Source organism: Chenopodium quinoa, unplaced genomic scaffold (assembly GCF_001683475.1).
Source record: "Chenopodium quinoa cultivar QQ74 unplaced genomic scaffold, ASM168347v1, whole genome shotgun sequence".
NCBI lineage: Eukaryota > Viridiplantae > Streptophyta > Magnoliopsida > Caryophyllales > Amaranthaceae > Chenopodium > Chenopodium quinoa.
Genome location: NW_018744469.1, coordinates 2086097 through 2158185, shown reverse-complemented (window position 1 = coordinate 2158185; position 72089 = coordinate 2086097). Strand labels below are relative to the sequence as shown.

The window sequence follows — 72089 nt, the reverse complement described above, 5'->3', positions numbered from 1 at the left end:
TGCCGTAATATTGCACGGTCGTTTATCCGTCACAGAAGGTTTTAACAGATTTCCCATACAATCTGCACGGCTGTGCCAAATTCTACACGACCGTGCCGTCTTCACAGAGGACTTTCCCCCTTTTTTTATCTTTTCTCCTCTTTCTCTTCTCTCTTTTTTTTTCCTTTTTGATCAAAGCAAAATACGCGGGTTGCCTCCCGGAAGCGCTTCTTTAACGTCACTAGCTTGACGTACTTCACACTCAAAAGGTGTGATTACATTGCATTAACTCAATCAAACCAACATGAGCACCCTCATAGTAAAGCTTGAGGCGATGCCCATTTACCTTGAATGACCTCGATCCATCTAAATCATTGAGTTCAACGACTCCATGGGGAAAGAAATTTTATATGGTGAAGGGTCCACTCCATCTAGACATGAGTTTACCGGGAAATAGTTTCATCCTTGAGTTGTAAAGCAAAACCTTATCACCAACATTGAAGGTCTTCTTTTCAATTTGTCGGTCATGCCACTCCTTTGGCCGGGTTTTGTACAAGCTTGCACAATCATACGCATCCATCCTTAGTTCCTCTAACTCGTGCAAATCTAGCCACCTTTGTTCACCCGCACTTGCCAAATCAAAGTTGATCTTTTTGATAGCCCATTGAGCACGGTGTTCAAGTTCAACCGGAAGGTGACAAGACTTACCATATACAAGCCGGTAGGGGGTAGTGCCGATGGGGGTTTTGAAAGCGGTTCTACAGGCCTAAAGGGCATCATCTAGCTTGTCCCACCAATCTTTTCTTTTTCTAGCCACTGTTTTCTCAAGAATCACCTTGATTTGACGATTGGAAACCTCCGCTTGCCCACTTGTTTGTGGGTGATAAGTCGTGCCAAAGTGTTGATGGACCCCATTCTTTCTCAGCATCTTTTGAAACACATTATGATCAAAATGAGAACCATTGTCATTTACGACTGCTCTTGGGACCCCAAATCTAGGAAATATGACCTTTTTGAACAATTTCATCACAACTTTGTGGTCATTTGTTGGGGAGGCAATTGCTTCAACCCACTTTGAAACATAATCGACTGCCACAAGTATATATTGATTCCCATTAGATGAGGGAAAAGGTCCCATGAAATCAATGCCCCACACATCAAACACCTCAAGCTCAAGAATCGGTTGTTGAGGTTTTTCATTCCTCTTTAAAATATTACCGCTTCTTTGGAAAGAGTAACACGTTTTCACAAAACCCCATGAATCCTTGAAGATATGAGGCCACCATAACCCGCTTTGTAGCACCTTCAAGGCTGTTTTGTTGGCACCCATGTGGCCTCCACAAGGATCGGAATGGCACATCTTCAATACATTTTGCATTTCTTCATCCGGGACACATCTACGGAGTAAACCATCTACTCCTCTTTTGTAGAGAATGGGGTCATCCCATATATAGTGTCTTGTATCTCTTTTGAGCTTCTTCCTTTGGTTCTTGGAGGAATCGGGAGGAAATTCACCACATGCCAAATAATTCACCAAGTCGGCGAACCAAGGAAAATCTTTTTCATTCAATACATAGAGCACATCATCCTTCAATTCATCGTAAATGGGAATCCCATCATCCTAAACTTGCATGTTCTCTAACCGGGATAGATGATCCGCAACCACATTTTCGGCCCCCTTTTTGTCCCGGATCTCTACATCGAATTGTTGAAGTGATAGCACCCAACGAAGAAGGCGAGGCTTGGACTCTTTCTTTGTCACAAGGTACTTAATAGCCGCATGATCGGTGTAGACAATAGTTTTGGAACCAATGAGGTAGTTCCAAAACTTCTCAAAAGAATGTACCACGGCAAGAAATTCTTTCTCCGATGTGGTGTAGTTTTGTTGAGCTTCATTCAAGGTCTTGGACATGTAGTAGATCACATGAAGTTTCTTTTCAACTCTTTTCCCAAGCACACCTCCTATGGCCACATCACTCGCATCGCACATAAGTTCAAAGGGCAAATCCCATCTTGGCCCTTCCACAATAGGAGTAGAAATCATAGCTCGCTTTAATTTGTTGAAAGCATTGAGGCACTCTTCATTAAACACAAAATCAGCCTCCTTTTGAAGAAGAGCATTAAGGGGCCTAGCAATTAGTGAGAAGTCTTTGATAAACCTTCTATAAAACCCCGCATGCCCAAGAAATGATCTTACTCCCTTCACATTGATAGGGGGTGGTAGCTTCTCAATTACTTCAACCTTTGCTTTTTCAACCTCAATTCCTCTATTAGAGATCTTATGCCCAAAGATAATTCCTTCCTCAACCATAAAGTGGCACTTCTCCCAATTCAAGACCAAATTGACTTTTTCGCATCTTGCTAAGCACTTGCCCAAATTTGTCAAGCAGTCCTCGAATGAAAGGCCACCAACCGAAAAGTAATCCATGAATACCTCCATTTCGTCTTCAAGCATGTCACCAAATATGCTCATCATACATCTTTGAAAAGTCCCCGGTGCATTGCAAAGTCCAAAAGGCATCCTTATATATGCAAAAGTACCATATGGACAAGTAAAAGTTGTCTTCTCTTGGTCATCCGGGTTTATAGGGATTTGAAAGAAACCTGAATAACCATCAAGAAAGCAATAGTACTTGTGCCTTGTTAGTCTCTCAAGCATTTGGTCAATAAAAGGGAGGGGAAAGTGATCCTTTTTGGTGGATGCATTTAGACGTCTGTAGTCTATACACATCCTCCAACCGGTCACCGTTCTAGTTGAAATGAGCTCACCATTATCATTTTCAACTACGGTCATTCCCCCTTTCTTAGGAACAACATGCACGGGGGAAACCCACCTTGAGCTCGAAATGGGGAAGATTATGCCGGCATCTAGGAGCTTGGTGATTTCCTTCTTCACCACCTCCCCCATTTGAGGGTTGAGTTTTCTTTGCCTCTCTATGGATGTCCTTGCACCCTCCTCTAATGTTACGTGATGCATGCAAATAGCGGGACTAATACCCTTGAGATTATCAAGAGTATAGCCCAAGGCATTTTGGTGGTTTCTTAACACACCACATAACATTCGAGTTTGGTGTTCATTCAAAGATGCATTCACAATAATGGGAAATGTGGAATTGAGTCTGAGAAATTCATACCTAAGGTGTGATGGTAGAGGTTTTAGCTCTACCATAGGCACAACCTTACCTTCCTTTATAGGGGAATTCTCCATAACAGGCTTGAGTGTGATTCCCATGCAAGCTTGCTCAACATTTCCTTCAACATTCTCATCAAGCAACTCTTCATACAACGCCATTTCCTTGCTTTGATCACCTATCTTTTCCTTGTTTAACAAGACATTCTCAAGGGCATTGTTAGTAGAGAGCAAGTGCTCTTGCATAGAATTCACAATACAATCAATGGTGTCAATTTTCATGCATTTCTTTAGAGTAGAACTAGGATATTTCATGCTTGCATTCAAATCAAACTCAAGAACCTCTTCACCTACTTTAAGTGTAATTTTAGTACTTTTCACATCAATCAAAGCATCGGAAGTAGCTAGAAAAGGTCTCCCTAGAATGATAGGAATATGCACATCCTCATCCATGTCAAGCACGACAAAATCAACCGGTATAACAAACTTTCCAACCCTTATAGGAACATCCTCTACCTTACCCTTAGGGAATTTGATTGATCTATCCGCTAATTGGAGGGTAATGTTGGTAGGCAAAAGCTCCCCTATATCAAGTCTTTGGTAAACCGTATATGGCATAAGGCTAACACTAGCCCCTAAGTCACATAAAGCATTATCAATTTGTATTCGATTTATGGCACAAGGAATGGAAAAGTTACCCGGATCTCCTAACTTTGGAGGCATCTTGTTCATTATGATAGCACTACAACTTTCGGTGAGGTTCACCGTTTCAACAACATCACAACTTCTCCTTCCACTCACAATATCCTTTAGAAACCTAGCATAATTGGGCATTTGTTTTACGGCATTGGTAAAGGGTATTGAGAGGTGGACTTGTTTCAAGGTTTCTAGGAACTTACCAAATTGCACATCTAGCTTGTGTCTCACAAACTTATGAGGATATGGAAGTTTTTGCAATTGTGTTGGTTCCTTCTCTTTCTCTTTTTGAACTCTCTTTTCTTTTTCAATATCTCTTTCATTTTCAACTCCAACTTCTTTCCCAACTTCATCATTTTTTTTTTTCGTTTTCACAACTTCTCTCATCTTCTTGCTCAAACTCACTCTCAAGGGAGGGCTCATTCATGGTCACTCTCTCATTGGTTTTCTTTGGCTCACTCTCCTTCAACACTTTCCCACTCCTAGTTGATATACCATTAACGGGTCTCTTGGGATCTATTCCTTGGGGTGGAAGTTTGGAAGTGCTAGCCCCTTCCTTTAAAGCATTGGCCAATTGAGAAATTTGTGTTTCAAGCATGTTATTATGAGTCATTACTTCACTAAATTTCCTACCACTAGAGGCCATGAAAGTTTTGAACATTTTAGTTTAGCTTTCCATCATATTTTAGTTTAGTAGTTTCAAGCATGTTATTATGAGTGAAATAGTTGTCTTGTGTTCTAGGACCTCTCACATTGGAATTAGCATTTTGGTTGTTAAAGCCTCTATTACCATTATTATTCCAATTGTTCCAGTTATTAGAAATCCCCCCTTGGTTGTATTGGTTTTGATTCCCATATTTCCCTTGATTGCTATGGTTATGGTTACCATAACCACCTTGTTGGTTGTAGTTACCTTGGGGGTTTTGGTCCTTTTGGTTTCTACCACCCCCTTGGTTTTGGTTGTGGTAATCATAATCATTACTTCTTTGGTTGAAATTATTCCCTTGCCCTCTTTGATTGGGTGGTAAGTATCTTTGGTTTTCATTCCTAGGTCTATTATCATAAGATAAGGCATTGACATGTTCACTTTCATACTCATTACCGTCATCATTAAGGGGTTGGGATTGGGAATCAAAATTACAAGAAGATGCATCATGGTCATAAGACCCACAATTATCACAAAATAAGCATCCACTAGGCATGTTATTAGATGTAGAAGTAGAAGGGCTAGAACTCATACCTCTTCCCTTAGATTGGGAGGGAAGAGCTTGGCGCGAAGTGGAGGACTCAAGCTTAGCTTTGATCGATGTCATCTCCTTTCCAAGATTTGTAATTTGGGATGTCAAGTTGTTTATAGCATTGAGGTGATCTACCGAATAAGCCGCCCCCCCCCCCCACTCTTGCTTGTGGATTCTCTTTCATTTTCTTGCCAATCCATGTGGTGCCTTACCACATCTTCAATGATCTCAATCACTTGATCTTCGGTTTTATTCATGATTGGCCCACCGGCTCCCGCATCCAAGCTTGTTTTTCCTTGAGAACTCAAGCCTCCATAGAAGATTTGTAAAACTTGGTATGTTGGGATTCCATGGTGAGGGCACTCTCTTTGGTACTCCTTGTACCTCTCCCAAGCTTCATAGATAGTCTCACTACCCCTTTGCCGAAAGCCTTAAATTAGAGCTCTTGCCTCGGCCGTCTTCTTTCGAGAGTAGAATCTCCCTAAGAAAGCCGTGGTGACCTCATCCCAAGTCCTCAAAGAATTGGGTCTCACCTCCTTTTCAAGCCATTCGAGAGCCCTTCCTATTAAGGAGAAAGGAAATAGTTTTAGTCTCACAAACTCTTGAGTGACCCCATTCACCTTGATCGTGTTGCAATATTTCTCAAACTCGTTCAAATGTGCAAGAGGGCTCTCATGTTTTGCTCCACTAAATTGCCTCCTCTCAATCAAATTTATCATTGCGGGTCGAATCTCGAAGTCATTGGCCGGGGTGTTTGGGTGAGCCATCCCACTTGAAGCTCTATAAGCTCCTGGAGTTTCCAACTCCTTCAAAGGTCTTGGAGGTGGTGGTGGGTTGTCACCCATTGGATTTCTTTGTGGTTCCGGGTTGGACTCTCTTCTTGGGGAAGTGGAGGACCACGAACGGGATCTCCTTCTTCTTCTAAGGGTTTGCTCAATCTCGGGATCATAAGGCACCAACTCACGATGTTGAGTCCTACGCATACGCACTCAACAAACACAATTAGTAGCAAAGCTACAAGCATAGCCAAAAAGGAAAACAACTCTTTTTGTGTTTTCTTTTATAATGAATTAGACTCAAACAATCAAATAGCAATTAACAACACCGCTCCCCGGCAACGACGTCATTTTGACAAGCGCTAAATCGGTCGCACAATCTAGGCTAGGTCAAACACATTTATAACAAACACCTTACTCAAACAAGTACAATGGCAAGCAAAGGTTCGGTCCACGGAGAACGGGAACTAATTGCTAAATAATCTTAACGCTCAAGCTAAATCAAAATCAAAATATAAGTGGTGATTAACTAACAAACCGATGGCAAACTGCCAATCGGGATGTCAAGTGCATCATGTTGGCCACTATGTCTCCAGACCTCCAAAAGACTTTCTTTGAAAAGGATACGGCTTTTGAGATCATTTCTGAACTTCAGAACATGTTCCAAGAGCAGGCCTGAACTGAAAGGTTTGAAACCCACAGGCAGATCCTTGAGAGCAAGCTCAAGAAAGGAGAGTCATTCAGCACACATGTACTTAAAATAATCGGATTATTTGAGAACATGGAAAGGCTTGACGCTGGGTATTCAACCGAGATGGCAATTGACATCATTCTCTATTCACTGCACAAAGGCTATGATTAGTTCAAGATGAACTACAATATGCATAGCATGAAGAAAACCCTCACCGAGCTTCATGGGATGTTGAAGCAGGCTAAGGAAACGCTCAAGGATGAGGGGAAGCATGACATGCTCATGATCAAAAAGAGTAAGCCATTCAAGCGCTCGGGCAAGAAGAGAAGCTTTAAGGGGAAGAGTAAGAAGACTTTTCCTTCTAAGTCAAGCGTTACCAAGGGCAACAAGGCCAAGAAGGTAGCCTTTTCTAAATCCAATTCCGAATGTTTCTACTGCAAGAAGAAGGGACATTGGAACCGGGATTGCCTCAAATTCAAGGAAGATAAGAAGAACGCACCGTTGCTTCTGTATCAGGTATTTTTGTTATAGACTTAAACTTCGCTAGCAAAACATCATGGGTATTAGATACCGGATGTGGCTCACACCTTTGTTCCAATGCTCGAGACTAAGGATAAATAGGAGGCTAGAGAAGGGAGAGGTCGAGCTACGGGTCGGCAATGGAGCCAGTATGTCAGTCGTATCCGTTGGAACTCTCAGTTTGTCTTTTCCCTCTGTGCTTGTTTTAGAACTTGAAAATTGCTATCATGTTCTAAGAGTTACCAAAAACATTAATTCAATTTCGGTGTTGGACGCCAAAGGATTTGAATTTCGAATAAAAGATAATAGTTGTTCGTTTTATTTCGATAATGTTTTATATGGTAAGGCATATTCAGAAAATGGTCTTTATGTGCTTTCTCTAGACAAACAAGTTTATAATAATAAAAATACCGCCAAAAGAGCTAAGACTAATGAGTCGAATCAAACCTACTTGTGGCATTGTCGCCTTGGCCACATTAACATCAAACGCATCAAGAAACTTCTTCATGAAGGTATTCTTGACTCATTCGACTTAGAGTCGTTTGAAAATTGCGAAAGATGTTTATTAGGCAAGATGATAAAGCAACCATTCTCCAAGTTAGGAGAAAGGGCTAGTGACTTATTGGGTCTTACACATACGGATGTATGTGGACCAATGAGTACACCCACAAGGCAAGGTTATCGATATCTCATCACCTTCACCGATGACTATATTAGATATGGCTATGTCTACCTTATGTCGAACAAATCTGAATCTTTTGAGAAATTTAAAGAGTTTCAAAGTAAGTGAAAAATCAGCTTGGCAAGAAAATCAAAGCACTTTCGATCGGATCGAGGTGGCGAGTATTTGAGCCACAAATTCGACGATCATCTGAAAGAATTAACACCTCCCGGAACTCCACAATGGAACGGAGTGTCTGAAAGGAGGAATCGAACCTTGTTAGACATGGTCCGATCAATGATGGGTCTTAGTGATCTTCCTATATCTTTCTAGGGACACACACTTCTAACTGCGGCACTAACACTGAACCAAGCTCCGTCAAAAGCTGTCGAAAAGACTCCATATGAATTATGGACGAAGAAAGCTCCGCAGTATTCTTTTCTTAAGATTTGGAGTTGCGAAGCATATGTCAAAAGATTACTTTTCGACAAACTTCACCCAAAATCAGACAAGTGTTTCTTTGTGACATACCCAAAAGAAACTAAAGAGTATTACTTCTATAACAAATCCAAGAACAAAGTGTTTGTTACTCGTGATAGTGTCTTTTTGGAGAAGGAACACCTTTCCAAAATGACAAGTGGGAGGAAAATCGAACTCGATGAAGTTTGAGAGGACGAGCAACAAAGTTAACCAGACAAAACTAACAATCAAAGTGTTTTAGAAGCAGCTGTTTACATTGGTCAGAGTCAAACCTACAATGCAAATTCTCAACCTATTACCCTGCGTAGGTCGCAACGGCCAAGATCTCAACCAGACAGATACCTCGGTGTTGTCTTAACCGAAGATCAAGACATCCTAATTATGGATGGAGATGAGCCAGCGATCTACAAACAAGCTATGACGAGCCCCGACTCTGCAAAATGGCAAGAGGCCATGAAATCCAAGATGGACTCCATGTTTGAAAATTAAGTCTAGGACTTGGTTGATTTGCCCGAAGGTTACACACCTATCACTTGCAAATGGATTTTCAAGTTGAAAACCGACAAAGATGGAAATGTATCTATATACAAAGCTAGATTGGTGGAAAAAGGTTACAGGAAAATTCACGGCGTTGATTATGATGAAACCTTTTCACCAGTCGCCATGCTTAAGTCTGTCCGGATTATCCTAGCAATTGCCGCATATTATGATTATGAATTATGGCAAATGGATGTCAAAACTGTCTTCCTTAATGGGATTTTGGAATAAACTATGTACATGACACAGCCGGAAGGTTTTGTTGATCCAAGAAATGTTGGGAAAGCATGCAAGCTTAAGAAATCCATTTATGGACTAAAGCAGGCAAGCAGAAGTTGGAATCTGCGATTCGATGAAGCCATTAGCTAGTTTGGTTTTATAAAGAATCCAGATGAATCTTGTGTTTACAAGAAGGTCAGTGGGAGTGACATCGCATTCCTCGTCTTATATATCGATGACATATTGCTCATTGGAAATAACATTCAAATGTTGGAGTCTGTAAAGAGTTGGCTTGAATGCTTTTCAATGAAGGACTTGGGACAAGCACAGTACATATTGAGCATCAAGATCTATTGGGATAGATCTAAAAGGATGATTGGATTGAGCCAAAGTACTTATATTGATAAGGTACTAGCACGATTCAACATGGAAAGGGCCAAAAGAGGGCACCTACCCATGTTACATGGCATAACTCTCACCAAGAAGCAGTGTCCACACACACACTTGATGAGCGAGAGAGGATGAATCAAATCCCATATGCTTCGCTTATTGGATCGATCATGTATGCCATGATATGTACTAGGCCGGATGTATCGTATGCATTGAGTGCTACGAGCCGATACCAATCAGACCCAGGAGAGGCGCATTGGACTGCGGCCAAGAATATCCTAAAGTACCTGAAAAGGAATAAGGATAAATTTTTGGTCTATGGTGGTAGTAATGATTTAGTTGTTGAAGGATATACCGACACGAGCTTCAAGACTGACAGAGACGAATCCAAGTCACAGTCAAGGTACATATTCTACCTAAATGAAGGAGCGTTCAGTTGGAAGAGTGCTAAGAAAAGCACCACTGTAGATTCTACAACTGAAGCCAAATACTTGGTAGCTTCAAAAGCAGCTAAGGAGGCAATTTAGATTCGTAAGTTCATTAGTGAACTTGATGTTGTTACCCTCCATCAAGGGTCCGATAGACCTCTATTGTGATAACAATGGATCTATTGCTCAGGCCAAGGAGCCAAGGGAACATCAGAAGGTCAAACATGTCAAGAGGCGATTTCACATGATAAAGGAATGGAAGTTCGAGGGTGAAATCAGAATTTGTAAGATTCAAACGGACAACAATGTAGCCGATCCACTCACTAAACCTTTGCCTCGAGTGAAGCACAACAAGCACGTTAAGGCAATGGGAATCAGGCACGTTGAAGATTGGCTCTAATTTCCGTGTTATGTGTTTTAATTAATTTTGAGATTTTAATGTAAAACACTGTGTTGAACAATTCGGTTTTGGAGCAATTAAAAATTCTGCAAATTTATTATTACTCCATCCCTATTTAATTGTGGTTTCGAATTAAATAATGAGTCCATTTAATTTCAGAGAATATTCAAAATAGGGTATCAAGACCATGTCTTGGATAAAGAAACACCTGTTAAGTGAGCATTGAATATTTCAATCGAAAATTATCCCTAATTAAGGTCACTTAAATGATGGACGATTAATGACCACTTGAGATTAGAGTGTAGTATGATTTATAGCACCGTTTTTTGTGCTACAAGGACATGATTGTCATAAATCATCTGCACAGGTATTGGTTTGGAACAATACCTGATCAACCTATGAGAATACTTTAAGAGATTTAAAATCGTCATAAGTATATTCCTCATTATAGCTATCAGAACCTTTTCCTCGACCATGAGTATTGTAAGTTCTCTTGTTTGAGTACTAGTCCGTTTAGATGTTGTCAAACGTCTGCAGTAAATGGGGATTATAACGGCAACACTCGGGCGACTAGGTCCTCTTATTAAGGGAAGCTAACAATACAAGACTGGGAATGTCCCCCTATTAACAATAGGGAACATGTCTTTGTTGTTTACAAGGCCTCTCGAAGAGCAAGACTATGAAAATGCATGGTCGTGCTCAGATGGATTTTAGAAATCATCTGCTTATTGACAGTCGAACATGGAAATCGACAAACACTTCTGGAAGTAATAAGGATGACGAAGAATCTTACCTTATAATTCATGAAGAGACATTAAGTGACATAGGAAATGGGCTATACACTAACTACACACTTGTCCGGAAGGACAAGTGGAAGATTGAAAGGAACGGTGTCCTTCCAACAATTGTATTATTCCGATAGAGGGTTCGGAATTATCAGAAAGCTAATTCTTCAGTGAGGTCAAGTGATCGGAATGCCTAGGTGGAGGCCACTTCCGATCAGTAATATTAATGTATAATTAACATTACAGCTTAATCTTGACTAAACTCTTCGGGTCGCACCCCAATCGAGTAACCATTTCGAGACGACGAATCAATCTGAAGGATTAGATGAGTCATTAGAGTATTACGAACAAAGACGTCGGATATCGAGCTTAGAGTGTTGAAACCAAGCGTCATAAGTCAAGTCGAATTTAGAATTCAACGAGACGAGAAATCAAGCAAGCGACAAGTACGAGCTAAGCCATAGCCTCGTATTGGCCTAGCCATGCGAGTGCTAGGCTAGCCTAAGCTACCAACTGCATCGCAAGACATGCCGCAAGCCAAGCATGCATATGCGTGCTAGGCTTGCTGGCCGAGCACGCTTGAGGGGCTGGTGCTCATGGCCGCAAGCAAGTTGGTAGCTGGTGCACTATGCGTGCTAGTGTGCTAGCATGCTTGGCCTCGCACACAGCCACTCCCAACATCGCAGCAGCTGGTTATCTCCCAGCACACGCACAATGCACAACACACGCAACACAGCAGCAGCAACCTGCATTGCGTGTGTGGCCTGCTTGCTGCGCGCATGCATGTGCAAGCTGGCCAGCCAGCCCAGCCTTGGTGCTAGGCGCCAGGTGGGCAGCCTTGGCAGCCAAGGCAGGCTGCCAGCCAGCTGTGCGTAGGCTAGCATCCGGTCAAAGTGGGGACCGATCTTGGTGGCCTTACTTGGGGAGCAAGTGGTGTTTGGTCCCCCCCCCCCTCCTTAGTGGTCCTCACCTACCCTTGTTCACCATTTTCCACTTGGCGCTTGGTGATTCATTTGCATTTTAATTTCTTTTTGGATTAAAATAAATTGCCAAAATGCAATTCTTCCACATTGATGGGAAATGGGAAATCAAGGCTCCCTTCCCTATAAATACCCATATTTTGGGTTTGGGAAGAAACACTTGAGTTGAACTCAATAAGGCATCTCCTTATAAGTGAGAAAACCTTTAAGTTCGTAATACTCTAGTATTTCCTTGGTCTAATCCCGACTAACCTTTGGGGTAGAGACCGCTTGGGTCGGGTCGAGGGTGCGAGCCGTCGAAGGCTTCCGCACTTGCATAGCTAAAGCTTTCAAGTAAGAGCCCGTAAGCGAGCAAAGCACGCGTCGAGGGTAAGATCGTCTTTTCTCTTTCTCTCTCTTTTGTTGTTTAATTATGTGATTGCATGTTTAGTTACATTAATTAATGTGCGGGTGTTGGGCGGGTTTCATTCCGCGTAGTGTCGGTCACTACGAAACCCAATAATCCAGCCAAGCAAATTCACGCAAGGGGAACACATTAGGGAATGAACTTTCAAGGGCATCGACTAGAGGGTTAGCTCTAACCTCCGCTACCAGTCTCCCATGGCGGGCAACTCGTAGCCGAAGGCGCAGCAGATGAGGCAGCGCAACCCCCTTGGTCATCAAGACCCTCTCGTAATAAGTGTCAAAAGTATCGCTGCGCACCCTACCACGAAGATAGGGGCGGAACGCGCTAGGGTCAGAACGTTCGCCGCTGGTCTTAGCAGCAGAAACAGAAGCGCCAGCGGAAGACTCAGTCCCCGATGAAGTATTACGGGGAGGAGGAAAGATAACTTCAAGGGGTGAATAGGAAATGAGAGAATAAAAAGGGTCAAATAGCCTAGATGGCTCACATAAACGAGTCGACTTGGAGGAAGAAGTAGACTCAAACTTGCCATCATCACCGTAAGAATGGGTGGAATCATTCTGACTATCAGAAGCGTCCGACATGACCAAAAAAAGATCTGAACTTGGAAAACAGGGAAAGAACAAGAATTTCCAATAAGGAAACGAAACAAGAAGAAAAGAAAAAGATAAAGGAGCGACAGAAAAGCAAATTAAAAAAACGAATAGTACAGGTATGCGCAGGGGCAAAGAAATTACAAAACAGCAAGACAAGAATTGATCTTTGAACAAAAAGGAAGTGTACAGGAACAAATTAACAACACATAAGGAAAAATGGGACAATCTCTAAGAAAGAATAAACTCAATTCAGCGAAGGAAGTATGAAAATGGCGAAGGAATGGGTAAAAGACGAAACCTTTTTTATGAACGAGCAACAAACAGGGGGCAACCAGAGCGAAATTCACGGCGAACTTGCGGCGAGTGGCACCCGAGCAAAATTGCAGAATTTAGTGTGAAGGAAATAGAGAAAGGAGAAGTTAGAAGTACGAACAAGAGAGAAGCAACTGTGAAATGACAAGAGAGTAAATGAGAGAAGAAAGAGAAAGGAAAATTTTGAAATTAAAATAAGAATGGGAATATAAAAGGAATACAAAGGGAAAAGAAAGGGAATTGAATACCGAACATTAAATGGCAGTTACCTATCCAACTAAGGAAGATAACCACCCACAATGCGCAACCACGTCCAAAAAAAAAAAAAACTTTCTGACGGAATCAAAGCTCCTCGCTCAGCCTCAGCGCGTCGCTTTGAAATAACTTCAGCGAAAGTAATCAAAGCTCCTCGCTCAGCCTCGGCCCGTCACTTAGAAATAACTTCAGCGAAAGTAATCAAAGCTCCTCGCTCAGCCTCAGCCCGTCGCTTTGAAATAAATTCAGCGGGAGTAATCAAAGCTCCTCGCTCAGCCTTAGCTCGTCGCTTTGAAATAACTTCCGCGAGAGTAATTGAAACTCTTCACATGGACAACCCAGCATAACGAATCTCACTGGTAGAACTCTCTGATCCTCAAATCAGCTGAGTACATATGTGAGACTCAAGGGGGCTAGTTGTATGAGGAAGATTTCAGTCAAAAATTCCAGCCAAGTAATGACCTAGAAAAAAGTCAAACACTTAGAAGAGCTGGCATGGGCACTTCATACCACCACTTGAGGGGCTAGTTGCATGGGATAGCTCCAGCAGAGCTCTTTCCATGCTCCTAACCTTATGACAGAAGAGCATCTCCAGTCTGCAAGAGTCGATTCTGAGTACCTCAGACCACCTCTTTAAGGGCTAGTTGTATAGGGTAGCTCCCGCTGAGCTGCCCTGTGCTCCCAGCACCTCTTAAGAGGTGCGCACTCAAGCTAGTCCGGTTCAAGGTCAAGGAAAACCTCCCAAGGGCTCAGCCTCGTGGTTGGCCTCAGCAGGCTCTATCTAGGAGTCAGAGACAGTCTCTTAGGGGCTCAGCTTTGCGGCTGACCTCAGCAAGCCTCAGCCTACAGTACCAAGAATGGAATAAATATAAATAGTAACCCAAATGCAACAAGAAAGGGGATAGACACATACATTTCATGACTTATCCATTATTGTTCATTAAATAACCTTACTAACTTAACCATCGGAAGGGGGTTCTTTGAAGCCACCCCCGAGGATATAACCACCTTTATTGTGCAGGTGACTTCCGACCAACGTCCAAGCCAGACACCCAGCCAGGCTCTGGAGCTACCCCGGAACAAAACTATTTATAGGAGGGTAAAATTTCAGGGGCAATTCTGAAATTTACTCCAGAAGGTAAACAATTAAAATATTGTTCATCCGTGCATGCGTGACACTTGTCACTGGGACCACGTGGCGTGCCACATTACCCTAGTGAGGGGGCAAATGATTTGGGTATTTTTACCCCAACCACGTGAACCAATAAGAGAGTGACACGTGTCACCGAAGGAGGAATCCAAAATGGACCTACCAGGCCTTGACACGTGGCATGCAGATATTCAAAGGGAATGGCAGCCTTCAAGGCCCATTTCCTGAGAACCTGCAAAAGCGGCGCAGCCCACCAAATCTAGGTCAGAGTGACCTAGGTAAGGGCACAATTTCTGATGACCCTATAAATAAGGACATTTACCTCAATTTGGGAACACGTTTATTTATTACATCATTTAATATTCTCCCACAGCACAGAATTCACCTGATCTCGAGATTCGAGAAGATACTTTCACTTTCCGCATTTTACTCTCCTAACACGTACTAACTTAACCGTTGGAGGCGGAACTCCAAACAACCGGACCTTCTGTTTGTTTCAAGTACAGACAACGAGGATCCAGACTTAGTGACATAACTCTCCCGCAGGACATCCAAAAACCTCGAAACAAGTGCCATAAATGACACTCATTAGGTGCAACTCAAAATTAATTATAAGATCTAATCCATTAATAATTTTAGGGCAATTCGAATTTTATGATTACTTATTCATAAACTAATTGAATATTAGAGCATGGATCATAATTAAATCTAAATCATCCAAAGATTAATTTTGGGAAAATTGAAAACAATAATACATCTACCACTTCTGCTCAAACAATTTCACCTCTGAGTAATATGGAAACAATCCTACCTTTACCTCCCATCTGCTCAAAATAGTCCATTGACTGGTTTATTAACTTAATAGCCGATTGTAGAAGGTAAATTGACATGTGTCACCTTCTGATTGGTCTTTTTTACAACATTTAATAAACATAAAAAAATTATTTAAAAAAAATTAGAGCACTTCTTTTCCTCGACCTTAACCCCTCCTCCTATGGGAACCTGTTCCACCCCTTTCTCAAAGGAGAAAGTAGAATAAAGTGAGAAAGTCTCACATGAAAAGGAAAGAGTGTTTTCCCCTTGTTTATATATTGTAGTACTTTAGTACTATTAATACGTGTACTATTTAGTTAAGAAAGTAGGAGTCTGAGAGGTAGGTTTTATACACCACACATACATGCTTTGAGGCGCGTCGAACTTGGGTCTTGGGGAATCCGGTCTGCGGCCGTGGGTGGATTCTTTATCTTTTTGGTACAATTTTATTCTCTTTTGGGTCGATCTTGTTTTTGGAATATTGTAATCAGTTACAATATTTATTCGGCTTGACTGTTGGGATTACTCCTTGATTGCGGGGGCTTCAAACGACTGACTGTTACAGCCATTTTTATTGTCGTCCCCCTTGATTTTTGTTGGTTGTTGGTTTTTGGTTGTTGCCTTCCCTAAACCTTACAAATATATGGTTATTAAGTCTTTCAAAATAGAAAAACAAACACACAAACATTACAAAGCTTTCCCCTTCTCTCTAAATATTCTTATTCGAATTTCTGGTTAGGTATTTTGGATTCCAGTCGGGTTTGTGAGTGCACACAAACTTCGATGTCATGCTTATTCGGAAGGCAACCACTGCACACTACGTCTATTGCACCGAGAGGTAGCGCGAAATCATTGTTTAGGTCAATGGTTCGCCACGACACGACTACTGTCGATTTCCTTCACGTAACACCGAGATAAGTATTTCCTGGTTTATTGCTTATAAACCTATAAATATATATAATAATATAATATAATACTAAAACAAACACCAGGAATGACACATGTCACTTCCTGGTACTGTTTTTTCCTTCTAAATCCCCCTTAGTTTATTTCCTTTTTTTTCTTACTTCTTTTTTTAGCCAATGCCATCAACAACTTTTATATACAGCCTTCGTTTCGTATTAATCGCAACACTTTCCTTTTACATCCGTTTCATATTAATTGCAACACTTTTATATTTGGAAAGGACCCACCATTATTTTATAATTTATCTCTCCCACTAACCTCACTTACACAAATATTTTATTATTTCTCTTTCCTACCAACCCCACACACATTACTTTTTTTTATTATTTCTCTCTTTTACTAACAATACTTTACATTATAAGCCTATAAGCCTAGTTTATAATTTTCTTAAAATTTGAGATAACCTTACAGTTGCAATTAATGTGAAATAGATGAAGTAATAAACACAAAATATTCACCAAATCTTTAAAAGTTTATGCGTTCCTAATCGGTAAATCCTAATGTGTATGAGGCACTAGATCATGGGCTTACCCTCTATAATCCTAATGTGTATGAGGCACTAGATCATGCGTTCCTAAAAACTGTAATAATTTTGATTTACATATTTTTTATTTATATAATAAAATATTTTTCACATATCTATAATTTCGTATCTTAAAATGATTACTTTGTATGTCATATCTACTAATAGCACAATACATCATGTTTTATTCTTTTAGATTATAATAGCAGATATGTTTGATAAATATAACATTATTCTCTTTTTTTTTTCTTTTTAATTTTTAGCTATTTATGTATTATTTATTTAGGATTTTTTAACTATCACATAGTGTATTAATGCATAATAATTTATTTTTTTGACGCAATTTTAATCTTTTCAATATATTAATTAGAATCACATATTTAATTTTTGATTTTTTTTTCAATGCTTTAATTCGAAGAACATAAGAAAATGAAAGGATTATAATAATATAGCTTAACATTTTTTTTTTTTGAGACAATATAGCTTAACATTATAAACCCTTAATCTATAATCATGCACAAGACAATTTGATTAATTAAAATTACATCCATTTTAAATTTTTATTTCCAATATTTTCATCAATAAAACGGGGTTATTATTCATGTCCATTGGGTATAATATTATAAATTTAAAATATTTATTTGGTTAATAAAAAAGAAAATGACACTCATTTTGCATTATATTCTGAATTCCACTATATATGCAAAGTAAGAAGAAAATAGATACAAAATATGTTCAAGTTGTATTTTGTCAATATTATTTTTTAAAAAAAATCTTTTTTCTAAAAAGAGTTTATGTAGTGAAATGACCATGTATGACACGAGACCTACCCTAGTTGTAGAAGACAATGTAACCCGTAATTTAGAATCCCAGCTCACTATGTGGAATGATGAACAACAATAGAAAACAATATCCTCAACGTAACATAATTAACATCCACCAATATCACTCAAATTTTGTTAACTTCAATCCCCAAACTTCATTCCTTTGCTCCCCACAAATGGACAAATGATGAACACAACAACATTCCCACCACCACCTTTCTCCACCCCTTTCTCACTAACCTCCCATACTATCTCTCGCCTCCGAATACCCCCACCTTCCTCTACCACCACCGCTACCGCAGCCAAGTTCACTACCTTCATCCGCGCTGAGCGCACCACAACCACCTCGATCACCAGTAACCCAACTCACTCACAACGTTCAGAAGACCACACTCTTCTCTCCCTCCTTCGCAGCCGAAAAACCGACGAAGCTTATCTTCTTTACTCTCAATCACCTCATCTTCCAAACCCTACTTGCCTTAGCCGCTTAGTCTCTCAGCTTTCCTACCAGAATACCCCTGAATCTTTCTCACGCGCGCAATCCATTATCTCTCGTCTCCGCCATGAACGACAGCTTCATCGCCTTGATTCCAACTCTCTTGGGTTACTTGCTGTCTGTGCTGTCAAATCTGGGCATACCCTTTACGCCATTTCCATTATTAAGTCTATGCTTAGGTCGAATTACCTCCCCCATGTTAAGGCTTGGAGTGCTGTTGTTAGCCGTCTTTCTGGGTCCCCTGATAATGGTCCTAATGATGCTATTCGGCTGTATTATTCGGTTACTAAGCGCATTCGTCGGGTTGAGGATCGAACCCTTGTGGCTCATTCTTGGCCCGACACGGCCGCTTTCAATGCCGTGCTTAATGCCTGTGCTAATCTTGGGGATGTGAAAAAATTCTGCCAACTGTTTGATGAAATGCCTGAATGGGATGTTGTGCCTGATGCTCTGACATATAATGTGGTGATTAAATTATGTGCAAGAATAGATAGAAAAGACTTGCTTGTTTGTGTATTAATAATGATGATTAGTAAAGGTGTTGAGCCTTGTATCACTACTTTGCATTCTCTTGTTGCTGCTTATGTAGGATTTGGTGATTTAGGAACTGCTGAGCGGTTGGTTCAGGCGTTGCGCGAAGGGAGGAGGGATCTTTGTAGGATTCTTAAGGACATAAATTTAGCTAAAATTGATGGTGTGGATGATGAGATAGAAATCAAGCACGAAAATGATGATATTGTAATCAAGCATGAAAATGATGGGTTTGAAAAGCTAATTCCCAAGTCGATCATTGATGATTCAGAACCTCCATTACTGCCAAGAGTTTATTCGCCGGATTCAAGGATATACACAACATTGATGAAGGGTTATATGAAGGCAGGGAGATTGTCTGACACGGTGCGAATGCTTGAGGCAATGAGGCGTCAGGAGGATAGTGCTAGCCACCCTGATCATGTTTCATATACTACAGTTATATCTGCACTTGTAAAAGCAGGGTCAATGGACAAGGCTAGGCAAGTCCTGTATGAGATGACAAGGATTGGCGTACCTGCTAATTTGGTCACCTACAATATTCTACTGAAGGGTTATTGCCAACAGCTGCAGGTTGATAGAGCAAAGGAACTGATTAAGGAGATGACTGATGTTGTCGGGATATTGCCCGATGTAGTTTCATACAATACATTGATTGATGGGTGCATATTGGTGGATGATAGTGCGGGAGCTCTTGCATACTTTAATGAGATGAGGGCTCGAGGAATTGCTCCTACAAAGATTAGTTACACTACTTTGATGAAGGCTTTTGCCTTATCTGGGCAACCGAAATTAGCAAATAAGGTGTTTGAGGAAATGTTGAAGGATCCTAGAGTAAAAGTTGATCAAGTGGCATGGAATATGTTGGTTGAAGGGTATTGTAGGATGGGTTTAATTGAGGAAGGCAAGAGTGTGGTTGAAAGAATGAGGGAGCATGGGTTTCATCCAAATGTGGCCACCTATGGCAGCCTTGCTAACGGCATAGCATTGGCTAGGAAGCCTGGTGAAGCATTACTTCTTTGGAATGAAGTAAAGGAGAGATGTGCTCCAAAAAGAGACGATGATGCAAACAATTCTTCATTGCCACCACCAATAAAACCTGATGAAGGGCTACTAGATACTTTGGCCGACATATGTGTAAGAGCAGCCTTCTTTAGGAAAGCTTTGGAGATTGTTGCTTGCATGGAAGAGAATGGAATCTCTCCAAATAAGACCAAATTTACGAGGATTTATGTTGAAATGCACTCAAGGATGTTTACCAGTAAGCATGCATCCAAAGCCAGGCAAGATAGAAGACGAGAGAAAAAGAGAGCTGCAGAAGCTTTCAAGTTTTGGTTAGGATTGCCAAATGAATATTATGCTACTGAATGGAGTCTAAATCCACCCGGCAGACAAGATCAGTATGAATCCGATTCTATATGAACTGGATGCAGGGGATGGCATTGCTGAACACCGCTGACAAAGTTGCTGTATTAAAAACACTAAACATCTTTAAAAATGGAACCTCAAGGCCAGGTCTGGTTTTTGCTGAAGACAGCTGGCAAAGTTATTATATAAAGCTGTATTTAAAATTCGAAAACATCCGACATAATGAACCTTAAGGCCTGGTTTTGCAGAAGACATCTACCTGACAAAGTTAATATCTGAAGCTGTGAAGTTAAAACTTAGGTATCATCAGCTAGTAAATTTGTGTAATAGGTTTTCATCGTGTATCATATGTACAGCTTCTAGAACTTAAGACACTTCTACGAATCAATGTAATTTGATACAATTGATTTGTACTTTTTGTACAAACTCCGTGCTAGAATGAAATTACAAGTGATATGCATATCCCTTGTATTTATATAAGCGATATGCTTATGCTTCATATTCATACAAGTGATATGCTTATGCTTATGCGGTTATGCCTCATATTGCTGTAGCTTCTTTCCAACCTTACACTCATATAATAGAAGCAAGTGTAATTTGATTCCAACATGAATTGTAAAAAGTGTACAAACCAAAGGTAAAAATGACGATACCAATGATACACATTGATAGATGTGTCAACAATCACACCCGTTCACTTTCAATATTAAATCTACACCATTTATTTAGTTGACAATTTTTACACTTAATTTAAGTTAAAAATTATAAACAATAGTTAAAAAAATTTAAAATATATATATATTAGAAACATGTGCAATAAGTTAGTTATCCTGTTAAATGATTAAGTCCCTTTGTTCTTTGTAAAAAAAAATGGTTAGTTATCCGACTTACCCCTTCCCTTTCAATTGGAAGCATAACAGAAGTTGTTTGCCTATCTTGACACCATGCATTTCATCTACATCGTTTTAATTCATGAATTTCTACTAGTTTAGAGTTAAACAATTGTCAAAATTCAACAATTGTAAGCTTTGATAGGACTAAGATTCATTTGCAGGTTAGCTAAAGTGTTGAGCTTTCTAAGGTGCTTTGATAGAATCAATAATCGTTTGATGATAAGTTTGGAATTATAGCTTTTTTTTAAATGGCTGCTTTAATGTTGTTTATAGTTTCAAAATTTGAGTAATTGACTTGTCTAAAAACAATACTCCCTCCAAATTTTATTACTTGCTCCAATTCTCCCAAACACATATGCTAATGCAAATCTTTTATCGGTAATATCTTTAATTATCAATAAATATAAATTATAATAATTGAATATTAATAATCTATTGGCTGTGACAATTCCAACAAGTACCAACAACACTATTTTTTTTAATGTATAAATGACATACATAAGTCAAAGTAGGTCAAATGAATAGTGCAAAAAGTACAAATGAAGCAAGTTACAAAATACAGAGAGAGTATTAAGGTCAAATAATTGAGTAAATTGTGTGCCATTGGAAGGTTAAAAACCATTAAACCATTGAAAGGTACCATCTACGTGTTGGTAAAAACAAGAAAGCGGGGCACAATATAGTTGACATTGTTTACAAACATGTCATGGTATATCTGTATATGTTAATCAATACAGAGTAATCGAGTATTGATTAGTACTTCCTCATACCAGTGATGTGCTTATGCTTTCAGTTCGTAGAAAACTGTCACACTTTTCTATGACATGTAGCTGTATTTTGACAAAACCAGAAGTACAATATTGAAGATAACCTGCAAATATCCTTCTGCCCCATGTCTAGACCCTGGACCTTGATACCTGACTCCTTGTGTATGACGATGAAGGCAGCTGTAATAAGAGGAAAACTATTACATACATTGCAACTCCAATAAATATAAGAAGTTTAATGATCAATTAGTATATCATAATCCATAACTAACATCATGTCTATGTAAGGCACATTAAGGAACTAGTAAGCAACAAATCAGTGACTGCATCATCAATATATGACTAGCACACAAATGTAGCACCATTGTCATTTGTGGAACATTGACTAATGTGAGACTAAACTTCAACCTTCACAGTTTTTGTATAACAGTAACTATCATATATGTGCAACTCCACGATAATCATAGGAAGTTTAATGACCAACTACTGCTGTAATTGATCGATCATAATCCATAACCACCATCACGTCTATGCAAGGCAGAGAAAATCAGCCAAGTCCTTAAACAATGAAATTCCAGTGACTGCTAGAATTCTAACCACATTAAGGCACTAGTAAGCAACAAATCAATGACTGTGTATCATCAATTTATAACTAGCACACAAAAGTGGGACCATTGTGATTTGTGGAACATTGACTAATGTGGGACTAAACTTCACCCCTCACGTTTTTTTGGTCCAATAGTTGTGGGCCACAAACTTGGAAGTAGGGGGAGAGGTAAAGAAATCCCCACCTCTACTCTTTAACGTTGTGTCAAGCCTAGCTTGGTAACCTTATAAAACATTTACCAATCACAGTATATATATGTAGGCACTGTTCAAATAGTGTAGTGTATAAATACCTGGTATGTTCTGGGTCCCTTTTTTATCAAAAAACCAACAGTATTCAAATTTTCAACAAAGACATCTATATCAGGAACTCTGAGACCAATCATATCCGCCAAACCGTATATTTCCTGAAAACATGTGAAAATATACAGGTCAATGATCACAAGCAGCAGCAGGATCAGTTTGCAACCAAGCAAAGAAAAAAAATGCAAACGAGGAAGATAGAAAAACAAATAAACATACGGATACTGAAAAACAATCTTTCTGGTCCAATTCTGATTGCTTATTGAGAGCACTCAAGAATCGCTTTGCTTCCTTCTGTTGACTCATGCCTCCACTACGTGCAAAATCAATAACTCCATGTTCATCAGCATACTTATCATACAGGGATTCTTTCATGATTTCAACAACATCCTGCAATCAGTTTTTCAGAAAGGCATAACTTATTATGGGAAAAGAAGGAAAAGGAACAACCATATCCTTGCAATCTATGCAGGCAAATACAGTCAGAAGAATCTACTCAATACACACAAAAAATCACAGTGCCCTTCCTAACCAAGAGTTGGAATAAATGGTTAGCTCTTGATTTTTTTAACTACAGTCCAACTTTAAATTGAATTAAGGTCACATATCCAAAGTAACTATCAGCCCATTTGGTAAGTAGAATTAAACGGTGATGATAGGAATGAATTAGGTGTATTTTTTTTTTTTTAAAGCAAAAAAATAAAATAAAAGGTGTCATCCTAATGCCTTTATAACAACAATTTCAGACCTTTGTGATACCATTCCCCGAATGGTAATTGATGGTAGTGAAAACTTATTAAAAAAGAACATATACTTTGAGGTGAAGCAGCTTTACCATGATATTCTTCACAATTTTTTACATTCAAAATCATTCCTATTACCACTTACCAAACGGGCTCTGTATAATAATAAGGTGCTCTATTTTAGTATGAATTAGTTATACACAACAAAATCTGCAAGTGAAAAAGGGTGTCTTGAGTTTGAAAATTTCAGCAAGCCATATGCTAAAGACTTTCATGTTTGTATGTTTGTTAATAATCTAACCAGATTGTTACTAGTTCCAAGAAGCACAAATATGAGGAGATTTCCTAGAAGTAATTACTAATCTAAGACCTGATTTGGTTTTATAACCACTAACTACCAGTCTCCAAATTATATCACTTAGTAGTATATTTTACTATTTCTATGGTTTTTATAGACAGTTTAAGAAAGTAGTAGTCATATATTAGTGTAAGAACAAATTTATTCCTGTGCTATAATTACCAAAGCATCCTGTTCAGTTATTTCATCCCTCAAGTCTACCCTAGCACGAGCCTCTGCCAGCCTTACTAGACTTTCTAACTGCCTTGCAGTTATGGGAGTACCATCAGCTGAAGTGTTACGATCTCTCAACCGTAAATAGAAATTCTGAAGAATCTCTGCTGCTGACCTTGACATCCTGATCAAAACAAGTTCACACACAGAATCAGGTGAATAAAGCTCATGAGTAGAAGTAACCAGGAGGGTTGTTTGACTCACTTCGGAAAGACATAAGCTCTTGCATAAGCAATATATTTTCGTAGAAGTGGAGCAGGTAGTGGGACGAATTCACTATCTTTCCTAGGATCCAGTCTCAACCTTGAAACCAATGACTCACTTGTAGCACTAACAACTATTTGTCCAATACTCTGTGATGCTGCATTTAGAAGAACAGTTGTTAGTATCAACATATCAGTTGAGAACAATAGTATCAGCTTAAGAAGGAATATCACCTCTACAATGTCTCTTGACTGAGGAGGAATTATCTCCGTAACCAGAATGAAGCTGCAAGAGACTACATTTTATCATGTTCGTGTTTTTGAAAAGACGACGATGGAAATATCCTTAATAGAAGGTGGGGAGGGTTGAGAGTTTTGAGACTAATTACTAGCAAATGAATTTTCCATTATGCATTATATACCACATAAAAACCAGCATACAAGTTCAAACTTGGCTTGACAACATTACATACCGGCATAAAGGACATAAAACTACCTACCTTATTCATTATTGGATGCAATCCTTGAGAGCTTCAACTAATATAAAAATCGTTATTGTTGGTATCTGTAGACACCTAAAAATGTCTACTCGATCGAAACCCGATGATGAGTAAAAATTTTCATCCCCATTTGGTTCGAGTAGAGTATTGATTAAAAGGAGCACTTGATTTTATTTAATATACCCAGTTCATTTTATTTCCCTAGCCCATTCTTATTTCCATTAAGCTCAAACCTTTTATATAACCCTTTACCTTTTTTTCCTAGCCCAAAATCCACATACCTTAGCCAGATTTTCCCTTTTCATAACTGCAGTCCGAAACCGAACAAATCTGACTTTTGTGGTTCATAATTATTATCCAAATATTACATCGTTGGATCTTGAAATAAGCTTTTCAATGATATATTATAAGCCCAATTTCGATTTGAAACGAAAAAGATAAGATCGAAATACTAAACTCGGTCCAAAACCGAAACCCTTGCACTATTTTGACCATATCTTTAAATCTAGAAAAGATATTGAGCTGATTCCAATTGAATTAGAAAGTAACTTCTAGAGCTTTCCAACGAGATATTATTTGCCTTAATCCGAGTTCGGCATCAAAAATTATGAGAAAAACAAAAACCGCAAAAACCAAGAGTGTCGCGCCAAATATCGTCGCACCAAGTCCTTCCGCGTGGCGCCAATCGTTTTTGTGTTGCGCAAGCTCCCCCGCTCCCGCCCCCGTAAATTCTATCCTTTTTCTGACTTCAGATCTATAAATACCATAATCTTTCGAGAGTTAAACACCATTTTAACTCTCAATTCCTCTCTAATTCTCTCTTTTCTCAATCTTCTCCATTTTTATCTTTCACCATTCTTCCTCCTAGTGTTCCTAGACATCAATACTACACTCGAAGCTTTATCGGCGGTCCACAGCGTGAAAAGTCAATCATAAACCTTATCCATTTCAATTTATTAATTGTATTGAAGTTTACTAACGATTTATTCATGATATAGTTGCAAAGTTTTGAGATCGACGTAAGTACTCTTAATTATTCTTTGCAAAAATTGCCTAGAATAATCAAACATTTGCTCCATTCTCCCAAAATAATCCCACCTTTTGATTATTCCAGATTAATCCAACCTTTTACCTAAGCAACAGGGTTGGTTTTTTTTTTTTTTTTTTTTTTTTTTTTTTTTTTGAAGAAAGGTTAATTTTTTTTTTTTTACCACTTTAGACCACCCAACCTCCATTAACCTTGAGCAATCATCAATGGCGGGATTCACTAGATTCCCTTCACCAACACTTCTTAAACCTCTTCCTCTCTATCTCTCTCCTCATTTTCTCTCTCCTCCTCTTCCCTTACCCACGCCGACCACCATGATCCACCCAGCCACCCACACCGGCAACTACATATACCTATTACTAAAGTCAGCCCCGTCACTCAAATCCTCTCACATTGTCGTCGTACTCAGCCATTTCCATCAAAAGCAACCATCTCACAATCACTCTTATATCTCACAAAAATCGATGGCTAAAATTCATTCAATTTCAAAAGGGGCATAGGTGGTGGTAGGATAGAAAGAAGAAGGGGTATGGGGAAGCTATGGGGGGAACAAATACCATGGGAGGTTAGGAGAAGGAAAAAAGGCAGGGAGAAGAGAGGGAAAGCATAGGGATGGTATTTTTTGGGGATCGTGCAGTGCCCTTCGTGGTGGTGGGGTGAGGCCATGAGGGTGCGTGGATGAGGGGTTTTGTGGTGGTTGTTGTGGTTCATGGTGATGTTGGTGTTTTTGTTGGTTGGTAATTGAGAGGGGAGGGGGAAAATGGTGGTAATGGAGGAAGAAAGGCCATGTAAAATTGGAAAGGAGAGGAGAAAGAAAGGAGCAAGAAGAGTGATGCTGGGGAGGAGAGAGAAAGTACTAGGAGGGAGTTTTTTTTCATTTATTTAATTTAAAATTAAAAATATATTGTAAATTTATAAAATTAATATAAAATTAAATAAACCATTCACGAAGGGCAACGTAAGATAGGCTACCTGGGGGTTGATATGGGAAGATGGGGTAAAAAGTTGGATTATTCTGAAATAATCCAAAGGTGAGATTATTTTAGGAGAACCGGGCAAAGGTTAGATTATTTAAAGTAATTTTTCCTTATTCTTATAGTTTAATTATTTCTACAATATTTGTTCTTACTAGATCATGTTTAGGGATTGGTTTTTAATTATTAGTATCATGTTTATGCGTTTTATTAATTAGGTTAGTATCATGCCTAGGGTTGTATTAATAATTATTTAATATCATGTTTAGGATGCTTTAATTCATTTTTTTAATTATTATCAAGTTGCTTCTAATATTTTTATGCATGTTTTTACTTGATTATTCTACTTATTAAAGCCAATACGGGCGGAATTGACTTCATGACTCAATTTCGTACCATCATCCCCGAATATCCAGATTATGGAGTTCGTAACCTCATGAATTATGAATGGGGTGTAATCTTTATGGATCAAATCGTTGTTGCCTTTCAGTTTATCCCTTTTCGTGGTTGCCTTAAATGATCCATGAACGGTTTACAAGTTCCTTAAAAACTTGTTAGCAGCTCCTTACTTTTTCGTCCCTAATCGTATAATTATTAAATCCAATTTCCTATGATTGCCAAAAGCATTTTCACAACATGCTCTATTTAGGCGGACTTCGAGCGATGCCTACAGTATATGTTCATCATATATTATGCATAGAAAGAACAGAGTCTAGATAAAAAAAAAAAAAAATAAATAAAAAATAAAAAATAAAAAATAAAAAATAAAAAATTGAAGCTTTAACCTTCTGTTATTAATTATTACTTTTGTTAGTTAATACTTTAGTATATTGAATGTTTTAATATTGAGAAGTCAGCTATAACTTTAGATTCATACCCATAGTAGGAAAGTTGTAAGAGAATTTTGATGGTATGACTTTAGAATACTTGCAAACAATTTGGGAACTAGTAGGGAAAAAAAATACACAAACCCACTCAATATGGACGAAGAGATTACATACAAGAGCACTACATGATTACAAAATTTTCAAGTTTTCATGTGCTTGCAAATCTGTTGTTATAAATATAGTCGGTCCTTTCAATTTAACATCATCAAAGATAGACAAAAGGGCCATGAAAAACTAATCAGTTACTGAACTCACAGCAGTCATTAACAAAATACTAAATAAATAACAGAAGCCTGACAAAACAGATAGCAATCTGTTGTTTAATTTTAAATACATCAGACCTGAAGATAGCATGATCTTTCAGAAACAACAAGTCTTTTAATATCTTTGCATGACTGACATACAAATGCAATTTGTGTAAATCTTGCACAATAATTTGAAATTGTTTTTTAACTGAAAAGTTCATCTTTTATTTGACATTCTGTGGATTTTTAAGACCCTCAAGAATCACAGCAGCAAAAAACAGATTTAGAGCATTTTTTTTTAAAAAAATAAACAAAAACTTGTGTGTACAGTACTTACAGCCATAATGTGCTCAGAAAGCCGTTTATCCATGTTTTCATCGGGTTTATCCACCAATATGAAAACCAAATCAAATCGCGAAAGCAGAGGAGAACTCATCTTCAAGTTTTCATTCACCGTTTTAGCACGACTGTAAAACCACATTTATGAGATGTTAGCAAAACAAAATATTTAGGGGTGACTAGACCTAATATCTAGCTTGCATAAAGTTTGACTTCCAGTTTTTTGTATAAGACTACCAAGTACTAAGAGATTCAATCACCTAAATATTTAATTTTCTATAGTTATTGACTTGAATATTTGAATAACGTATTAGTAAGTTGCAGAAATGAAATATATTAGTAATTACTACTAAACTATTTTGCAAGATTTTAAGAATTTAGTTATGGCTTGTAAAATGGAGAAGGTTCCTTAAAATAAAAATAAAAAAATAAAAACCTTTTTGTGTAAGCAAATTCTTTCAGACATGAACGAACTTTTGGATTGAAATCACATGTTATCTTATCGATTGATAGTGCTGAAAATGCTGCATATATACAAATACAATCCCCCTTCCTCTCTGGCCCAACCAGGATAACATTATGAAATGATACTATCTGACAATTGATGTCATATGATGGTATTACAGAATGTATATAATGATGATCTCCCTTAGATCTGAATTGAGGCAAGATTGGGTACGGTAAATAGGAGCTTGAGGAAAAGCAAATACATAATTTTGGCACTGCTATAAGAAGCTATCATGATAAATATACACGATTTGTAACATTAAGTAATCATTTCAGCATGTAAAGCAAGCCCTTTTTCTTTTTCACTTTAGGGGTCACTTTGCTTGGTAAGAATTGCCCATACTGTAACTGAGATAGCAGAATCTTATTTATAAGAACCTGGAAAGGATAAAGGTGGTAACAAACACATTTGTTAGAGGTTCCTGCAGTATGCTTAACTGATTTCATCCGCCAGTCTTTGGCATCATATCAGGCACACTGCATACAAGGCCATTCAGTTGTCCACACAGCCTGCTAGCCAGTGAACAAAGACCTATTATTGTTTACTCCAGTGGGCTCCTCTTCGCATGTTTACAAGTACCTTTTATCTTCAGAGACCCTCCAGGTAATACTACGTATAACCATTTGATGAAGTTTATGTTCCGATCAAGAGGAGAAGAATCAGACAAACTGGAGGAAGGGTTAAGCAAACAAAGAGAAGGCTTGGTTGTGACAACTCTTTTTTTTTTATTTGTTTTAGTGCCAAAGAATTAGTGATTTGGATTATATGGCAAAAATATAAGGTTTGAATTAACAGTGTGATTGGATCGGGAAATCAGGAAGGAGAGAGACAGCAAAGTGAGGTATAGGAAGTTAGAAAATTATCTCTTGTTTGGATAAGCAAGAGGAAGGAAAGGGAAGGGAAAATCATCAACACAATATTCTTCTTCTTTAAAGAGAAAAAAGTAGATCAAAGGAACTTTGTATGAATCAATTGCATCTCACTAATTGACAAAGGCAAATCAAACAATCGCAATTGAATACTAAAGAGATGAAGCAAATAAATAAAATTAGAAAACCAATATGCAAGTTTTTGAGTGAATATTTGAGGACATAGAGAGAACTTAGATTATAACCCTAGGATAAATTAGGGACTTTTTTCTCCAATATTACAGACTTACAGTAGAGAGAGGAATGGAGCAGAAAACAAAAAGTAATGAAAAAGATAGAGTTGAAATAGTGTAAAATTACCATTACTTCCATTGTTGTTCACTAGAAAAAAGTATAGGAGAGAAAAATTCAAGACCATAAAGACTGACTTACACAAAAATATCATATTTGTTACAAATATTTCCAAATTTAGAGAGATTTGATCCTTAAGCAATGAGGGGAAAATTTTGGGAAAATTTTCCTTTCAGTCCCCTCCTCTCCACTTCCCTAACTCCCTGCAATTGCTATCCAAAAAGTAGAAAATGTATCCCTCCGTTTGCTTGTATCCAAATTCCAAACGTGTAAGGGATATAGATATAGCTCAAAATGCATGAGATTGTTGTCTTATGAATCTCTTCAAATAAAGTAAACTTTAAGGCCATGAAACTAAACAGTGCATCTTTATTTTGTTTTATCCAAATGGTGTTAGCTTATACAGGTATAGAAGACAGATTTAAAGTAACTATTTCTTTAATCACATAAAAGAATATGTGGAAAGTTTCCCCCTATTCTCTTATTTCATTATCTAACATACAGAGAAGTAAAGGAAGTGCTACTCTTGAAAAATAAACCTTGTCATTCAATTCCCAAATATAGTAGTGTGTAATTGACTGAACACCTACTTCACTCACTCACACATAGATTTCACAGTACGAAAAGAAAAGATAGCAAGAAAAATATGAAGCCTTAATTGAAATTAACAGTCTGTTTACAAAATCAGTAGCCTGGGGCTACCACTAGCCAATTCTCCAAATTGGTGACCTTAGGTCACAAATCTCCTAACGACAACACTTATAATCTACCTGCTTTCTCTCTCGCTCTCTCCCTTTTTATTCTTACTCTCATTCTCTAGGTTGGTTCTAGTCTTCACTCACAGAGGTTATGAGTTGATTATAGGGATCTGGATAAGAAACAAAGTAAAAGAAAAGTTTTCTATACCTGTTGCATGTGAATCTAGTTCAATTGAGGGTGCAAAAGAAGATATATCATATATGCAAGACTGCATTTTAAACCAAAATGGACATTATGAATTTTTGGTAATGTTATTTGATCTCACAAACTATATCTTTAAGAATTTTCTTAAATTATGTAATATTGTATTCCATGATACCATTGGATCTCACAAATCATATATTGATGTTCAGGAAAAGGTACAGAAACAGTAAATGGCCAATTCCTAAATATGTGAAAGATCTGAGGTGTTTTCTTCGGTTACAGGCTATTATAGAAAATTAATCAAATTTTATGCTGGGATTATTAAACCTAGTACTCAGATTTTTAAGGAAAGGAGGATTTAATTGGTCTAGTCAATCTTTTGAAGCATTAGTACTGGATTTGCTTTGTTTCTCCAAGCCTTTCACTACTGAGACAGATCCTTTAGCCTTCTAGGGTTTGCACTAGACATGGAAAAAGTTAAAATTGGCTTATACAACAGAAGAAATATAACACCATTCTAACAGTTCTGGTCCCCCAAAGCCCAAAATCATGGGTTTTGACCATGAAATTCTGCACAAAAGTGAGAGTGAGAATCTTGTAGCTGATGCTCTATCTAGGGTATCGTGTTTTTGTCCTTATTAGTATTACATTTTAATTTACAGTCTCTAATACATGCAAGTTTCACTTATAAAGGGCACAAATCAGTATGAAGAAATAGGCTCACATGAACAGATCAGAAGTTTTAACATTGGAAAGTGGGTATGGTTGAGTTCTATAGCAAAAGTCTTGAAAGGTAAAATGAAAAGTTGGCTTCCAGGTTCTTAAGCCCATCATAGATCATTGAGAAGGTTGGAATAGTGGCCTACAAATTAAAACTTTAAAAGCCTTACAACTTCCTAAAATTGCTCAACTCCATCCAGTGTTCCATGTGCCACAATTAAAAAGCTATTAATGACACTTTATTTTATGTATCTCACATCACAGCTTGGTTTCATAACAAAAATTTTAGTTCAAGCAAACACCCTTGAAATAAGAGTATTTAAGCATAGGAAAAAGGCACAAGTCCAGTCTCTAATTCAACTGGAAGGTTGTCCTGAAACAAAAGCCAATCAGAAACCAGCTGAGCCTTTGCAGAACAGTACCCTGAGTTAACCTTACAATTCTTTTCTTTCAAGGGAAATTTAAATAATACTTGTAGCTTTTATAAAGTCAGTTAGAATATGAATTTTGGTTAGAAAGGAAGTTGAGCTTGACCGTTTGTTGTGTTTTCATTTTTGTTAAAAAATCTCCAACACACTACTAAAAAACACATTTAATAATATTTTACGAGTGCATTTTGGATGTATTTGCTAAGCCTACACTTAATATCTTTTCTTTTACAGTCATTTACTTTCAACCCTCAATTTCAAAGAGGATAAATTGCTAAGAAAATTTCATGAATAGGTTTATGTAATAATGTAATAAAAAAGCATCAAATAAGGATGGTACTGAGAAAACATAATTAAGGATATACTTGTAATGACCGCCAACAGGGTTTGCTGCAGCTAAGATAGAAGTGCGTGCTGATAGACTCGCCACAAGTCCTGCCTTCGCAACAGAGACACACTGTTGCTCCATTGCTTCCAGCAGAGCCTAACACAAAGACCATTAAACAGTCAAATAAAGCTAACATGTATCATTAATAGTTTGCAACAACAGGAGAAAAGAGGCCGGGACCCAAGGAAACCTGATGCTCAGCAGACATCTTGTCAAATTCATCAATGCAACACAGACCACGGTCTGCTAGGACAACAGCGCCTACAAAAATTAGATAGCCACTTTCAGAGTTTCAGCACAAGCATACTTCAGACACTTAATATAATGACACAATTTGAGAGTGAGTATGAAACATTAATAACTTTTTAATCCTCTGTTCATGGAATTGTAAACTAACACTTAAATATAATAATCAAAGAAGCACCCCATTCCACATTCCATTACTCATCATTCATTCATAAGGCATCAGGGAGACAAATAATGACATTATATGTCAAGATTTGGTGACTAAAGTGGAGAGCACATTTAAAATTTGTGCAAACAAACAAGTACCGTCAAACTTGAACAAAATTGTTGAGCAACAATCAGACCATTCATCCTCCAAAAGGCAGAGTATTGGTAAATTATTTTGACTATTTTTTTCTTTATTCTGTTTCTAAAACGTAAAGTTTTGCTGGGCAATTAATCAAGTAATATTAACATACTAATTGTGACAGAGATAAAGATAGTACAGAGTATGCTGCAATAATATGAAAGAAAATCAACGTAGTTATCTGAGGTAACGAGGGTTAGATAGCTCAAACACCTCAACAGAAAGCACCAGATACAGACATGTTGAAGGATTAAAAAAAAAAAAAAAAAAGATGGTAGCAAGAGAAGGTACAAATTAAGAATAACAGGAAGTAATGAACTTCCTATTATATTCTCACTGAGGATATGGCCCAGATAGGCTGTTGCGCTGCTTAACGGTCTGGTTAGAGAGCCAAACAAAGTGGTGGGCGTCTGCCCTTCCCTTTCCATCCCCGCTGCTGTACAGCTCCACCTCCAACTTAAAAATAATATTATATATTGCATAATTCTAAATTATCCTACAATAACTCTAATATGCTTTAAACAGGAACTGGGACTTTTGAAAAGCCTCCCACAAGCATTGACTGTTTAACAACATGGAAATTTAGGCAGTATGTGCTGGTGGACCTCCCAAAATATCCATTGTTCCACAATAAATGGAGTTTTTTTTTCTTTTCTTTTTTTTTTTTTTTTTTTTTTTTGAAAAAATGCCCACAACAGCACAAACTACTATGGATGTAGCACAAACTTTAACCAAGGGTGTACACAATGACATAAACTACACTACTGAAGCATCAATGGTTCGAGATTAATGTCACCCTTTGCCATCAATAGTGTAGTTTATGTCATTTCATGCACCCTTGGTCAAAATTTGTGATGCTATTTGCAAACACAATAGTTTGTGCTATTGTGTGCACCTTAAGCATCGTTGGTGCTGTGCGGGCCAATCTTTCCTTTTTAAATAGGCAATTAAAAGAAAATCTAAAGATACAAGTCATACAACAAGAAAAGACAAAAGATTACAAAGAGATTAAATTTTGCTCTTGACACCCTAAAGAACCAATATGAAGTCAGTAGTCAGGTCCTCCCACCTTCTAGAAAGGGTGAAAGATCTGAATTCTTCATCTTCTCCAATCCCAAAACAGACAAAACAAACAAGCTCAATGACTTATGTACTTTTTCGTCCTAACACCACAACCACATGCCACATTAAACATAATTTCATGAACTACAGCTACAGTTGTCAGGAATTTTCATTGAAGACTGTATTGTTCCCTTGGAAATGGAGTGCTAGATTAGAGAAAAATGAGTTCAGCAATATCTTCTTGCAGTACGCATCACATATAAAACTTATTGTTTACACCTTTTCAAATTTATCGCAAACTTTTTGTGATTTGCTGTCACCACAATTCACAAATGCAATAAAAAAAATAGACAAGCTAGTTTCTATTATTTGTCCGATGTTAATTGTCATCAAGAAAACCGACACAAAATTGCATAGATGAAGTTCTCCCAACCCTTCTGGGGTAAGACACAAAACGTTGATTTCTAGTGGATGAGATACTAAATAATAAGACCTTTCATCACTCTCATTGTTCTAGCATTTGTAGTTTTGTATATAAACCTGGGCACGGGCCGGGGTGGCCCGCGTGCCACCCGGCACGGCCCGACCTTCGACGGAGCATGGCACGGCCCGACCCGACCCCAGCCCGGCATGGCACGCCCACCGAATTTCGTGCCACGGACATCCCCTTCATTTTCCAGGCACGACCCGACACGAGCACAACTTAAGCACGGCGGGCTGGCCCGTCGTTCCGGCACGTGGCACGAGGTGAAGCACGGCCCGCAACACCAACGGTAGGCACGGCCCGCCAAGGCACGAACTTCGTGCCGGCCCGGCACGGCCCGCGTGCCGCCCCTATACAAACGGTAATATGACCGTTTCTTCTAACGGCCATAATTAGGCATAACGGCTAGTTTTTGGCCCAATTTTCACAAAAATCCCTCCCCAAACTCCCTATAAATACCCACTTACAATCACTTCCCAAATCACAAAATCACAATCTCTTCTTCTTATCTCTTAATCTCTTATGTTCTCTAAATCTCTAATAATCCTTATTTTCTTAAATTCTCTAATTATTCTCTTAAATTCTCTTATTATTTTCCTAATATCGGAAAAAATTAAAAAGTTCGTAATCGTAATTAGTGGAGCGTTGAAGCACGGTTATAAGATCTAAATTAATCTTTAATTTATTATTGTTTTATTGTTATTATTAGAGTAATCTTGTTTAATTATTATTGTTGTTAATTGTTATTGTTGTTATAATTGTTGTTATTAATTATTATTATTGTTATTATTTATTATTGTTGTTATTGTTATTGTTATAATTGTTGTTATTAATTATTATTATTGTTATTTTTATTGTTAAAATTGTTGTTATTAATTATTATTATTATTATTGTTAATCACTTTTTATTAAAAATCTAATTGTTAATTATGGCATCGAACAACCCATCATCTAGGGAGGGGGGGGGGAAGGGGAAAGGCCGACTTGGTCGTAGTAGTAGTTCTAGGGAACCACCTAATACAACGAGCCCCCAAATTCCAAGTCCAACCAATGACCCCGGTAACTTCCCCCCGGGCTATGAGCCATTTAGGCACGATGGTACTTCAGGTTTTCAACCCTATAATATGTCGGGATTTCCACCACCAAACCAATTTCCACCACCACCACCACCAAACCAATTTTCACCATCAAACCAATTTCAAAATCCACAACAATTCCCACAATTCGGTCAATTCCCACCTAATTATTTTGGTGATCAACAAAACTATTATTCTAGCCAAAGTAGCCAAGAAAGTACCCAAATTCCCTCCGGTTCTACCCCTTCTACTACTACTACTAACCCAAACACATATTATGAATGGTTAACCGAAAGTGAGATGGTACTTTTGAAAAACCGAAGGAGTGAGGTATGGCGTCATTTCCTCCTAAATAAACCCCACCAAACACATGCAAAATGTAAAACATGTAATGGTGTATTCTCGGCAATATCCAAATCCGGGACGGGACACTTAAGTCGACACATGAAAGCTTGTACACAACCAGCTAGTGATCCAACCGAGCCAAAAATTTCCCAGTTCCATCCATACGGCTTTACCTACAACTATGAGAGGGATAGGGATGAACTAGGAAAAATGATAGTACACGCCGAACAACCTTTTCTTTTCTCGGAAAGTGACCCATTTAACACTTACATTAACAAAGCACTACAACCCCAACATAAAAGAATCTCTAGGAAAACCGTTCGTTCCGCCGCCATGAAAAACTTTCTAGAGTACAAATTGCGGTTACAAGCCGAATTGAGGGACCTTAACTGTAGAGTGTCTTTGACAGCCAATGCTTGGGATAGTGGTTATAAATATCACTATTTATGTGTGACTTGCCATTGGGTAGATGATCAATGGTTGTTACAAAAAAGAATAATACATTTCAAAATGCTTGAATACCCACACACCGGCATTAACATTGCTCACCATTTAATGCAAGCAATAGACGAATACAACCTTCGAGATAAAATGATGTCTATGACTTTTGACAATGCAACCTCTATGACATACATAGCTAATCTTGTCAAACAAAACTTAACCGATGTAATATTAGACAGTGATGCTCTTCATACTAGATGTGTTTGCCATGTACTTAACCTATGTGTACAGGATGGAGTTTAGGCAATTGGCCCATATTACAACAAAATCAGAGATGTTATTATGTCTATTAATAGCTCAAACATGAGGTACCAAGAATGGAAGAGTTTTCTAAGACAACAAAAGATAAGGGCAATAAAAATCAAAACCGATTGCCCAACTAGGTGGAATTCCACCTATGACATGTTAACCAAGGCAATTGAGTACAAGGGCCCGTTAACACTATTTTACAACAAAAAATTTCCACAAACTGCTTTATATGATGATGATTGGTATAACTGTGAAAGATATATGCAATTTTTACAGTTATTATATAACTCTTTTTCTTCTGTTTACAATCCTTGTGCTCAAAACTTTCTTTCTAATGCATGTTTACTCGCCCAACTTTTCGCTGATCATCGCAACCAAAGTGATTATGATCAGTATCTTCCAGCAATGGAAACAAAGTGGCGTAAATATTATAGTGAAATTCCTTTGATTTATATTTTTGCATCCATATTAGATCCTAGGCAAAAGTATGAAAACACCTTTATGTTAGTTGACATTTATTTTCAATGCATGAATCTTGACGATGATGTAGAAACCTATAAGACTCATGTGAAGGATCAGTTTTTTGCTTTATATAGAGTCTATGAAATCAAATATGGCACCGTTCCTCGCAGGCCCTTCTCAACCATCCAAAAACGTAAGTAAGAAGGCTAAACATTTATTTTCACAAGCTACTAACTTGATTTCAAGGTTTTCAGGTGATTCATCAATCAGGAGAACGCAAAGCGACGTCTCGGAGTTGCAGATGTACCTGAGTTACGACTTCACCAAAGGCATGGACGACGATGAGATAAACAACCTCGACCTCCTTGCATGGTGGAAACAACAAAGCACGAAGCATCCAACTTTGGCGGCAATGGCACGAGACATTCTTGGTATCCAAGTCTCCTCTGTTGCCTCCGAACGAGCTTTCAGCGCATCCGGAAAGGTTCTGAACGATAGAAGAACAAGTCTAAAACCCGAAACACTAGAAATGTGCATGTGTTTCAAAGATTGGTTGGATGCGGAAAATCGCTTATAAGACCGTTCTTACGAGGACAACGACAACGATGAAGGAACCTCCGCTTCCGACCGTTCGGGTTCGGCTAGTTCCCAATCTATCCAACTAGCCGATGAAGCCGAAGCCGACGACGAAGACGAAGACGAGCAACAAGAAGAATAGACAATTTTGCAATATTGTACGATTTTAATCATTATCAATATTATTATTTTCCAATTTTTGTTTAATACCATCATTGTACGATTTTTATCATTGTTATCATTGTACAATTTTCTCAACTCAAGTAATAATAATATGAAGTACGCATTATTCACATCCAAAGTCCAATTTGCCTTTTGTCCCCGTTTTGTTATAATTTGTAAATTAATATTAAAAAAAAAAAAAAAAAATTATACCAATTAGGCAATTACTAATACAAAATTATATTTAATAAATCATAAACATTAAATTTTAAAGTAATAGTATAAAGTAAATATATAAATATAAATATTGAATATACAAAAGGACATAATGGACAATTTCAATTTTGCTACCACCAAAAGGCAGGCACCTCAGTTTTGCTACCCCTCCAATTTTTTTTTTTTTTTTATTATACTACCACCTAAATCACAGTTGTTAAAAATTGCTACCACTTAACGGAATGGGTTAGGATTCTGTTAGTTTAATAAAATAAAATAAAAAAATTAAATTAAATTAAAAAATAAAAAATAAAAAAAAAAACAATAACCCAGATTTCCGGCAGCCCCTACCACCCTCCCCCTACCCCATTCCGGCCACCAACTCCCTTCCCTTCCCGATTCCGGCCATCCCCTACATTCCCCACCCCGTTTCCGGCCATTCCCTCCCCTCCATTGCCCACCCCGTTTCCGGCCACCCCATCCCTTTTCCTCCCCGATTTCGTCCACCCTCCCTCCCCTAGCCCACCACCGAAATCACCTCCCTACCTAGCCATCGCCAAAAGCCCACCCCTTCCTCAGTCCCAAAATCCCACCACCTCCCCTTCTCCAGCCCAAAACCTCACCCAAAAACCGCATCTCTAACCCATAAACACCAACCCGAAACCAAATAGGTTTTAGGGTTTCGCTTATGGTGGTTTAGGGGTGGTGTTTATGGGTTAGGGGTGCCGGTTTTTGGGTGGGGGAAGGAGAGGTGGGGTCGATTCAGGGTGGGGGAAGGGGAGGGGGCCGATTCCGGTGGGGGGGATAGGGAGGGAGGGTGTTTTCTGGTTTCGGGTGGGTGTTGGGGCAGCGAGAAAGGGATAAGGGAGGGGGGTGGGTTGCGTTGGTGGGGAAAGGGATTGGGGTGGGGTCGCCGGCGCCGGCCAAAGGGCGCCGGTCGCCGGCAGGGGGGAGGGTGGCTGGGCAGTTGAGGATGGTGGGCTGCAAAGGTGGAGGAAAGGGAGGGGGGAGGGTGGCTGGGTTTTTCTTTTTTTTTTTTAAACATTTTATTTTTTTTTTGAATAAACTTAACGGAATCCGTTAACTTAACGGAATTCTAACGGATTCCGTTAAGTGGTAGCAATTTTTAACAACTGTGATTTAGGTGGTAGTATAATAAAAAAAAATAAAAATAAAAAAAAATAAAAAAAAAAAATTGGAGAGGTAGCAAAACTGAGGTGCATGCCTTTTGGTGGTAGCAAAATTGAAATTGTCCTGTACAAAATTATAAAACATAAATATTCAACTTAAATATACCTTATAATTTTATAACTTATAACTTATAAAACTTATAATTATAATTTTATAACTTATAAGTTATAATGATAATTTTATAACTTATAAGTTATAAATTTTTATAACTTATAAATTATAATTATAATTTTATATTTTTATAAATTATATACATTATAATATAAGTTATAATTTTATAACTTAAAAAAAAAAAAAAAAAAAAAAAAAAAAAAAAAAAATTAATCTGGAAACTGCCCTACTCGCCAGGCCACCACACAGGCCGGCACGTGGCAGGCACCGCACGAAGTTTTGGGCATGGCGGCACGACCGGCACGGCACGCCATTGACCGTGGCCCGCCCGACACGGCCCGTGGCAGCACGGTACGGCACGATGCCCACCTTTATTTGTATACCTGTAATAAATGAAGAGTACATATTCTTTGATGAAAGCTACTACCTCCATATCTGAAACTTCTTAACACACTCTATCTTCGTCCATTTAAGAATGTTTTAAAACTCACTTTATTCCATTTTTGGCAAACCCCTTTTACTGCCTTGCCTCTCTTACCCAACAATATTTACACCTTTCCACTCACATTTTCTTACTCTATCTACCTTATTCTTACACTCGCCCACCTATATATTTCTCTTTCTTTTTTTCAATTTTTCTTACACCTACTCACACATTAATAATTTCTCTCCAATAACCTTAATTTGTGTGTATACAATAAATGTTAAGAGCTTGCGGAAATCAAGATAGTATAACTTTTTAGTTACCTATAACCAAAAAAATAGCTCTTATTCAAAACATGTGTTTCCAGCATTCAGTTAAACATCAAAAAAAAGAGATATGAATTGCAAAAAAATAAATAAAATAAAAAAAATAAAAAAAAATACACCTAGAGGTTCAAAGTGGAATTTTCTAAGATATCACAAAAAGAGCATATACAAATGCATATTTGCACACTTGCAAGCTACATGATGAAATTATAATTCACCCATCCTACTTCACAAGTAGAGGAGAAACTAAATTGCAATTGCTATGTTGTTCAAGTTTAGAGAAACCAGTCAAGTAAAGGATGTTTCACCAGGTGCAAATAGGTCGTGAATAGTTAATAAATACTAGCACACAATAGATATCTCTGTCAATGAATTAAGCCAAGAGATAAAATTGCACTGCACCTGCTTTGTAAGTTGTACTTTAGTAGATATACAGATGCAAATCTATGTGTTTCAGACTCAGTTCGCACATAATCAATATAAACATAGACATTTGTGCACTCGTGAAAAAGTGGCAAAAGATTAAATACCAGCCTCAAAAGCATAGTCACTAGTCATTCGGTCCTTCACAACAGCTACAGTAAGCCCAGCATTAGTCGTAGCATTTCCACAGACATAGATACCACGTGGAGAAACAGCAGCTGCAGCTTGAAGTAATTGGCTCTTTCCCAATCCAGGATCACCTGAGTGTGCAAAAATTAGTTTTAGATCCTATAGTCCTATGTAGTAGTCTGAAGCTTCATATCAATGACCAAAAATGAAGTGTAGAAACAGATTATTCTCAACTCTCAAATCCAAAGATAGGGATAAGCAGCCTTGCGTACCAACTATAATCACATGAATGTCTCCTCTGACAGGAACCTTATTCTGATCCATGGAATGTTTGCGTACTCCACCAAAGAGCGCCAAAGTTATTCCCGCTGTACAGAAAACAGCCAATGTACTGTGATTACACATGGAACCAAGTGTTGTACAGAGGGCTACCTTTCCAGAAAAAAAGAATAAAAAGCCATGCACAGAGAATGAAGTACAAAGTCCATCCACAGGACCTTATGTATATGGCACTTGTTAGAGTAAACTGAGTACTTGCGAATCTAGAGACCATATAGCAAATACTAAGGTGCTACCTGCGGAAAATGGACCAATAAAACTTTACAACTGACATGACTAATACAAAATCCATAACACAACGACCATACTCTATAAGCGGCATCACAATATTGTACGCTTCTGTAGGAACAATACTGCAATCACAATCACGAATTAAATAATGGAGTTGGGTTGGGGGTGTTATCATCTACCTTCATACTCTAAAGACATTCTTCCCCCCAACTGGAGGTCACAGTTTTCTCTAACTTAAGGCCTTTTATTATACTAGATATTGTAAACAAGAATTATCTAATCAAAGTATCTGTCCTTCTGCCATATACATGTGCCAGAAATCATTTTCTCATGACAAGGAAAAAGAATTGAAACATGCCTACAAGTGGGGAAAAAAAAAAATTAAGACTGATCACACGTGTCATTTCATCAATGTCTGCTTCCTCAACCAGTTCAAAAAGATTATCTATCAGTGAAAATTTATGATGGACAGTCTATTTTGGATAAAAGACAACCCTATCAGTAAACTCAATCCTTATTCTATACGGAAAGCCTCTCTTATAGTAAAATGAATGATAAATTTTGGTTACAATTTCTAATTTTTTATTTAGACATGAATTCTCTTGAAGAGCCAATCACCTTGCTATTAGATCAATTGGATTTCAATTTGGGCTACCAAAGGCAAAGATGGGTCACAAACATCAGTTGGGAAGAAGATGGGCCAAAACAGCCACCTTTTGGAAAAATGAGCCATGCGCTAAATATAAGCCCAAGTGCCAACCAACTAGGTCTAGTGGATCTAGACTACACAATGGCATGTGCCACGCACCAGCTCGAGCTGCTTGGTGGGCTTGGTCTTAGTTCATTTTGTTAAATTCAGGTTTGCTTTCATTTTTGCTAGTTAATGTTTACCATAGCCCTCAAGGCTTTGGGTTATACATGATACGTTTAACGCGGGTAGTATCCTTATGACACGTATTCAGCTTGAAGTAGGATTAGTTTACATGGTAGTATGCTGGCCTTTGCTCTACAAATACATTTTTTTTAGCAAACAAATCAGCTACAAAGTTTTTAATTTATTTTGATGTTTTGCATTGTTTGTGAGTTAATCAAACTTACTTACAATGATATTAAATAAAATGGTTTTAGAGTTACTGTTCAAACAACCTAGTTCTGGGAGTAAGCTATGTCATTTGAGATTCAAGCATTAAGATCAAGAGTGTTCGTATATCGAGAAAAACTGGTTAATATAAATCAAAACTTAAAGAAACTCTTATAGATCAAATCTAATTTCTATAAATGTGTGGATTCTTTTAAACTTCACCAAAATAGGGATAAGCACCAACATCAGTAATTAAAGAAACATAGTTTCATTAGGCCCAATAAATGAAGTGCCCTTTTTAATTGGATATAGCTTATAAATATTGACCATAGATATTAGTTATTTGTACTTATGTGCCCTTTAAGACTTTGTTTCTTTCATCTGATTTTGTCTAAATTATATAACATATGTCAATTTATCTAAACTTACTTGAACTTTATTTATTTTAAACTTATATGTATGAGCTTATTTTGTACTTATTTTTTCTAAACTTATCTTTTTCTAAACTTATTTTACCTGAAACTATTTTGTTTGAAATTTGATAATAAAAGTTAAAATAAGATGAAACAAACAGGACCTTATGTAAAAAAAAATGTTTTTCTTTTTCATTTACACTTGAGGCATTCTGAAAGAATCAACATAATTGCAAGAAAAAGCGCCTTTGCATCATGGAGGGAGTCACAGCTTGCAATTGATTTCCCCCAAAATACCCTGACAAAGTTATTTAGCTTGAATATTGATTAGTGTAAAAATGATCATAACAGAAGGGTCTTCTAGTAATTATGTTCTATATTTTTAATCATAAGTGTTGGTACAAAATGTGGCAACTGTTTCAAATGGAAGAAGTATTTTTTCCAAATATTTTGAGCTTACTCTATACTATATACTTCTAAAGCTTCACACTTTCAATCCTTGAGGTTTGGGGAAATTTAGTTTCCTGCAGCACCTTGTCAGTACAGCAATACATAATTGGGAGTTGGGACTGGAGATCTCTCCAGTCTACCACAGCACCTTGTCAGTACAGCAATGCATAATTGGGACTGGAGATCTGTCCGGTCCACAATCAGAGCAAATACAGCACCTAGCCTACCCTGGCTTGGAACGTGTAAAAGCCCTTATTTTCCCCTCTTACAAATAATAATTGCCTAAGCATACTCGAGCTGTCATTTTCCAACAATGTAGCAACTTTAATACTTCCTCCATTCTTTTTTTGTTGACACGATTCTTTTATCACGTTTGCCAATGCACAAGTTTCACAATTAATATCTCTAGTCATCAATAAGTAAAATAATATAACATGTTAACATTATGAAAATATTCCTTGAGACAACTCTAACATCCCACATGAATATATTTTTTTTATCATAATTAAAGATAGTCAAAGTAGAGTTTGTGAATAGTGTCAATAGTCAAAATGTCAAGTAAATAAGAACCGATGCAAGGCCTTAAAATGGGAGCTTATGTTTTAGCAGGCAGTACACTTTCTATAACCAATACAATTGAAAAAAAATAAATAAATAAATAAATAAATAAAATAAACTGCTATTCGTGAGAACATAGGAATGGATATGTAGTCTTTACTCTAAAGACAAGCAGTTGATTTCTGTTGATTTAACAAATACTTGGATACTTTAACTCTACCATGCCAACATTGAATTTGAAAAGATGGAAAAAAAATGCATTGCAGTTCTTCAACACATAAGATAGGAGTGGAAACTCACCCTTGACAAGTTCATGACCATATATTGATGGGCAGATAGACTGAATCATTTGGCGGAAGACATCAGGACCATGCTCCTCTCTAAACTTCACAATAAATTCCAAATCCCTCGGAGAAAATGAATATAAGTCAGACATCTCAGCTCTAGCATCAGCAGTAGGATATTCAGAATCTTCTGGGATGGTCTGTGATTTGGAGTTTGTTACAGAGACAGATTCCATATATAAATAGTACAATCCTTGATACTTGCTTTTTGATTTACCTGAAACAATTTAAACTGAAGAAGCTATATAACAGTGGTTGAATTTTGTACTGATAAGCAATGAAATATAAAGAACTAAATTTGTTCAAGTAAAATAAAGAGCCTTTTGCTATAATTGTTGCCAAGTTCCACTGAGCATGTTTAATATAAAAAAAATAATAATAAAAAAAAAAGGCCATATAGAACGATAATCAAAGCTGAACTATACCTCAATCTAACTATCTTAGATTTTAACTGAAAATGAGTCCGATAGACAAAGACATGAAATCAGGGTCCAGTCTCTATTAATTGGAAACTAATGTTGATAATGTGCTATTGATTAAATCAAGCCAAACTCTAGCTAAAACTCAAATTTGAGCAAAGAAATATGACCAATTAAAGACATAATACATGAATATAACAACTATGACCAAGCTGATTAGCAGATTAGCTAGTAGAATCTGTAAAAGGGACACCCACAAAGTGCACACACACGCCAATAACTTGCTCTTAGGTTCATGCATATTCTTAGCACTACCTCCTCCAAGGTCCATGTAATTGTTAATTTGCCTTATAATTCCAGTTACTGTCACCACGTCGCCAGGAATACAAACATCAACAAGATCTTCAGTAAGTTCACATTCGACTGTCCGAGGAACCCGGCCTTCTTCGTGATTTTCAGATTTCAAAAGCTCCTGCAATCTAAAGAACATAACACGTCAGAATACAACACTAAACTCCCTATATTCATATATAGATGTCAACATTTTCTTTAGGGTGTCCCAAAACAATACGGACTTGCAAACAGCTACTATTTGCAAGCTTCCCATATTTTCCTTCATTTCATAAGAAACAAAGGACAAGACAGATGATTAAATCACTACTAACACAGTTTAAGACAGAGTCAACTCTTTCTCTTGAACATCATAATGAAATTCTATGTGAACATCAATTAAGTTTATATATAATCACCTCTATGGTTACAAGAAACAGTTCTTTGCATCTAGAGGAATGTATCTATCTATAATTTTGTCACAGAGGAAAAACAATATCAAGCAGGACAAGACTTGCCTTATCTTCTGAAAATCAATGGACTGTGCAGTAGACCTAATTGGTGCAAATGTTTTGCCTTTGCAACATCGCATAATACATGTTGCTGGTGGAGAGTATTTCCCATCAGGAAAGAAACGCATGATATCTGCTCCACACTGGATGCATTTAAAAGTCATCTGCATTACCAGTGGTTTAACAGTGCTGACCTTCACAACAGTACCACGCACAGATACCAGCCTGTCTACCATACCCAGATACAATTATCAATTTTTTTTCTGCCTGAACCAGATTGAAATTTCAAGAAATTTTAAAAAACTTTTAGGACAAAGCATTGAATCAAATTTGATTAAAACTACCAATATAAGCTGCTTTAAGGTTCTTCAAAGCAATCAATGAGTCAGGGTGATTATGAAGCCGGATATTTATCTTCCCATGAGAGTCTAACTTGCTTTTCTCCTGAAAAGATGAAACCTGCACCAGTAGAAGAGTTTACCAATCATGCGCTCAGTGTATTTTCAAATGTGAGAAATGGAATAGGCTAATCAAATAGCTTTAATCACTGCATGATATACCTTATGAATGGCAGCACCCATGCATAGAAGAGCTTCTTTGGGGTATTCTTCCAAATTAACAAAGAAACACTCAAGGTCACATATCTTTCTGAACTCTTGATAGTTGAGTGTTAAGGAAAATGCGTCATCTTCATGCTTTACCTGTACAAAGCATTTTCTTCATCAAAGCTCTTTGATAATTAAGAAACGAAAGACAAAATAAACAAGTCAACATTTACAAAATTCATGTCAATTCTTTATTACAGCTTTTACGCAACAAGGAGAAACATTAAGAGGATCAGTGAATGCGCTTATAAGAGGGAAAAGTAGTAAGGATGCCAATACAGGAGGCAAATATTTTCTTGTGATCATTAACCTAGAAAGCTTTACATTTGAAGTTCAGATATTGTAGATCTCAAGTTATGCAAGATGATGGACGATACAGGTGTCAACTCAAAGTATTGGAAAACGCAGAAAAGATGGACAAAGAAAGATGGTTGAAAAAACTGATTAATATATGGATCTACCCATATGACAAATCCCATTAATTCTAATTGAACGGAGATTTCAAGTGAGCTTTTGATTCACAGATCACAGGACTGTCAAATCTTTCAAAATGTTCAATGACTAACTGCACTCATCCTACATGCTGAGTTCTGTGTCCGAATGGGTAAGAGACATGATGATAAGAACTTATATCATTAATGAATAACACTTTTCCTACATGCTGCTAAAATATTAAACCTTATTGAACTTTTAACAAATTGCAGCAAGAAAATCTACAACTTGCGATTTGGATAAAATCATTTTAACTCAACCAAATCATGTTTTAGTCATACAGAATAAGCTCAACTCTCTCATAAACATCAAAACACGAAAGAAGAATCTGGGGATAGATACCAATCAACATGAAACTGAATTTTAATTATCAAGAAAGAATTCTTCGATTGTGTTGCCTGTCAGCTCTATTAGACGGAAACCATCTACATAAATGTTTTGGAACATCAGAATCATACCTATCATTTAAAAGTGCTCGTATTCAACCAAACCCTTACCCCGATGAGATCTCGACATCTTATTACCTTTTACATGATATTTTATCACAATCACAACTATATTTAGACCTTCAGCAAACTAAAATTCCCAATTCTATAGAGGCTTGATTCACACAAATCAACCGCAATTACATGTCTAATAATGAGCAAAAATACACAGCCAATATCTGAAAATAATTTTACCATTCCATTTCTCATATGATATGATATGATATGATATGATAAATGATCAAATTGATAAGTATATCAATAATTCACTGAGAATTAAACTTAAAAAGAAACAACTAATATTACCCTCAAAAATATGTTTCGAGAAAGCTGAAAATTACAATATTGATGAAGCAAGTAATTAGGGCAAAATCTAAAAATTATAATTCAAATGCAAAATTGTGAAAAATTGTAAAGAATAGACGGACGGAAAAGGTACCTGAGAAACGAAACGTTGGCCGCGAGGAGTAGCGAAGAAGCAAACAAGCTTAGAGATGAGAAGGTATTTCCAATCTTGAAAGGAGAGCTCAATTTGGGGGAAATATAAAGGCCATATTTGCAGGAGATCACAATACGACTCTTCTGAGGAAGGCCTTTGCGGCATGTTCATCATTACGCCTTCGCCCGTTGCCGTTGCGAACTTGCGACTTTCACTATCTCCAAATGGGTATGAGCAGTGAGTCTCTGTTGAGTAGCGTAACTGACTGAGTGACTACCGAGCTCCACTCTTTTTTTTTTGGCGGGAAATGTAAAACTTACAACATCCTTATTCATGAACTTAAAAAAAATTATTCAAATTATAATTCACAAAAAATAAAAATACTTTCTCTCATATACTGATATATACCAACCAAATAAATAATTTCCAACATCCTCTTCTTAACAACGAATCAAAAAAAAAATTGTTGATGTTACTATTCACCTACCCCACCTTAATTTATCTTTTAATAAAAATTAAAATACATACATAATTACAATATATTAATCTCATGTGATATGTAATTGATTATTATTATCGTTACTATTATCGAAATTAATTACGCTTAATATTAGGTAATTACGATTAGCATTAATTGCGTCCAAAATTAGCCACAACTATCGTAATTAGCATTGTTAATTTTTTACGATTAGCGTTATTAATTTTTTTACGATTAGCGTTATTAATTAATTCGTTATTTTAAATGCGGGATACAAATTTTTTTATTAATTGCAAATTTGAAAAAATAAATAAATAAATAAAACCAAGTGCATCAGACATAACACATGTTTAACCGTTAATAGAATTGAAATCTAATTGTTATTGTTCTCATTACGCCTAAATTTCCTCTAAATGTGCTCAGCCAAATCGTGTTTTAATTGCAAGTGAGCTTGTTGATCTTCAATCTCTATTCTTCATTGCAAATGTATGTTGATGTCTACCACACGCTCATTACAATACTCGAAAGCATCCTTGTTCGAATCACACACTTTGGTTGTCAATGAAGTGAAACGTGTCGGAGTTGTTCAAATACGTATCTCGCTCATTTTCAACGATCATGTTGTGCAATATGATGCACAATAACATAATCTTGTGAAGTATTTGAACATCCCAAGCAAGAGACGCTTTTCGAATTATAGCGAAATGAGATTGTAGAACTCCAAAAACTCGCTCAACATCTTTCCTTGCTGCTTCTTGATGTTGTGCAAACAATTTATGTTTCTAAGTTAAGGGACTAGTGATAGACTTCACAAAAGTAACTCACTTGGGATAAATACCGTCAGTAAGGTAATACTCCTTGTTATATTGATGACCATTAACAACAAAACTCATAGGAGGAGTATGCCCCTCCAACTAACACATCCTCAAACACAGGAGATCGGCGTAGCACGTTTAAGTCATTGTAAGTACCTCACATGTCAAATCCATAAGTCTCGATCAGCAACAACCTCTAGTATAAGAGTGGCTACCCCTTTTCTGCCTTGATACTGTCCTTTCCATGCCGTCGGACAATTTTTCCACTCCTAGTGCATGCAATCAATGCTTCCAATCATACCTTGAAATCAACATTCCTCTCCGATTCGTAGCAGCCTTTCCATATCATTACCATTTGGTCGTCTCAAAATGATCACCGAATTGGTTGATGACACCTTCGGTAAACTTTTCTTATGCCTTCTTTGCATTACTTTCGCTTATTCTTATGTACTTGTCACAAGCGTTGGTGGCTAAACTATAAGACAAGCTGCCTAATTGCTGCAGTGCACTTTTGTAGTGGAGACAAGTCTAGACGCCCAGTAGCATTTCTCCTTTGTTGGAACCATGTATCATTTTATGTTACTCCATACATAACACGTTCAAACACATGCTTGTGCATTTGGAATCTACGTCGGAAAAGGTCTCTTGGGTAGGCTGGAACTTCTGCAGAGTAATCATTGTACAACCGCACATAACCTTCTTCACGCCGTCTACCACCGCGAGGAACATATTTTCGTGAAATTAAATAAAATTTTATGTAGATTTGACTACTCGATGGATTCTGAAAAGTCATCACATATAATAAATGGATTCTGAAAAGTCATCAAATTGAGTCTAAAAAGTGTTAATAGACTCTGGAAAAAGTATTCAAATAGAGTCATCAATTAAGTGGATTCTAAAAAGCATCATTTACTATTGGATTTTGAAAAGTTAGATGTATAGTAAGATTCTGAAGGTATTGACAAATCACAAGAACAATGTTTCACACATAAAACGACAAATTTTTAAACTTTGTTGCATGGTTGCAATACTATTCATTACACAAACATTACCGATTGGAAAGTTAGACACATTAAACTAAACATAACGCTACTAAAACCCAACAAGAAAGTGAAAACATTGAATGAAAAAAATACTTAAAACACAACACTAACACATTGCAACCTATTCCATAACATAACATTAAAATGCCCTAAATTTGCTAAGGTATTCTTAGAGTTCGATGATCATCTGATCTTCCCATGGGGCACGAACTTCTTTGGCACACAATTATTGGAGCATGTCCCAATTCATTTTATATTGCAGCATCTGAATGTTTTTCTCCTCTAGTTCGATTTGCTTTTGCTTTCTAGCTTTTTTCTTCTTCTCCAATTCCAGCCTCTCCAAATCTCTATTAACAGCCTTATCACTCATCTTGTCGTACAGTTTAAGTTTGTCACTTCTGATTAGGGGATTTTTCCCCACCAATCACCATCTGACAAGTGGACCAATCAGGTTCCGCCATGTGTCCGTCACATGGGCCAATAGGAGCCTGCCACGTGTCAAGCAATGATCCGTCCACTATGGACCAATTACGACACGAAACGTGTCCTTCCCATGACACCTGGGATAACCGGTCACCTAGGCCCAACTTCCGAGGGAAGCCCAATCAGCCCAAGGTTAACCTAAACCTAGATTGACACGTTTCCCGAGGTTATAAATACCTCCCTTAATCCCCATTAAGGGAGATAACGCTAAAAACGCAGATTACACACATTAAACACTCTCACCTAGAGAGACCCAATCACTTTAATTTCCGCATTAATTACTCCTTAATCAAGTACTAACTTGACCGTCGGAGGCGGATCTCCAATCATCCGGAGCATCCGTTTGTTTTGCAGGTACAGGCGTCCGGTTCCAGTCTCGGAATTGTAACTCTCCTGCAAGACAACCAACCCTGAATAATTCCAAGGCTGTTATAATCTCATCTCTTATGTTGCTCAAGTTTGAGAGGGATAATGGAACTGTCGGGTCCCTAAGGGGAGATCAGAGGATGGCCCGAGAGTGCTATCTCTCGGATGTCAAGCCCACTGTTATGGCCACTGGGTCGAGTGGTGGAAAAATAGACCTTGACAATGTCAAGGAGAGTGCGCCTGTTCAAGAAGCAGGCGGCAAGAAGAGAAAGGCATCCCAGACAGGGGCCGCAAGAAAAGACAGAAAATAGCAATCATTGGCAGAGGAGCGGTCGGATGAATTCCGCCCTCAGCCGGCTGGTGAGCATACGGACTTGATCTTAGACGATTCACGTCCTGAGCGAACAGTCAAAGTTGGGACGACTGCTCTGAGAGTCCTGGGTGACGACTTTCACAAACTATTGAAAGAATACAAGGACATCTTTGCATTCGAAGTTCATGAAATGCCAGGCATTAGTCCTGATCTGGCGGTACATAAACTGGCCGTGGATCCGAAAAAGAAGCCGGTACGGCAGAAGAAGCGGAACCATGGCGAAGAAAGAAGTCAGGCGGCAGCCGCCGAAGTTAAAAAATTACTTGATGCAGGGTTCATTCGGCAATGTTACTTCCCAGACTGGGTTGCAAATCTGGTGCTTGTTAAAAAGCCGAATGGCACCTGGCGAATGTGTGTAGACTACACAGACTTAAACAAGGCGTGCCCCAAAGACAGTTACCCTCTGCCTAAAATTGATAACCTGGTCGACTCAACAGCCGGCCATGCTTTGATGAGCTTTATGGACGCCTACTCTGGTTTCCATCAAATTCCTTTATGGAAGAAAGATCAGGAGAAGACGGCCTTCGTCACTGATCAGGGGTTATACTGTTGCACGGTCATGCCGTTTGGTCTTAAGAATGCCCGGGCCACTTTCCAGCTAATGATAAACACTGTGTTCTTTGATCAAATTGGGAGAAATGTCGAGGCATATATTGATGATATGATTGTCAAGTCTAAGCTTCAGAAAGATCATCTGTCTGACCTCCGAGAAACTTTCGCCACACTCAGGCGGCACCATGTCATGCTCAATCCCAAGAAATGTGTATTTGGAGTTGAGTCTGGGAAATTTCTCGGATTCCTCATCAATCAGAGAGGAATAGAGGCGAACCCTGAGAAGGTGCAGGCGGTCATTGACATGCAGTCGCCTCGTACCATCCGAGAGGTTCAGAAGTTAAAAGGTTGTCTGGCGGCGTTGGGAAGATTTCTAAGCCGATCAGGCGACAAATGCCTATACTTTTCCAGGCAATTAAGAAAAAGGCAAGGTTTGAATGGGGGCCGGATGCTGAGGCGGTCTTCCAGAAATTGACAGTTCACTTGCATTCCTTGCCGAGGCTGGTCAGCCCTTTGCCCAAAGAAGTACTCTACATGTACCTGGCCGTCTCTGATCATGCGTTAAGCGCTGTTCTCCTTGCTGAAAGAGACGGCTGTCAGCTCCCGGTCTACTTTGTCAGCCATGTACTGAAAAATGCCGAGTTGAGGTATCCCTTAGTGGAGAAATTTGGTCTTGCACTCTTCATGGCTGTTAAAAAATTGAAGCCCTACTTTTTGGCACATGCAATCGTCGTGTATACAGACCAACCTATCAAGCGGCCACTGACCATCATGGAGTCGTCAGGCCGAATGATCAAATGGGCCATAGAAATACGGAGCCTCGAAGTTACTTTCGAGCCTAGAAAAGCAGTGAAGGGGCAAGCCTTTGCTGACTTTATTGTTGAGATGACTCGTCCTCCTGACTCTCAAGTTACAGACCAAGTCTGAAAGGTATATGTGGACGGAAGCTCTACTTCAAATGGTTGTGGAGCAGGCGTCATATGTCAGTCGCCAGAGGGCGACAGGTACGAGTATGCTCTACGCTTCAGTTTTCAGGCCTCAAACAATGAGGCAGAATATGAAGCTTTACTAGCCGGAATCCGCATGTGCAAGGCGGCAGGGGCAAGAAAAATAGACGCCTGTTCCGATTCACAATTGATAGTGAGTCAGTACAATGGCGAATACGAAGCAACCCATCCGACCATGATCAAGTATTTACAGGCGGTCCGACAAGCAGTCGGCTCCCTTGAGGATTTCCATCTGACCCAAGTGCCGAGATCAGAAAACAACCAGGCGGATGCACTTTCAAAATTAGCATCATCCGCCTCCTATGATACTCCTCGAACTGTTTTTTGGGAAGTAATGGAGAGGAGAAACATTGAGGAAGAACCTATTGGAATCTTAGACAGAAGCTCAACCTGGATGGATCCAATCAGGGCATATCTGGCAAATGGTACCCTGCCGGATGATCATCAACAGGCGGCAGCACTGAAAAAACGAGCAACCAGTTTTGAAATAATAAAGGGAGAACTTCACAAAAGGGGGTACCTTCAACCCTTCTTAAAGTGTGTTACTCTAGAAAAGGGGCGAGAGACACTGGACGATCTTCACTCTGGTTACTGTGCTTCCCATATAGGCGGTAGGACGCTTGCTCAACGGGCAAGGCGGCAGGGCTACTTTTGGCCTACTTTAGAAGCAGATGCGATGGTGATGGTGAAAAAATGTGACAAGTGCCAAAGGTTTGGCAAACTAATTCACCGTCCGGCTACTGACCTCACTACCATTCATAGCCCACTACCGTTTGCTAAGTAGGGCATGGATATTCTGGGTCCATATACGCCTGCTACAGGCGGAAGGAGGTACATACTTGTTGTCGTCGACTACTTCACTAAATGAGTAGAGGCGGAGGCTGTAAAGGGAATCAAGACGAAGGATGTAATTTCATTCATTTGGAAAAATGTCATCACTCGGTTCGGGGTTCCCATGTCTATGGTTTTTGATAATGGTCCCCAATTTGAGACGCATGTTCTCAAAAGCTGGTTGGGTGACCAAGGAATTGCACACTACTTTGCATCTGTCGGCCGTCCACAAGCAAACGGCCAGGTAGAAGCCTTTAATAAAATCATCTCAGACGGTCTCAAGAAAAAGATTGAACGAGCAGGCGGCCTATGGGCGGATGAATTACCACATGTTCTCTGGGCCATTAGGACGACTGAAAAAGGGGCGACTGGAGAAACTCCATTCCTCCTAACTTATGGTGCGGAAGTTGTTCTTCCAACAGAACACTACGAGCCGACTCTTCGAGTAATGCTATATGACGAAGAGGCAAACTGGGAAGCCATGCGCCTGGCATTAGACTCACTTCCTGAAAGGAGGGGCAATGCTGTCTTGCGCCATGAAATTTACCGCCTGAGAATGACTAGATCATACAACAAAAAAGTACACAGGCGTCCACTCAAAGTGGGGGACTTTGTACTTAGAAAAATGGAAGCAGTTGGTAGGGCTAATGAGTCTGGCAAACTAACTCCCAACTGGGAAGGACCCTACCGAATCTGTGAGAGGCGGATGGCTCCGCCCAATCGTCCCTCTTCTCAACTGCGTGGGAAAGCCTCGCCTCTTGTAGGCGACTGTTTTTCTCTTCTGTGTCCAGGGAAGCATGGCCAGAAGAGCTAGACTCGGAATCGTCCTCTGACAAGTCCGAAGAGGACGACTCCTCCCCTCTCCCGGAGGGGCCCGCCTCCTCTCCTTTAAAAGGAGCAGGAGAGAATGTAGAATTGTCAACTGTAAAGTGGGAAGGGGTCACTTTGACTCCTCCCTCAGAACTGTCGGCTTTCAAGCCGCTTTGTTTCACTTCCACATCTGGCGCCTGGTCAGATGTTTCACTAATCGGCACCCTGTGGGAGGAGCCGTCTGAGTTTGAGATCCTGGCAGTCTTTTTTGTTCTGGCCATCATGCTCTGCATAGACACAGATACAGTCGGACTTTGTATAAAGGGCAAAGATGGGTCCAGAAAAGGGCAGGCGGCACTCGTAGTCCTAGATTCAGCCGTCCCCGGTGACCGGCTGATCACTAACCTAGGTCGTGTCGTGTGCTTCCGTGGTGCCATTTCAAAAAAGAATAAAGTAAAGAGAAAATTAAGAGTAAGAGAACCGACGGTTACCTGAACGAGTGACGATTGATGAAGTTCTGAAAATTCTTTGCAGTCGGCTTGTCAGAGCAGGCGGTAGGCAGAAAGGGTCGAAAATGTCAGAGCAAGTTCAGGGGTCCGAATGTTCTCTCACAAAGTTTTCAAGTGTGAAAATGACCGAAGTCAACACTCCTTTATATAGGCGAAGTGAGAAGGCGAAGGGTCACTTCCAGAATTCAAAATTTTGGCGGGAGAATCTCTCGGCCTCTCGCCGAGTGACACCTGTAGCAGGCCGTCGCCTGTTACAGGGCGATACCTGTCACAGGTAACACGTGACCAGTCACGTGCCACCTGTGAGGGGCAAATGATTAGGGGATTTTTCCCCACCAATCACCATCTGACAAGTGGACCAATTAGGTTCCGCCATGTGTCCGTCACATGGGCCAATAGGAGCCTGCCACGTGTCAAGCAATGATCCGTCCACTATGGACCAATTACGACACGAAACGTGTCCTTCCCATGACACCTGGGATAACCGGTCACCTAGGCCCAACTTCCGAGGGAAGCCCAATCAGCCCAAGGTTAACCTAAACCTAGATTGACACGTTTCCCGAGGTTATAAATACCTCCCTTAATCCCCATTAAGGGAGATAACGCTAAAAACGCAGATTACACACATTAAACACTCTCACCTAGAGAGACCCAATCACTTTAATTTCCGCATTAATTACTCCTTAATCAAGTACTAACTTGACCGTCGGAGGCGGATCTCCAATCATCCGGAGCATCCGTTTGTTTTGCAGGTACAGGCGTCCGGTTCCAGTCTCGGAATTGTAACTCTCCCGCAGGACATCAGAAAACCCCGAAACAACTTCTTTGGCTTTTTACCTCGACTTAGCCTTCTTCGCACCATCAGGACGTGGTACAAAATCGTTAGTAAGAACGTCACCACTTGATGGTGTATTTGGTGTTGATCTACCATCTTCATCCCTTGATCTCTTTCCACTGCTAGAGCTCCCTAGGGTGTCAACCGTCGTGGGCTTCTTTGATAAATGACCACGTCCTGATACATGAACTTTTGCTCTAAATTAGAGCGATATTTGTCCCACTTCTTAAGTTGGAGCCACTCTTTATAAAACTGGAACTTCCCAAAGGAGTTCTTATGGAGTTACGGATCTTGTGGGCCTCAACAATCACATCATCAGCATTTTGCCCGCTAAGCATCCTTGCCTTGTCGATGCTACCGCACCACTTGACAACCGCGGGAGCAATTCTTAACCACCATCCCTTCAAACTACCAACTTAAGATGCTAGAACCTTATGCCAGAATAATTTTGACTTTTGATTTGTTTCGGTAATTTGATCGTTTGTTGTGTTCATGTACGCAAAGATTAAAGCGGTTGTATCTGCATCATCCCAATTTTTTTTTATCTACCTCTTCAGTGGGTTTAGCAGTGGGATGAGGCGTAGATTGAAAAGTTGGTTGTGTTAGGAGTTCGGTGAAGTTTCTTTGGGTGCATGGAACATCCAATTCGTCCTCCTCATCATCGTCTTCTTCCTCGTCATCAACTGTCAAATTTTCGTCTGTGCTCTCGCCTCCTCCGAATGTTGATTGACGAGAAATATTGAAACCACTACCTAGACCATATTCACCATAATTTTGTTGGTAAATTGGTTTAGTTGAGAAATTTTATTGACTTAGTTGAGCATAGTTGAAGCTTGGTGGGTAATTTTGACAATTCCCTTCGAAATTCAGGGTGAAACTTTAAGGAATTACTTGTGGATAATTTTGAGGGTGATTAGGGGGAGTTTGAAGACAATTTTCTTGAGGTATAGGATAATTGGGTGGATTTTGTTGTGGATTTTTTTTTTTTTTTTTTTTGTGTTTTGCATTTTGTTTGAGGCTTTGGATTATTAAAAGCATAATTAGGATCCATAATTTTTCATTTTTTTGATTATATTTGTGGAAGAAATTAAATTAAGACACTAATTGTTTTTTCAAGAAAAAATATGGTATCAAAAAGAGGTAATTTTTGAGGTTGTCAAAACTATATCAATACGGGTGTCTATTAATAGAGAATGGAAAAAAATATGATCGTTGACAATTTTTTTTAATATAATATGTTAAAGTTATTGACGTTACAAAAATATAATTGTAACGTTAATAACTTAACCGTTGGAGATCTAAGGGAATGCATCATGACACTTGGCGAGCTACTGCATGCTGCCTGTGTCAGAGAACCTAACACACACACACACCCCCCTCTTTTTTTTCAAAAAAAGAAAGGTCACTTTTGGACAACAATAAATCAATAAAGGTGAATTGTTGATAGACAAATAAATTTCACAAACGGTTTAGAAAACCAAACCATTCACATTTGTTCATGCCACTGTTCATCATTCTCTCATTTTTTAAACATTATTTTATTCAAATCGTAACACAAATAATTTTAATTGTTTATTGTTAAGGATGCTCTTAGCAAGGTTTATCAGCAATCGAACTGTTTTCAAACAGAATTTTTTATCCAAATTCGATCTAAAATCAACCCAAAATTACCTTGAAATTGACTTTACCCGGTAATTTATGGTCCAAACCTAATTTGGTATCGACTCAACGTTTACCTAGAACCAATAAAACTCAACCCAAAACTTATTGATGGCTTTCTACCAAGGCTAGTTTCAAGCTGGCCCCTACTGGAACTCCTAGAAGACGAAGACCTCAAATTTATAGCCTTAACGAACTACGTTGTATGTCCATTACGCAACAATTGTTTCACCTTCCTTCGGAGATTGCGTTTATACATGCATAAAGGTGATGATGAATACTTTTACATTCAGCCTTTCAGATTTTCAAGCAGACATATGCCTTGCACATACTTTACAAATCGAAGGACATGAGGTTTATTTTCAACAAATTCGTAGCCTCATCGAACCCCCTATCTAATAATAATGTTCAGCATGTACATTTGCAAGGTATGTGCTTGGAGGTTTGCTCGTCTTAATTATGAATTTGACTCGCTGATTAATAATCTGCAGTTGAAGGACTATGTTTAGGTGAATGTTCAACTGCCCATATCTCGAAATCTGAATCTTCTAGAGCTCTGGGCTGTGCCGACTATTGGGATAAATTTTGTTGGGATAAATTTTGTTGCAATCTCTTAACATTTACTTCTTCGATTCTTTTTTACTTAATCCGCTTTGACTTTTACACTATTATCACCCTTCTTTGACCTTCTTTCGTGAATAATATATGTAAGGAAAAATATATTCACGTGAGATCTTTTATAATTTTTACTAATGGAAAATTAAAGTTAGATTTTTTATAATTTTTACTTATGGGAAATTAAAGTTAGGGAAAGTATCTTAATTGTTTGCCTGCCTATGAAAATTAGAAACACTTAATTTCGAACTAATTCGCGTGTCATTTCTGTATATGGAATGCAATGGAGTTAGAACGAGAGTTTTTCAGGAAAGATCAAGAGACTCCTCAATTATTGATGTCGGTTGTACGGTTCAATTATTGAACTATTGTTCAGAATTAGTAAACTCAATTTCCCAAATGGAACTACGAAATTGAAGTTCTTCTCGTACATTACTCGGGCCTTGTTTGATTGCAGGCCTTGATTGATTGCACATTTGTTTGGTTAACACTACTGTGGTAAGTGGAAATTACTTGAAAAATGAAAATTCCTACAAAACATAGGAATTTAATTACCCACTATATCTTGGTCAATCAAATTTCCCTTATTTATTTTTGCATGAAAATAAGTTTTTACCCTTTTTTACCTTCTGAAATTGGTAAAGGTGAAAAGAAATTACATTCTTACTCTCTATAATTGGAAAAAGGTTCTTATAATATCTGAGAATTACAGTGTTAACATTATAACATTATTCATAATTCTGATAGTTGAATTAAAATTGGTTGCATTGGGATTTGGGACTTTTCTCATACACTACTTCATTATAAAATAAGTATCACTATTCACTAATACAAAAATCCACATTAACTACGGAGTAATAGAATTCGTATTTTGGTTTTACTATCAACAAGAAGCATAGAACCATATCACCAAAATTACATCTCAATTAGCAATACCCCATTTTTCATAGAAACAAATTCATAAAACCATATCACCAATAATTTGAACTAGAAAATTAAAATAACCCCATTTTTCATAGATTCAAACTGTTTCCAATATGAAAAGAATGCACACTTGGTCTCATATTCATGAGATTCGAGCAACCGACTGATCTTAGACTCGCAAAAGTTTTGCTAACACGACCACAACCAAATGAGAATGAAAACTTGGTTTCTGAAAAGTAAGGACATTAAACTAATATCTAAGGCAAAAACTAAAATCAGATAGAAACTAAAATCAGATTTCATTCCAAGTTCCAAAAATCTCTTTAAATCGGTCAAAACCCAAACCTAATTTATCAAATTAACTCTTTTAAAACACTATAATGCAGAGTAAGCTCAAATAAAAGTTTGTTTTTGAAAAGCAAGAACATCAAACTAATATTTAAGGCAAAAACTAAAATCAGATTTTCATTCCAATTTCCGAAAATCTCTTTGAATCGGTCTTGTTTTTGTTCTTGTTTTTGCGGTTTGAGGTTACACCCATGATCTCAAATTCATTACCCTTCGAAAATTAATTACAGTAAAAAAATAATATTAGCCTACTAGGAACAACCAATAATTAATTTCACTTATAAACACAGAACACCCTGAACAAATTTCATCCTAACAACCAAAACAAATTTAAGCTGTAAATCAACAAATAAATAATCGAAAACACTAAACAAAATAACATAGCATTAAGCATTGATAAAATGGGTTCATCATATATCAAAATCATCGAAAATGCCCATAAACAAAACCATAGCAGTAATGTGACCAAAATTAATCCTAAAAAGATAACATAAATCCAACATTAAAATAAACAAAACCATGAAAAATATTACTGTTTTTTTCCTTCTCTAAAACCTGAGTTTGGAGAAAAACCAACGATTCTTTCCAGTCTTGAACCTTTCCTCGAACCTAGCCTTAGTCTCTTTCGCAGCAGTGACCTTCTTATCCTTCGATTGAAGAACTTCAGCAGAAACAACATCCTTAAGATCAACATCAAGAGTGTAACGAGTAGGCATGATGTGATTGTAATTCACAACTTTGACGAAGCATTTCACCCTAGATTTCTTAGCTTGTTTCTTGGCGGAATCCTTGCGAATCACCTTCTTCGGGTACTTGTTGATGCCGGCGACGAGACAGTGGCCGTAACGGCGGTCTCGGCTACCTTCGTCGAAGTTGCGCACGATCACGGCCTTGCGCCCGGCGTAACGACCTTGAAGGAGGATTACGGCCTTCCCTGGTTTGAGAAACTTCACCATTTTTAGGGTTTTCTCTCTCTCTCTCCTCGCGAAAGGGGGCTGGGTTGTGGTTTCGGAAATTAGGGTTTTGAGAAATGGGGTTATTTATATTTGGGGGTGATTGTTTTGGTAGGGTTTGGACGTTTGGTATCAAAATAATATTGATAATGGGCTAGAAATTGTTATGGGCTCTAATGAAATGAAATAAGATATGGAGTCCCTGATTAGGCCTGTTGGTCTGAAAAATAAGATAATTGGTTTTTTTTTTTTAGCAAAACGGGTTATGGGATTAATTAAGAGACAAATTGTCCATTAATATATTGGGGTGGGCAAAAATTCCGGGTATTCGGAAATGGAATCGAAACCGGTTAAGAATTAGCGAGTTCAAATTCAGAATTGGACCTGCTGGTTCCAATTTTTTGAAACCCGGGACTGACCGGTTTGGTACCTGATTACCCAATATATATTAAACTAAATATATTTAAAAAAAACAAAAACAGAAATATATATATATATATATATATATATATATATATATATATATATATATTATTAGTACCTAATGTTTTGGGGTTTTTTGATGTCATTCAGGAGAGTTACAATTCCGAGACTGACCTCTGGACACTGTACCTGCAAAACAACGGAGACTCTGGTGGGTGGGAGTTCCGCCTCTAACGATCAAGTTAGAACGTGTTTGAGGAGTAAAGTGCGAAAAGTAAAAGGTCTATCTCGGATTCCAAGAGAGTATCTGCAATGTGTAATTGCTCAGTTCGTGGTGTCAGGTATCTGACTTTCTCTGATTGTGAGTTTATGTGAATTAAATGTTTTCTGAATGAATGTTTCTCAGAGAGAAACATCTCCCTTTTATAGGGTATTGGAAAACGTGTCCAGTATTAGGTTTCAGTAAACCTAGGACTGGGTCCCTTAAAATATTGAGCTAAAATTTGTCGTTCCAAGAACAACACTTACCGAACTAATGCGCGTATGTGATGGGCTACGCTAAAGCGGGGCATCACTTTTTCCCTAGGAACGTAAGGTATACTAGGTGATTAGGGGATTTTGCTCCCACCAATCGGAATGCGCCACGTGGGCCAATCAGGTCCTGCCAAGTGTCCCCCAGTTGGACCTCTCAGGGCTTGATACGTGGCACACGCTTATTCGTCCACCCTGGACTTATTATGTCATGACACGTGGCATACTCCATGCCTAATGGAGAAGCCGGTCACCTAGGCCCAACTTCTGAGGGAAGCCCAATCAGCCCAAGGTTAACCTAAACCTAGATTGGCACGTTTCCCGAGGTTATAAATACCTCCCTTAATCCTCATTAAGGGGGATGACTCAGATTACACACATTAAACACTCTCACCTAGAGAGACCCAATCACTTTAATTTCCGCATTAATTACTCCTTAATCAAGTACTAACTTGATCGTCGGAGGCGGATCTCCAATCATCCGGAGCATCCGTTTGTTTTGCAGGTACAGGCGTCCGGTTCCAGTCTCGGAATTGTAACTCTCCCGCAGGACATCAGAAAACCCCGAAACATTTTGGCGCCGTATGTGGGGAGAGTACTTCTGAGATGGCACCCACGTTTGTACCGGCTCCTGAAGAGAGACGTCCCCTGGACGATCCTCTAGTTCAGTCGGACCACGATACTGAGAATGAATTTGAAGTTGAACTCACACAGCTTCAGACGGGACCCTAAGGGCCCGACGTACGCGTCATACCGAAAGGAGGGAACGGGAACATCTTCAAACTGGAAGCGAGCCAGCAGGCGCACCGCCTGTTCGGCAGCAGCCGACTGATGGGTCTGCTCCCATCACAAGGAACGAACTCATGACCTTCATGAGGGACTTCAAGGGAGAAATTCAAGAGTTGATCAACAAGAAGCCGCCTGCTCTGGACAAGGAGCAGTCGGCTAAGAAACCCTCCACTTCACGGAAGAGGAAGCCAGTTCAAGGGCGAGAGGCGACCCCTCATCCTAAATCTAGGAAGTGGGAGCCACCTGTCCTTGATTTCACAAAATACCGTTTTCCTACTCCAGGAAATAGGAAACCTGTTCGTCATATTCAGGCAGACGGGTCGAGGAAAACATACACAGACGCTCGGCTACTGCTAGAGCAGAAGAAGAGTGACTGATTTTCAGAGTCGGCCTCTACTTCAAACTTCCAAGACAGTTTGCGAAATACCTCGATGAGGCATACTCAGTCGTATCATGAGGGTCAGTCAGGCGGCACCTCCCGTCAGTCCGGCTTTCATAGCGACCAGGCGGTACCAAACTTACCGTTTGTACCGCAACAACAATATTTTTTACAGCCACCTCCGTTTGGTGGACATGCAGCAAAAAATGTCCAACCTATGGACTGGCAGCTACGGTTGCTTAGACTTGGTGAACAGCCGTCGGCCTTCTCCAAGGAAATTACTGAAGCCGCTCAGCCGGCCAAAGTGAAAAATGTATTAGTAGGCGCCTATGACGGCACTACTAACCCAGAAGACCATCTGATGACATTCACCAACCTGATGTACCTTCAAGAGTTGGATGATCCCACTTGGTGCAAGTGTTTCCCAGCGACTCTCAAAGGAATCGCACAACAATGGTTCGACAACCTGCCGACTGGTTGTGTAAATAACTTCAAGACGCTTGCTTACTTATACAACTCCAACTTCGCCATGAACATCCCTGCGAAGAAGACGACCCTTGATTTAGGAACAATTCAGCAGGGCGAGAAGGAGGGGCTTCGTTCTTACATCAGGCGATTTAACCTGATGAGAATACAGATTCAAGGGTTACCGGATGAAGTAGCCTATACTGACTTTTTCAGAGGTCTCAAAGACGGGTCGACCTTCAAATTTGATTTGGTCCGAAAAAGGGTGGCGACTCTTCAAGAGGCCTTGATTGAAGCGGAAGCCTATATACAGGCGACTGATCTTTGTAGTACGGTAAAACAGTCAGACGGGAAAAGGTCCGACAAAAGAGAAGGACGACAGAAGCAGTCGTCAAACAAAGACGAGAAGAGAAAAGAGGTCTGGGCAACTGATTCCTCTAAACAGCCGTCCCAGAAGAAGAAAAAAGAATTCAAACCATATTCCCCAAAGTATGTGTTTAACAAGGATAGCCAATTTATCCTAAAGGAAATCAAGGGACGGATCTCAATTGAGAAGCCGGTCCCCATGAAGGGTTCTGCAAACAATCGGAACCAAGAAAAATTCTGTGATTATCATGAAGATGTTGGTCATCACACCAATGAATGCATCAGTTTCATGCGGTATCTGGACCGCCTGGCTGAGCAAGGTGACCTTGACACTTATGTCAAGAAATCTACGGGGAACACTTCCTCGAAAAAGCAGTCGACCAAAAAGAATCAACAGGCCGACAGCTCCGATACAGATGATGCAGTCGTCTACACCATTGCAGGCGGCTTCTCAGGAGGCGGCCCCACTATTAGGGGCAACAAAGACAATATCAGACGGTTAGATGTAAATTCCGTTCACCAAGAACGACCCTCCAAATATTCATTTCCTGAGATTGTCATCACTGAAGAAGATCTAGGAGGGGTAAGAGGGCCGCATGACGACCCTCTCGTTATTGAATGTAAAGTGGCCAACCAGAGAGTTGGCCGAATCCTCATAGACACCGAAAGCTCCTCAGATCTCATCAGTAGCAAATGTCTGTCGAAACCAAAATATCAGACTGATTGCATACATCCGGCCTCCCACCCTTTAGTAGGGTTTGGAGGAGGAGTCGTCCACCCACTGGGACGAGTAGATTTACCCATCCGCCTGGGCGAAAAAGGGGAAGGACGACACATGGTAGTCCGGTTCCTGGTAGTAGAGGAACTCTCGGCCTACAACATGATTCTGGGTCGACCTACCCTGAATAATTCCAAGGTTGTTATAATCCCATCTCTTATGTTGCTCAAGTTTGAGAGGGATAATGGAACAGTCGGCTCCCTAAGGGAAGATCAGAGGATGGCCCGAGAGTGCTATCTCTCGGATGTCAAGCCCACTGTTATGGCCACTGGGTCGAGTGGTGGAAAAATAGACCTTGACAATGTCAAGGAGAGTGCGCCTGTTCAAGAAGCAGGCGGCAAGAAGAGAAAGGCATCCCAGACAGGGGCCGCAAGAAAAGACAGAAAATAGCAATCATTAGCAGAGGAGCGGTCGGATGAATTCCGCCCTCAGCCGGCTGGTGAGCATACGGACTTGATCTTAGACGATTCACGTCCTGAGCGAACAGTCAAAGTTGGGACGACTGCTCTGAGAGTCCTGGGTGACGACTTTCACAAACTATTGAAAGAATACAAGGACATCTTTGCATTCGAAGTCCATGAAATGCCAGGCATTAGTCCTGATCTGGCGGTACATAAACTGGCCGTGGATCCGAAAAAGAAGCCGGTACGGCAGAAGAAGCGGAACCATGGCGAAGAAAGAAGTCAGGCGGCAGCCGCCGAAGTTAAAAAATTACTTGATGCAGGGTTCATTCGGCAATGTTACTTCCCAGACTGGGTTGCAAATCTGGTGCTTGTTAAAAAGCCGAATGGCACCTGGCAAATGTGTGTAGACTACACAGACTTAAACAAGGCGTGCCCCAAAGACAGTTACCCTCTGCCTAAAATTGATAACCTGGTCGACTCAACAGCCGGCCATGCTTTGATGAGCTTATGGACGCCTACTCTGGTTTCCATCAAATTCCTTTATGGAAGAAAGATCAGGAGAAGACGGCCTTCGTCACTGATCAGGGGTTATACTGTTGCACGGTCATGCCGTTTGGTCTTAAGAATGCCCCGGCCACTTTCAAGCGAATGATAAACACTGTGTTCTTTGATCAGATTGGGAGAAATGTCGAGGCATATATTGATGATATGATTGTCAAGTCTAAGCTTCAGATAGATCATCTGTCGGACCTCCGAGAAACTTTCGCCACACTCAGGCGGCACCATGTCATGCTCAATCCCAGGAAATGTGTCTTTGGAGTTGAGTCTGGGAAATTTCTCGGATTCCTTATCAATCAGAGAGGAATAGAGGCGAACCCTGAGAAGGTGCAGGCGGTCATCGACATGCAGTCGCCTCGTACCATCTGAGAGGTTCAAAAGTTAACAGGTTGTCTGGCGGCCTTGGGAAGATTTCTAAGCCAATCAGGCGACAAATGCCTATACTTTTTCCAGGCAATTAAGAAAAAGGCAAGGTTTGAATGGGGGCCGGATGCTGAGGCGACCTTCCAGAAATTGAAAGTTCACTTGCATTCCTTGCCGAGGCTGGTCAGCCCTTTGCCCAAAGAAGTACTCTACATGTACCTGGTCGTCTCTGATCATGCGTTAAGCGCTGTTCTCCTTGCTGAAAGAGACGGCTGTCAGCTCCCGGTCTACTTTGTCAGTCATGTACTGAAAAATGCCGAGTTGAGGTATCCCTTAGTGGAGAAATTTGGTCTTGCACTCTTCATGGCTGTTAAAAAGTTGAAGCCCTACTTTTTGGCACATGCAGTCGTCGTGTATACAGACCAACCTATCAAGCGGCCACTGACCATCATGGAGTCGTCAGGCCGAATGATCAAATGGGCCATAGAAATACAGAGCCTCGAAGTTACCTTCGAGCCTAGAAAAGCAGTGAAGGGGCAAGCCTTTGCTGACTTTATTGTTGAGATGACTCGTCCTCCTGACTCTCAAGTTCCAGACCAAGTCTGGAAGGTATATGTGGATGGAAGCTCTACTTCAAATGGTTGTGGAGCAGGCGTCATATGTCAGTCGCCAGAGGGCGACAGGTACGAGTATGCTCTACGCTTCAGTTTTCAGGCCTCAAACAATGAGGCAGAATATGAAGCTTTACTAGCCGGAATCCGCATGTGCAAGGCGGCAGGGGCAAGAAAAATAGACGCCTGTTCCGATTCACAATTGATAGTGAGTCAGTACAATGGCGAATACGAAGCAACCCATCCGACCATGATCAAGTATTTACAGGCGGTCCGACAAGCAGTCGGCTCCCTTGAGGATTTCCATCTGACCCAAGTGCCGAGATCAGAAAACAACCAGGCGGATGTACTTTCAAAATTAGCATCATCCGCCTCCTGTGATACTCCTCGAACTGTTTTTTGGGAAGTAATGGAGAGGAGAAGCATTGAGGAAGACCCTATTGGAATCTTAGATAGAAGCTCAACCTGGATGGATCCAATCAGGGCATATCTGACAAATGGTATCCTGCCGGATGATCATCAATAGGCGGCAGCACTGAAAAAACGAGCAACCAGTTTTGAAATAATAAAGGGAGAACTTCACAAAAGGGGGTACCTTCAACCCTTCTTAAAGTGTGTTACTCCAGAAAAGGGGCGAGAGATACTAGATGATCTTCACTCTGGTTACTGTGCTTCCCATATAGGCGGTAGGACGCTTGCTCAACGGGCAAGGCGGCAGGGCTACTTTTGGCCTACTTTAGAAGCAGATGCGATGGGGATGGTGAAAAAATGTGACAAGTGCCAAAGGTTTGGCAAACTAATTCACCGTCCGGCTACTGACCTCACTACCATTCATAGCCCACTACCGTTTGCTAAGTGGGGCATGGATATTCTGGGTCCATATACGCCTGCTACAGGCTGAAGGAGGTACATACTTGTTGCCGTCGACTACTTCACTAAATGGGTAGAGGCGGAGGCTGTAAAGGGAATCAAGACGAAGGATGTAATTTCATTCATTTGGAAAAATGTCATCACTCGGTTCGGGGTTCCCATGTCTATGGTTTTTGATAATGGTCCCCAATTTGAGACGCCTGTTCTCAAAAGCTGGTTGGGTGACCAAGGAATTGCAAACTACTTTGCATCTGTCGGCCGTCCACAAGCAAACGGCCAGGTAGAAGCCTTTAATAAAATCATCTCAGACGGTCTCAAGAAAAAGATTGAACGAGCAGGCGGCCTATGAGCGGATGAATTACCACATGTTCTCTGGGCCATTAGGACGACTGAAAAAGGGGCGACTGGAGAAACTCCATTCCTCCTAACTTATGGTGCGGAAGCTGTTCTTCCAACAGAACACTACGAGCCGACTCTTCGAGTAATGCTATATGACAAAGAGGCAAACTGGGAAGCCATGCGCCTGGCATTAGACTCACTTCCTGAAAGGAGGGACAATGCTGTCTTGCGCCATGAAATTTACCGCCCGAGAATGACTAGATCATACAACAAAAAAGTACACAGGCGTCCACTCAAAGTGGGGGACTTTGTACTTAGAAAAATGGAAGCAGTTGGAAGGGCTAATGAGTCTGGCAAACTAACTCCCAACTGGGAAGGACCCTACTGAATCTGTGAAGAGGTCAGGGACGGTACCTACCGTCTGGAAACACCAGACGGCCAACCGTTGCCTCGAACTTGGAATGTAGATAATCTTAAGAAATATTTCTTTTGAATGATATAAATAGTCAAGGGCTACTTAATAAAAGTTTGCATACTTAATATTCAATTTTGTACTAAGAGGGGCACGCCTACTAACAAACAGTCGGCTACTCTCCATACTCAGTTTTCATTTTTACTTAAGAGGGGCATGCCTACTGACAAACAGTCGGCTACTCTCCATGTTTAATTTTTATTCTTATTTAAGAGGGGCAGGCCGCCTATACATTTACAGTCGCCTACTCTCCATTGAGTATTTCACTTTATCATCAGAGGAGCATGTCGTCTGTACCTTTACAGTCGGCTACTCTCCATTGAGTATTTTACTCTATCTTCAGAGGGGCATGTCGTCTGTACCTTTACAGTCGGCTACTCTCCATTGAGTATTTTACTCTATCTTTAGAGGGGCATGCCGCCTGTACCTTTACATTCGGCTACTCTCCATTGAATATTTTACTCTATCACCATAGGGGCATGCCGTCTGGACATACAGTCGATTCCAAGACAGACGACCACCCTCCTATACTTAGCTAAAAAATGATGGTGGCCTGGCCGACCCTGTGCCTAAATAGGCAGCTGCCCTCCTCTTACTTAGCATCTGCGTCCACCAAAGGACTAACCAAGGCCACAAGCCGAATGATCAGACCAGGCGCCAAGCCAACTGATCCAATCTTCAAAACTAATACGACCTGTCCCAACATCATAGCAGGCGTCCGGCGGCATCCCTCCGGATGAAATTCGTCGCAGAGAGCAGCTCCCTTTTGGGTGGAACATTGCTCTATAAACTAATTACACAGCACCTATACGACTGTTAGGGCAACCACGTAGCCGTTTTTGAGACAAGGATAACTGTATCACTAACCAAACTAGTGGTAGCAGTTGACATCTGAGTCAGATGACCGCCTGTATCTGGATAAATGCAGGGGGTACCTCTTGAGTTAATAGCCAACAAACATTGGCGAATCAAAAGGTTCAGCCGGCCTCCGCCGCCTGGTACCTTTACTACTCAAGCAGGAGTGACGACGACTGAGTAACACCAAAGTTAACTCATAGTCACTCTCTCAAACTTAGTATGGAGCCTAAAAGGTATGAGTCGTCCGCCTGTTTTTAGCAAACAGGGGCTCTCAACCACTACTCCTGCTAGGTTAACAACCTATGAGTTAAAAGCCAACAAACATTGACGAATAAAGGGGAACAACCGGTACCCACCGCTTGATACCTCTACTACTCAGTTACTTGGCGACTAGGTAACAATCATGTTTACTTGGTCACTCCTTAAAAATCTAGTATGAAACTAAAAAGGTGTTCATACAGCACCTGTTCACACTAGATTAAATATGGCGGGGAACAGTCGGCCTAGACGGCCTAAAGTCTCTAGCCTAATCATGACAAGTAGGAAACCACTTTCCTACTTGGTTAATTTTACAAATGACAGGACCGCCTGCCTAAAGGGGATCCAGTCTTTAAAATGGTTCGAATACCGATTGGATAAATGGCCGACTGATCGTCTAGCCTGGAAACAGACAACCAGTCGTCCAGGGGCATAGGCGGCGTGACTAACTATCCGTACCTGTCTGCAACTATCGGCCATGTAAAACAGTCGGTATAGTGTACAATTGGATATCAGAATATTCAATACTTAAACAAATTTGAAGCAAAACAAAAATATTCATTAAAAGGAAGCCGGTCATTAAAGACCGGCAAAATATTCAGAGCCCCGGCCCCCTGGCCGGGTAAATACAAACAAACGGCACGCAGGCCGGGGAAAGAAGACATAAAGCTTATGAAGGGGGCAGATCTTCAATATTAGCAGCTGCCGCCTGTTCAGCACTCTTTTTGCTGGACTCGACTTCAGCTGCATCCTTCTTCAATGCATTACCCCCAAGCGGCATAAGCGCCACTACCGGCTGCTCCTCCTCCTCCAACGCCTCTTCCTCAGCAGCCGCCAGGATCTCTTGATTATATCTATCTGAACACTGGCGGTACGTTTTTTCCCAGGAGGCAAAGTCGGCATTAGGGAAGAGGCGGCCCCAAGTCATGCGCTGGATTTGAGCAGAGTCTTCCATCATCTCCCGGAACAGCTCTTTCTTTTCTTGCTCGGCCTTTTCCGAGAGCTCCTGAGTAAGACTCTTCTCCTGGGTCACCAGGCGTTCCTTTACGCTCGCCAAGGATTTCTCTAAGGTTTCGTATGAGGACATCTTTTGGCGAAGAGGTCTCAGCTCGGTCTTGAGGTTGTTGATGGTTGCCTCCAGCTCGCTATTCCTCTTCTGGGCCGCCTCTAACTGAGCCCGGATAGCGGCGGTAGCCTGCGCCTGATAATAAAGAATATCAATTGTCAGAACTTCATTTTGGGCAATTTGAAACATTGCCTTATCACAGTCAGAGACGGCCATAACTTTTGCAGCCTTTACCTCTTTGTTCTTCCGGTCAAGCGGCTTGCGAAGGCCGTTCACTCGGAGCAGGGCCTAAGTAAAAAGGGGAACAAGCGTCAGTTTCCAAACAAAAAAGAAAACAGGCGTCCTGGAATTCAAATACTCAAAAATATGCTAAGTATACCTCAGCAAGGACCCCTGCAATCCCGTCTAGGTCAAGGGTGCCGACACCCCTGACCGCCTCCTTTTCAGCTGGAGGTACGACCTTGATCATAGACTTGGCCACTTCGACCAAGTCAGGCTCCTGAGGGCCGGCTGCATCAAGCATAAAAAAACGGATTAGACCTAGTAAAGGAGGGAGCAAGTCTAAAATTTACAAGGACAATTTCATACTTCTAGGTGGCCCAGCTGGAGTTTTAGAAGAAGTGGCCGGCTGTTTCTCAGGCGCCGCATGTTTCCTAGCAGAACCAGGAGAGCTCGCAACAGTCGTCCTCCGGGCCTTGGGGTCCGGCTGTTGGGAAGAAGAAGCTCTTGGAGCGCCCGTCTAAAAAAGAAGAAAAGAGTCAGTATATGCATAAACACAACTCCAAAAAGAGGGTCAAAGGTTCGAAGCCCACCAAGGGTGCCCCCTTGTTGGGGGAGTCGGTTGAAGACTGTTGCATGATGGAGGCCCGCAACATGGCCGCCGCAGTCTTGGAGGCGGTAATTTTGCTCATGGCGTCCGCTGCAAAAACAAATAGCAAAGTTAATAAAAGTCATAACAAGAAATGCACGGAACAACAGAGTATTCGACAGGCCGGCTACCTCTTTAGCACCAATTGCTGAGGCCATAGGCGGCCAAAAAGTACTCGTCGTAGAGCCATTTGAAGCTCGGGACGCAGTGCAGGGGTACTTGCTCTCGTACCCCTAAAGTAGAGTTCACCTTCGACTCTACTTTGAAGAGTCCTTTATCTAGGATCTCTTTCTTAGCCTTGGGGAGAACAGGCGGCATGCTGCGGCCGCCTGCAAGAAGGGGCGGGTTCCTGTTCCACCTGTTGAAGCGCTTGTTCAGCTCTGTGTCTGAACTCTCAATGATAAGGAAGGTGCTCCGCCAATCCTTCCATTTGTTTGATTTACCTCTCTTCATGAGGTAGCCCCTATGGCTCGTCAATTGATACCAGCCGGTACCGCCTGCCTTAGGGGTCCGGCTGAGGTAGTTTATGTGGGCGAAAGCCTCGAAGTTCGGCTCCACCCCGTGCAGTTCGCACCCGGCCACATAGCCGAGTACGTTGACCCAGGAGTTCGGGGCTAACTGCCATAACCCCAACTCATACCCATCCAAGATCCGCTGAACAGCCGGATGTAGTGGGAAGCGCAGCCCAGCCTTGATGGCCGCCTTGTAGCAGCCAAAGCAGGCGCCATCATAACTGGTACCAGCCGGCCAGACGACTGTGTCTTCTGGATCCGACACGAACACTAAAAAGCCGGGGCCCATTGTGTGGTTTGCGATAAAGCTCTCCACTTTCTCTTGCATGGCCGTGATCCGGCCCCGAGGTACCGTGCAGTAGTAGGGGGTATTTTGCTCTCGGTGAGAGGCGGATGGCTCCGCCCAATCGTCCCCCTTCTCAACCGCGTGAGAAAGCCTCGCCTCTTGTAGGCGACTGTTTTTCTCTTCTGTGTCCAGGGAAGCATGGCCAGAAGAGCTAGACTCGGAATCGACCTCTGACGAGTCCGAAGAGGACGACTCCTCCCCTCTCCCGGAGGGGCCCGCCTCCTCTCCTTTAAAAGGAGCAGGAGAGAATGTAGAATTGTCAACTGTAAAATGGGAAGGGGTCACTTTGACTCCTCCCTCAGAACTGCCGGCTTTCAAGCCGCTTTGTTTCACTTCCACATCTGGCGCCTGGTCAGATGTTTCACTAATTGGCTTCCTGTGGGAGGAGCCGTCTGAGTTTGAAATCCTGGCAGTCTTTTTTGTTCTGGCCATCATGCTCTGCATAGACACAGATACAGTTGGACTTTGTATAAAAGGCAAAGATGGGTCCAGAAAAGGGCAGGCGGCACTCCTAGTCCTAGATTCAGCCGTCCCCGGTGACCGGCTGATCACTAACCTAGGTCGTGTCGTGTGTTTCCGTGGTGCCATTTCAAAAAAGAATAAAGTAAAGAGAAAATTAAGAGTAAGAGAACCGACGGTTACCTGAACGAGTGACGATTGATGAAGTTCTGAAAATCCTTTGCAGTCGGCTTGTCAGAGCAGGAGGTAGGCAGAAAGGGTCCAAAATGTCAGAGCAAGTTCAGGGGTCCGAATGTTCTCTCACAATGTTTTCAAGTGTGAAAATGACCGAAGTCAACACTCCTTTATATAGGC

At 39.8% G+C, this 72089-nt stretch overlaps 3 protein-coding genes across 3 annotated transcripts; 1 reads left to right on the top strand and 2 right to left on the bottom strand.

Annotated features, from left to right (window-relative positions):
- Window positions 1–17599: 17599 nt before the first annotated feature.
- Window positions 17600–20742, top strand: LOC110697565 (pentatricopeptide repeat-containing protein At3g09650, chloroplastic-like). Its single transcript, XM_021874936.1, has one exon. It carries the CDS (start codon window positions 17936–17938, stop codon window positions 20198–20200), a length of 2265 nt encoding a protein of 754 aa, XP_021730628.1. The 5' UTR covers window positions 17600–17935; the 3' UTR covers window positions 20201–20742.
- Window positions 20743–21553: 811 nt separating this feature from the next.
- On the bottom strand, window positions 21554–47903 carry LOC110697564 (probable DNA helicase MCM8). The gene is made up of 17 exons (XM_021874935.1): window positions 47420–47903; window positions 45959–46099; window positions 45743–45857; window positions 45405–45627; window positions 44872–45035; window positions 44094–44354; window positions 40994–41089; window positions 40700–40852; window positions 32583–32653; window positions 32370–32488; window positions 28224–28353; window positions 24467–24518; window positions 24234–24390; window positions 23979–24153; window positions 22935–23105; window positions 22706–22819; window positions 21554–21986 (listed from the first exon to the last, which is right to left on the bottom strand). Exons 1-17 carry the CDS (start codon window positions 47591–47593, stop codon window positions 21936–21938), a joined length of 2367 nt encoding a protein of 788 aa, XP_021730627.1. The 5' UTR covers window positions 47594–47903; the 3' UTR covers window positions 21554–21935.
- Window positions 47904–59434: 11531 nt separating this feature from the next.
- Window positions 59435–60097, bottom strand: LOC110697563 (60S ribosomal protein L27-2-like). The gene has a single exon (XM_021874934.1). The coding sequence runs from the start codon at window positions 60021–60023 to the stop codon at window positions 59616–59618; it is 408 nt and encodes a 135-aa protein (XP_021730626.1). The 5' UTR covers window positions 60024–60097; the 3' UTR covers window positions 59435–59615.
- Between the last annotated feature and the right edge of the window lie 11992 nt (window positions 60098–72089).

Excerpts from the sequence above, each read along its gene's own strand:
- LOC110697564 (XM_021874935.1), bottom strand. The coding sequence starts at position 47,593 with ATGATGAACATGCCGCAAAGGCCTTCCTCAGAAGAGTCGTATTGTGAT. Across the intron at positions 45,036-45,404 it reads ATTGATTTTCAGAAGATAAG|ATTGCAGGAGCTTTTGAAAT; the intron begins GCAAGTCTTGTC and ends TATGTTCTTTAG. Across the intron at positions 24,519-28,223 it reads TTTCTGAGCACATTATGGCT|CTTCATTCTGGTTACGGAGA; the intron begins GTAAGTACTGTA and ends AGTCTCTTGCAG.
- LOC110697563 (XM_021874934.1), bottom strand. The coding sequence starts at position 60,023 with ATGGTGAAGTTTCTCAAACCAGGGAAGGCCGTAATCCTCCTTCAAGGT.
- LOC110697565 (XM_021874936.1), top strand. The coding sequence starts at position 17,936 with ATGATGAACACAACAACATTCCCACCACCACCTTTCTCCACCCCTTTC.